Below are 72,089 nucleotides of genomic sequence, written 5' to 3' on the forward strand. Positions count from 1 at the left end.
CCTTATTACTGGAGTCCTGTCTGTCTCCACCCTTTCCTGCTGAGTCAGAGCCATTCCCGATGTGTCACACATTGGCTACTGCTGCTGCTTTCTCCTTAACCTCGGAGGAACATTTGTCTCTGGGCCTGTACTCGCTGGAGTTTAGGAGAATGAGGGGAATTTCATTGAAACCTATTGAGTATAAAAAGGTCAGGATAGGGTGGATGTGGGAGGATGTTCTCTACAGTGGGGGTGTCAGGACCAGAAGGCTCAGCCTCAGAATGGACAATGTCTCTTTGGAACAGAGATGAGGAGGAATTTCTTCAGCCAGAGCCTGGTGACTCTGTGGAATTCATTGCCACGTGTGGCTGTGCTGGCCAACACATTGGGTACATTTAAGGTGGAGGTTGGCAGGTTTTGCTTAGTCTAGGTGTTAAAGTTTATGAGGAGAATGGGGTTCAGAGGAGCAGTAAATCAGCCATGAGGGAATAGTGGAGCAGACTCGATGGGCCGAAGAGCCCAATTCTGCTGCTATGTTTTATGGTCTTATGGTAAAATGGTAGTCTTGTTTCAAGGGGAATGGCCCGAGGGAAATCCTACACTGTCTACTCCCCCACTCCCTTCTGTTTACCTGCTAGTTACCAAAGATTAGGTGTGACCACATCATTTCTCTCCCCCATCGGGAGGCAATCGATTCAGGTCTGTGATCTACTCTGATCACAGGACTGCACAGAATGGTCATGTGCATCACAATCTACCAGCAGGAGTGGCCCATTCCTGGGAGCTCCATCCTGACAATTCGCTGGGCCGCCTTCGCCACGCAATGCAGGTCTTGTTGTTCAGCGGCTGTGCAGCTGGCATACCACACGGTGGCGCTGTCGGTCAGGATGGTTTCAGTTGTGCTTCTGTAGAAGTTAAGCAGCAGTTTCTGTGGGAGTTTGGCCTGTTTCAGCTTTCTGAGGAAGAAGAGTCTTTGTTGTGTCCTTTTTATAAGCAGCGAGGTGTTGGTAGTCCATGTCAGCTGTTTTGACAACATAACGCCAAGGAACATTAGGTTTCCCACACTATCCACTACGTCTCCATGTATACTGGGGGTGGGAGTGTACTCTGTCCTTTGATCTCCTGAAGTCAATGATCAATAAAGCACAGGAAAAAGCCATTCGGCTCATTGTGAGCATACTGGTATTTTTACCCATCTACACTAATCCCATTTCCTTGCATTATGTCCATTTCCCTCCATATCTTGTCTATCTGAGTGCCTGTCCAAATGCTTCATAATTAGAGTAACTATTTTTGATGCCAGCACCCTTCCAGTAGTGACTTCCGGATATCAATTAATCTCTGTCATTAAACAAAGCTTATCTCTCAGTTCCCACTAATGACTAGTGAGACTTGGTTGAAGGAGTCATAGGACTGGCTTCTCGATGCTCTGGGGTTCTGGGGTTCTCTGGGGTACATGATAACAGGGTTGGTATTAAGGGGGATGGATGGCATCACTCATTGGGGAAAATGTCACAGCACTGTTCAGACAAGACAGACTGGAGAGCTCATCCACTGTGGCTATATTGGTGGAACAGGAATATGAAATGAATGTTCATGTTAATGGATCATATTAAATTCCTCCCAATAGTCAGTGGGATTTAGAGGAGCAAATTATCAGAGAGATAGCAGACAGTTGCAATAAAAGTCAGATTGTGATAGTCGGTGATTTTAAGTTTTCACATAATGAGAAGTGACCTTATAGAAATGTTTAAAATCATAAGGGGCTGGGTGTCATGGTAGTGTAGTGGTTAGCACAATACTTTACAGTACAGGCGACGCAGGTTCAATTCTGGCCACTGCCTGTCAGGAATTTGTATGTTATCCCCGTGACCATGTGGGTCCTCTGGGTGCTCTGGTTTCCTCCCACAGTCTAAAGCTGTACTGGTTAGTAGGTTAATTGGTCATTCAAAATTATCCCATGATTAGGTTAGGGTTAAGTCAGTAGTTGATAGACGGTATGGCTCGTTGGGCCTGAAGGACCTATTCTGCACTGTATCTCTAAATAAACAAATAAATAAATGAAAATAAATCTGAAACCTTACCCTCTGTACTAATTCCTCAGCCACACATCCACCTAGCAATTCATCTTATTTTACCCTCTCTGGTGTGTGGAGTAGGCACAACCCAGAGATTGCTACCCATGAGGACCTGCTTTTCCGTTTCTTCCCCAGTTTCCCATATTCTCTCATCAGCACCTTTTCCCCTTTCCTGCTTGTGATTTGGACGAGTAAGTGCAAGTGTGGGGTTAGCAAGTTTGCAGATACCATGAAGGTTGGTGGAGTTGTGGATAGTGTAGAAGGTTTCCGTAGATTACAACAGGACATTGACTGGATGTAGAGCTGGGCTGAGGATGGTCAGAGTTCAAACTGGAGAAGTGTGGAGTGATTCACTTTGGAAGGTCAAATTTGAAAGTAGGGTTAAAGACAGGATCCTTTGCAGTGTGGAGGAAACGAGGGGTCTTGAGGTACACGTACGTAGATTGCTCAAGGTTGCATGCAAGTTGATTGGATTGTTAAGAAGCTGCATGGTGTGTTGGCCTTACTTCAAAGTTCAGAGTAAATTTATTATTAAAATACATTTATGTCTCCATTTCCAACCCTGAGATTCATTTCCTTGTGGGCATACTCAATAAATCCATCATAGAATAATAACCATAATAGAATCAATGACAGAGCAAATCAACTTGGGTGTTCATCCAGTGTGCAAAAGACAAACTGCAAATACACAAATTAATAATAATAATAATAATAATAAATAAAACATATAAGATTATAAGATATAGGAGCAGAATTAGCCTAAATGGCCCATCGAGTCTGCTCCACCATTCAATCATAGCTGATCCTTAAATAAGCAATGAATATTGAGAACATGAGGTGAAGAATCGGGAAAGTGAACCCATAGGTTGTGGTAACATTTCAGTAATGGTGCAAGTGAAGCTGAGTGAAGTTTTATCCACTAGTTCAAGAGTCTGATGGTTGAGGGGTAAAACTGTTCCTGAACCTGGTGGTGTGAGTCCCGAGGCTCTGGTACCCCCTTCCTGATGGCAGCAGAGAGAAGAGAGCATAACCTGGGTGGTGGGTCTCCCTGATGATGGATGCTGCTTTCCTGTGCCAGCACTCTGTGTAGATGTGCTCAGGGGTGCTGATGCTTTTACCTGTCACTGACTGGGCCACACTCACTACTCTTTGTAGCATTTTTTGTTCCAGGGTTTGGTGTTCCCATTCCAAGTGAGTTGCAGCCAGTATGCAGATACTCTCCACCACACATCTCCAGGTGTCATGCTGAATCTTTCAAACTCCTAAGGATGTAGAGACGCCACTTATGGGGACTGAGTTCAAGAGCTCTCTAAAACTCCGGTTAATCCACACCTGGAGTTTTGTGTTCAGTTCTGGACACCTTGTTATAGAAAAGATGTGGAAGCCTTAGAGAGGATGCAAAGGATATTTACCAGGATGCTTCCTGGATTAGAAAGTACACCTTTTGAGGAGAGTTTCACCAAGCTAGGCCTTTTTTCTTTGGTGTAAAGAAGGATAAGAGGTGACTTGACAGGGATGTACAAGATGATAAGAGGCAGAGATTGAATGGACAGCCAGAGACTTTTTCCCAGGATGGGAATGGCTAATGTGAGGGGCATAATTTTAAGGTGATTAAAGGAATTGTACAGGAAAGGTCAGACGTAGCTTTTTTTTCACAAAAGGAGTGGTCAATGGTTTGAAAGTCCTGCAAGGGGTGATGGTAGAGGCAGATACGTTAGGGATTTTTAAGAAACTCTTAAATAAGCACAGGGATGATACAGAAATGGAGGGCTATGTGGGAGGGAATGCTGGCCGGTGTTGCAGTGGCATCCACACCAGACTTTGAGGTGAGTGGACCCGGGTTTGAATCTAGGCCAGATCCTTACATGCTTGATTGTTGAGCTAGAAACTCGGCCTCATAAAAAACAGACAAAAATGCCAAAGAAACAGCAAGGTTGTCACCAGGTGTGCCACAAGGCACAGAAAGGAACAATAAAAATGTAGGATGGAATAGTTAGATTTATCCTAGAATGGGTTAAATCGAGGGCCGAAGGGTCAATTCTGTGCTGCAGTGTTCGATGTTCTATGACTGAATTCCCTTCAAAACTGCTTTCTCTTATCTTCAGTGTCTTGCTTTTGAATCTCTAGCATGTGAAAAAGATTCTGACTATCTTCTGCTCCTCTGACAGGTCACCTCTCACCTCCTTCACTCCAGGGAAAAGAAGCTGATCCTGTCCAATCTCTGCCCATCACTGAGTTGTCCAATTCTGATGACAGACCAGTGAACCTCCTTTGGTTTATTATCATTAATATCACATTTACTGAGATCCAGTGAGAAACTTTCATTTGCATCCCATCAAGGCAGTTGGACCAAATCACATCTAAGATAATCAACTAGAGGAGAGGCTGTAGTTGATCTGGTTTTGGGAAATGAACCTGGTCAGGAGTCAGATCTCTTAGTGAGAGAGCATTTTGGAGGTAGTGACCACAATTCTATCTCCTTCACATAGTGCTGGAGAGGGATAGGAACAGACAATTTGGGAAAACATTTAATTGGGGTAGTGGGAAATATGATGCTATTTGGCAGGAACGTGGGAGCATAAATAGGGAGCTGATGTTCTCAGGGAAATACACGGCAGAAATATGGTAAATGTTTAGGAAACATTAGCATGGACTTCTGCCTAGGTATGTGCTATTGAGGCAGAGAAAGGATGGTAGGGTTAAAGAACCATGGTGTAAAAAGTATGTAGAAAATCTCGTGAAGAAGAAAAGAAAAGCTTACAGAAGGTTTAAGAAACTAGGTACTGTTAGAGCTCTAGAAAATTACAAGGTTGCTAGGAAGGAGCTTGAGAATGGAATTATGAGAGCCAGAAGGAGCCATGAGAAGGCCTTGGTGAGCAGGATTAAGGAAAAGCCCAAGGCATTCTACAAGTATGTGAAGAGTAAGAGCATAAGCCATGTGAGAATTGGACCAATGAGATGATAGTGGAAATTTGTGCATGGAGTCGGAGGAGGGAGCGGAGGTATTTAGTGAATACTTCACTTCAGTATTCACCAGGGAGAAAGACCATGGCAATTGTGGGGATGACTTACAGTGGACTGAAAAGCTTGAATATATAGACATTAAGAAATAGGATGTTCTGGAGCTTTTGAAAAGTATTAAGTTAGATAAGGTACCAGGACTGGATGAGATATATCCCAGGCTACTGTGGGAAGTGAGGGAAGAGATTGCTGAGCCTCTGGCAATGATCTTTATATCAACAATAGGGACAGCAGAAGTACTGGATGATTGGAGGTTTGCAAATGTTGTTCCCTTGTTCAAGAAAGGGAGTAGAGCTAACCTAGGAAAATATAGACCAGTGCATCTGAGCATTGGTGGGGAAGTTGTTGGAGAAGATCCTGAGAGGCAGGATTTATGAGCATTTGGAAAGACATAATCTGATTAGGGATAGTCAGCATGGCTTTGTCAAGGGCAGGTCATGCCTTATGAGCCTGAATGAATTCTTTGAGGATGTAACAAAACACATTGATGAAGGTAGAGAGGAGGAGGTAGTGTATATGGATTTCAGTAAGGCATTTGATAAGATTCCCCATGCAAGGCTCATTCAGAAAGTAAGGAGGCATGGGATCCAAGGAGACCTTGCTTTGTGGATCTAGAATTGGCTTGCCCATAGAAGGCAAAGGGTGGTTGTAAATGGTTTGTATTCTGAATGGAAGTCAGTGACCAGTGGTGTCCGGCAGGGATCTGTTCTGGGACACCTCCTCTTTGTGATTTTTATAAATGACTTGGATGAAGAAGTAGAAGGATGGGTTAGTAAGTTGTTGATGACACAAAGGTTGGGGGTCTTAAGACTCTTGACAGTGTGGAGGATCAGAGGGATCTTGCGGTTTATCTCCAAAGGTCACTCAAAGCTGCTGTGCAGGTTGACGGTTCTGTTAAGAATGCATATGGTGCCTTGGCCTTCATAAACCATGGGATTAAGTTCAAGAGTTGAGAGTTAATGTTACAGCGATATAGGGCCCTGGTCAGATCCCACTTAGAGTACTGTGTTCAGTTCTGGTCATCTCCCTGCAGGAAGGATGTGGATACTATAGAGAGAGTGCAGAGGAGATTTACAAGGATGTTGCCAGGATTGGAGAATGTAACCTATGAGAATAGGTTGAGTGAACTTAGCCTTTTGTCCTTAGAGCGATGGAGGATGAGAGTTGACCTGATAGAGGTGTATAAGATCGTGAGGGGCATTGATCATGTGAACAGCCATAGGCTTTTTCCCAGGGCTGAAATGGCTAACACGAGGGGTCATAGTTGTAAGATGCTTGGAAATAGGTACCGAGGGGATGTCAGGGGTAAATTTTTGACACAGAGTGGTGGGTGCATGGAATGCACTGCCAGCGGTGGTGGCAGTAGCAGATACAATAGGGGCTTTTAAGAGCCTCTTAGATAGGTACATGGAGCTTAGGGAAATAGAGGGCTATGTGCTAGGGAAATTCTAGGCAGTCTCTAGAATAGGTTACGTTGTCTTCACAATATTGTGAGCCAAAGGTCCTCTAATGTGCTGTAACTTTCTATGTTCTATGTTGTTATGTTCTAATGTGACAGACTGAGATAAAGAATTTATCTTCAGTGTACAATAGGTCCCTGAGAAAAGAGAATATCCATGGTGGGTGTGGACTTTGATGATGTTGCCTGTTTTCCGGGTCATTGGGAAGCAAACATTGACCCAGAGATCATCCTCTGTCTGAGTAGTGCAAGTGGAAACAGTGAAATATTAAGCAAAATAGTCTTTGAAGACCACAATCGGCAGGTCCATACAGAACCTTTGGTCAATAGGGCTGTCATCCTTCCTACATTACTGTATGGATCTAGATCATGGACACCTGAAAGTCCGGGAACAATACCACCAAACACCCTTATGAAAGATTTTGACCATTCACAGGAAGGATAGACACACCAGCACCAAACACAGTAACTGCGCGTACTGGAGGGAGCCAACGTGAACATCATCTACACCATGGTAAAGCAACACCAACTCCAATGGATAGGTCATATCATCTCGATGCCTAACTCACGTTTCCCCAAACAAATCCTTCACTCCCAATTGAAGGAAGGTCAACAAGTCCTTTGTCGGCAAAGGAAACACTTGAAAGATAGTATTAAGACCACCCTGAAGAAATTGCATCTTAAAAATGGGAAAAGGAGCTTCGCTCCATGGGAACGACCACTGCTGTGTCACAGTGAACAAGTGACAGCTACAAAAGGAGAGAATGAATGATCCAAAGACCCAATCAGAAGAAACAAGCCTTATTCCAATGGTCCAATCAGCTGAAGGATCAGGCCACAGTGACAAGGTTTCTTGTGGGTCGGTGCCGCTTGTTTACAAGTACAGAAGGGACAAGCAGGGTGGCCATTGTTGGGAGTAGGCCAGTGGTGAGAGTAGGAGTGTCAGGCTTTGGTTCAAAGGAGGGTTTGGCTTGAATGAGGCACTGGCTCTGGGCAAGCTTCTGTTAAGATTCCTTTTTTCACACTGACTGTAGCTGGTGTAGTAAATGGCTGTTGTGTGTTCTTCATGTCAGATGTTTGAGTACAAAGAGTCCTGAGAGAGGCATTTGTGAGGCCTCACCTTGAATATTGTGAACAGTTTTGGGATCCTCATCCTTGTTATTATTATTATTTATCTTCTCTTGGCTCAGGCTGGTAAAACCTGAGGTGCAGGCACCACCAAGCACACTCACTTCCCAATCGCTATGAGCTTTTGGACAATTCTAGTCCTGTTCAGTACTGTGGCTTTATGGAGATTTACATAAATATATCTGCATAAGCATAATTGTTTAAAGCTATTGTGTCATGACTTTGTGGTGATATCAGTTGTTGATATTACTATTGACACAATGTATACCCTGTTCATGTTCCATAGTCTTTCAATTTCCTTTTTTAATTCAACATATTTCTGTTGTTTTTCACTTATCGATTTTGGTTTGTTAAGTATTTGGAACATTATTATTAAAATCATTATTAATATTAATCTTCATCCCACATCAGTATGATCCTCTCTACCATGGGCTCTCATTTTCCACAATAAGCTTTCATTAGGCACCTTGGTAAATGTAAATGAGTACCGTGTTTTCATCGGACCCAACCTATCCACAGCACATCACTTCAAAAATGCCAATACATTGCTCTATCATCACTTCCCATTCAGAAAATTATTTTAAACTCATTATTTCAAATTTTCCACAGTGCCCCAGCAAGACTTCTTTTATTATTATTGCTGAAACCTTTTCCTGGAACTGACATTGAATGAAGTGGCCTGTAATTTCCTGGTGTTTGGAGGTGCCAGAGATTGGTCAAAATTTAAACAATATTGATGAATAAATAAAAGAAGGATGTCACTTACATTTTCACATCTAATCCACAAATCTGTTTGTCTGAGAACGATTAACAAGTGGATTCTGACTCTGACATCATGGGAGAAGTAGAAAAATAATTCGAACCATAATTCCTCTTACAAATCTGACTTTAAATGTTGCAAGAATAGTATATCTGCCTCCAAGAGGAGCACAACCGTGTTGATGGGTTTGGAGGCCTGTGGCCCTCAATGACCCAGAGAGCTCTGTTGGCTGGGGTCAGGGCTTCCAGCTTTGGCTCCTGGTTGGGTCACCTATACCAATCAGATCACAGGGTACAGGCCAGACTAAGAGCCATCCACAGGTCCGCCAATTCAGGTGTTGAGCTCAGGGCTAACAACTCTGACTGGTAAAACAAAATTGTTATGGAAACAGCAATGAAGAACCCATCTACATCAGAATGCAATGATATTCCTGAGCCTCCATTCAGGAGTTGTGTGACTGACAGTAATGAAAACTGAGAGGAAGCTGCTGACAAGAAGGAAGCACTGAACACTGCCAGAGATTGACGGATTTGATTCTGCCCTCAATGCCAGTGGCATAACGGGCAGTAGGTAAGTAATAATATTTCTGGGTACTTCAATGTCTTCTGAATGCACCACTGTTTATAATCTGTTGTCATCAGATTTGTAAATGGCTCAGATATCAGAGCAAAAAATATATCAAAAGGCATAATCTGAGAATACTGAAGAATGTCAAACACATTATCACATTTAAAATGAGAATAGTTTATTGAAAAGCAGATGCATTATATTCAATATATGCTGGATTATTTTAAGCAAAATACAGTAAAGCTTCATCCAAGACAAGGGTGGCTGTGGGGTGACATGGTCTCGATTAAAGCAATCCTCCAAGACCAGTTCCCATCCCACTGAGATTGTGTGAGACTAGAGCTAGAGGTCGCAGAGTAAGGGTGAAAGGTGAAATATTTGAGGAGAAACTTCTTCACTGAGAGGATAGTGCAAGTATGAAACGAGTTGCCAGTGGAAGTGGGGGATGTGGTTTGATTGCAATATTTTGTATAAGTATTGTACTGTGTGAAAGTCCCAGACGCCCTTGATTTATTTTATATATATATGATTTCAGCCTCCACAGAACACTGATCTCAACAGCATTGAGGCTACCTGGGATTACCAGGAAGAACAGAAGCAAGTGTGACAGCCAAAGTCTGAAGAAGATCTGTGGCAAGTTCTCCAAGCTGCTTGGAACAACCTACCAGTCGATTTTCTTATAAAACTGCATGACCGGGTACCGAAGAGAATTGATGGAGTTTTCAAGGTAATGTTAATTAGATTTAGTTTTTTGCTGTTTACTACGCTTCATACTTTCTCTTCACATTTTTCAATTTAATTTCCTTTGTTTGCCTAATTCTCGATCTCCCTCAGCTGTTACACTATCTCCCTTACACACTGACATATTCTGTATCATAAGCAGTTATTGACTTTCGATCCTAGACTCCAATATCCAACTGGTTGATAATTAGTAACATGAATTACTAATGGTGGTCCTACCTCTGACCCAGGGATACACAACCACTATCCCCCAACCAGATCAAAATCCATTTTCCCCTTCTCTTTGTTCAGGATCTGATCCAATAAAACATTCCCAAACCACCTTGGTGACCCTCCCAGTGGGGACATTCATCCCTGTCCTGTATCTTATCATAACAATAAGTGCTGATGTTAACGGGGACAGTTATTTCACTCTTGCTATCGGCTCTGAGTCTCCAGCAGTTACAGCCTTGTGCCATGGAGATTACAGCTTGGCTCACCCTTGTTTAATGAAGATTTCATCAACATGTGTACATTGAAGGTAATTTCAGCTGTTCCTCTTCAACTCAGACTGCAAACTTAATAGTAGTCAAGAAGAATGAATCAAAAGTATTTTGGTGGGTGATTTGTTTAAAAGCCATTATTTTTTAACATAGAAATGAATAAAACTTAAAACAACAGAAATTCTGCAGATGCTGGAAGTTCAAAGCTAATGCACAGCAACACTGAATGCTGGTGGAACTGAGCAGGTCAGGCAGCATCTATGGAAATAAATAAACTGTCGACGTTTTAGCCCAAGACCTCTCCTCAGGACTGGAAAGGAAGGGGGCAGACACTCGAATAAAAAGGTGGAGGGAGGGGATGGAGGATAGTAGGAAGGTAATATGTTAAGCCAGGTGGGTAGGAAAGGTAAAGGGTTGGCGAGGAAGGAATCTAACAGGAGAGGAGAGTGGACGATAGGAGAAAGGGAAGGAGGAGGGGACCCATAGTGAGGTAAGAAGAGATACAAGCCCAGAACAAGAGTAAAGAACGGATGTGGAATGTTTTTTAAACCAAACAATTCTTTCTCTCCCACTTCTTCTATTCCCCACTCTGGCCTCTGACCTCTTCCTCCTTGCCTATCGCCTCCTCCTTCCCATTGTCCAATAGTCCACTCTCCTGTCCTATCACATTCCAGAACCAAAACAGCATACCCACAATGCTAGACAGAGCAACACAGAACACAGCAATTGACAAAGTAACAATAGAACGACAAGCCCCTTTCCTCTCTCCCACCTGTCCACCACCTCCACACACACACACACACACACACACACACACACACACACACACACACACACACACACACACACACACACACCCTCCAGTGGATTCACAGACATTGGGCCATCGACTCCCCTGTGGACTATCACAGAATCACAGACTCGAGCCTCTGTCAGAGGACACATGGTGATAATGATCAGTTGATAAATGGGCAGAACAATGACCGATGGAAATTAATCCCAACGGGTGAGATGCGCAGAGGAGAACAAATAGGAGTGGGACAAACAAACGAACAGTATAATTTAGAGATACTAGCGATGAACAACTAAATGCTGGCACCTGTAAAGCCCACAAGCCTTGAATAAATGTGGAATACTAAAAATAGTTTGTTCGAGAGTGAATGTTGATGTCTGATCCTGGTAAACTAGAGTGTCAATGGACACCATAAACCAGTGCAGAGAAGATGCTGGGCATGTCCAACAGTGTACGAACATTCCCAGATCATCTGAACAATGCATACAAGTCCAGGAGAATCAGATTGCTGCGGATCCTCCTGAAGGAGGAGACTAAGATCAGAGGGCACAGCCTCAGAATAGAAGGATGTCCCACTTAGAACAGAAATGAGGAGGAACTTATTCAACCTGAGGGTGGTGAATCTGGGATTCATTGTCACAGACGGTTGTGGAGGCCTAATCGCTGTGAATATTTAAAATGGAGATTGATAGGTTCTTGATTAGTAAGGGGTCAAAAGTTACAGGGAGAAGTCATGAGAATGGGGTTGAGAGGAATAATCAATAAATTAGCCATAATGAAACAGTGGAGCAGACTAGACGGGCTGAATGGCCTCACTCTGCTCATGTCTTGTGGTCTTTTGCGCTTAAAATAAGGAAGCAGGTCTGAGTGGAGTCTTGCACAATGTTTCAATCTCATTTAATGTTTCCCACTCACACTGAAGCCGAGGGATCCAATTACATCCAGGCCATCGTCTATTTAACGACCTGGAAGCAAGATGGATCCCTATCATTATCATATTATTATATGATACATCATTATCATATCTGTTGGTGAAGAAGAGAACTGTCTTAGCCCAGTGTTCTTTCTATCTATATAATCTATCATCACTGAATGCACCACCTCCTCCCCTTAATGGCTGCCATGTCACATGATAAAATAGGCCGTACACAGCATGGTTTCCTCAAGGGAAAATTTAGCCTGACAAATCTTGGATTTCTTTGTAGAAATAAGATGCAGGATAGGCAAAGGAAAATCAGTTGATGTTGTGTACTTGGATTTTCAGAAGGCATTTGACAAGGTGCCACACATGAGGCTGCTGAACAAGCTACAAGCCCATGGTATTACAGGAAAGATTCGAGCATGGATAAAGCAGTGGCTGACAGGCAGGAGGCAAATAATGGGAAGAAAATGAGTATTTTCTGACTGGCTACGAGTGGGTAATTGTGTTCCACAGGGGTCTGTGTTGTGACTGATTCTTACTACATTATATGTCAATGATTTGAATGATGGAATTGATGGCTTTCTTGCAAATCTTGCAGATAATATGAAGATTGGTGCAGGGGCAGGTAGCTTTGAGGAAATAGGGAGGCTACAGAAGGATTTAGATTAAGAGAATGGGCAAAGAAGTAGCAGATGGAATACAGTGTCGGGAAGTGTCTGGTCATGCACTTTGTAGAAGAAATGAAAAGGTCAACTGTTTTCTAAATGGAGGACAAAATACAAAAATCTGAGGCACAAATAGATTTGGGAGTCCCTGTTGTTGAGGAGGATGGACATTGGGGTACTCTGTTCTGGCTCCTTAAGCCCTTTCCTCTTCCTGACCATCACGCAGTCTCCTGTGTCCTGCACCTTGAGTGTAACTACCTCTCTATGTGTCCTGCCTATCACCCCTTCAGCCTCCCAAATGTTGAGAGTTTATAAAGCACTGGTGAGGCCTCACCTGTAGTATTGTGTGTAGCCTTGGGCCCATTATCTTTGAAAGGACGTGTTGACACGTCAAAGAAGGTTCACAAAAATGGGTTCAAAGAAGGTTCACAAAAATGATTCCAAGATTGATTGGTTTGTCATATCAAGGGTGTTTACCGGCTCTGGGTAATGTATGGAAATGAGAAGGAGTTTCTTTCGCCAGAGAGTGTGAATCTGTGTAATTCATCATATGGGAGGAGGGCAGAAAATTGGGGCTGAGAGGGAAAATAGATCAGCCATGATGAAATGGCAGAGCGGAGTTGATGGGCCAAATGGCCTAAATTTGCTCCTCTATCTTCTGGTCTTCAGCCACCAGCCACCAGCCACCCCCAATCAAATCCTGCCATTATCCAACATCAACTGCCGCACAATCCATCCTCCAGTGCCCCTCCCAATCCTGCTTCGGACTTTACCGAGACTGTCTCCACAGCTCACTTCCTCCACAATCCCATGCCAGGAAATGATCAAGGAAGGCACTTGGCCACGAGCCCATGTCCCCAGCTTTGAGAACAGGGTAATATTGGGGGACATTTAGAGAGATTTACTTGGGGAATGGTTTGGATGTCTATATTTGGGAGATTGGGAGGAAAAGGAGCACTCACTGTTTTCTTACAACACCGGATCTACTTGATCTAATGACAGCAGAGCAGAACAAACGGTACAGCTTTGGAAAATATTCCACAGTCTTTTACAGACACAGTCTGAGGGAGAAATGCACTTGAGGGCTGATGTCAGAAAACTCCCTCGCAGGCTGCTGTTGCATCAGGAGGGAACTTCAAACAAGTGGGTCATTACTCCCCAGGGTTGAGTAAATGAGATGGGCAGGGGGTCAAAGTAACAGAGACAGAAGCCTCGGAGTTGTTTCACAAAGCACAGCATGGTGGAAAGGGAATCGAGAGTTCATTTGGATGGAGAAACAAGTAACATCTCTCAAACTGAACTATTGGAAGCTGTTGTTATCCATGTAACCTCCTGCCTCCTTTACCAGGGAAGGGTAATCTCTCCTTACTAAAAGCCAATCAAGATACCATCAATAAGTGACAATGATCTCCGGGAAACAATGGAAAACTGGAGTGTGTGAGGAAAGGGATTATTAAGCGAAATCATTCAAGTCTTCCTCCGATATTTCCTCAAATGCTGCTTGTGTTCCTGCTTGCACAGCATCTTCAATTTCTTTCATTTCTTCTGGTGTGGCAGGGGGTAGCAAAACCATCACACTGTTTCGAATTCTGTCTATTCTCGCCTGCACACGCTCTTCATACTGTGCTTTGTTCTCCTTTACAAGATCTTCAATGGCTTTTGCTGCTTTATCACAGTCTAAACCAAATTTCTCATGCTCCACTTCAAATTTAACGTGATCCCGATTTGGGTCGAGACCCAATAATTTCCCCAGGCTGTTGACCCGGTCCATCAGATGATGGGTGGAGACCTGCACATATGTTTCAGCGATCATGTGCACAAGGCTTGCAATATTAGTGGCTTGAGAGATCTCTGTGTACAACATGTCCTGGATCAGCTGGTTTTGTGAATAGCCAGAGGAAGCCGCTTCACTGTACTGTATGAATTTGTGAAGTGATGGGTTCAGGGAACATTCGATCAGGTTTGATATCATGGTGAAGAAGAGAACCATCTTACCCCATTGTTCTTTCACACGGCCCAGTGCGTCCAATCCCTTCAGAAGCATCTCCACAGTTTTATCAAAATCTATTTCCTGAATATTACAGCTCTTCAGAGTTTGCAGGACCTCTTGCAGTTCTTCATTATTCTTCTTTATATTCTCAAAGCTTTTCTCATACATCTCCTGTGCAGCTCGTAGCTGTGCTGAGGACTGTTCCACTTTGATTCTGGCATTGAGGCTGGCTGTCTGTAAACCACTGAGTTCCTCTGCTGGCTCAGCTTTAGACATGTGCGGTGGAGTGGCTGTTACACCCATGTTCCCTGCCTTTGCCTTGCAGCGAGAGGTGAATGTCGTTGTATCCTGCATCACTTGTTTGATCTTCACAGCTAGATCAGCCATTGCCACTTCATCAGCTGGTTTAGACTTCTGCAGGTTTTCCAGACCCTCACATATTCCAATTCCCATTTCACAGATCTTTAGGGCTGCAACCTTCTCAGGGCAATCACCGCCATTTCTTGCCTCCTCCTGCAATTTCTCCAAGTTCTGTTTACACCAGTGTAACATTTTAATTTCATCCTCACTGTTCAGTTTCTTGATGTTAATTTTCAGATCCTTGGTCTGGAAGGGATAAAGCCTTTGTATAAAAGCCTCCAGGGAATCTGCTTTATTAATGATATCAGCTTCTCCAATATTCTTTGGATCGTTTTTGCATAACTTATCTGCAACAAAACCTGCAGCCTTACCTACAGCCTTGGATCCTTCAATGGCCAGTACTTTTAGAACTCCTCCGGTGATGAATAAACTGACAGCCTTGGTTGTTGTTTCTGCCATCGACATTGTCACAGCGTTCCAGCCAACTGGTATAGAATCCATACTGGCTTTGTAATCTTCCTGTGCCTGCTTCAGTTGTGATTCCAGTTTCTTGTGATGCTCTTCCACCATGGCTTTAGCCTCTCTTGCTGCTTTCTCCTTCATTTCAGTCAGTTCCTTTTTGATTTTTATTTCATGTAATTGTTGCTCATACGCTCCTTTCGAGCTTGTACAGGCCTCCAATAGTTCATTGATGAGACGGATGACCCCAGTAAACTTCTCCTCCACAGATGTGGCCAGCTCCAAGCATTTATCTGCAGTGGATTTGATGCTCTTCAGAGGAATCGGTAGGAAAGCTTCAGTGACCTTTGGATCTTTCTGCATGAGGAACTTCACGACATCCCTCATGTCAGTGGGGACATTCACAGCGAGAAGCCGGATTTGATCCATGTTCTTGTGGGCTTCCTGAAAAGCACGCCAGCCCTCGTTGCTCACTTGCACTAAAGAGGCACGGAATGATTTGGGATACTTTATGTACTTAAACCCTTCCTTGGGTGCATCCTTAGACTCTCCCTCAGCCAACTTCTTGTCAATTGCAAAGTCCTCTCCTGCAGAAAGGAATATAATCTCCCCTAAGATGGCAATAGAGAGTGGGCCAGGCATCAGGAACTGTTCCCAGTTACTGTATGGCTGCAACATCAAAGCATTGTCCTCCCTGACATCAGATGCTTTGGTAACACTCCTCTCGGCCTTCTTTATGGCAGCAACAGATTTGCATTCCTGAGTCGCCATGGTTACCCTCCTCTTCTCCTGCAAGGGAAATAGTTGTAGTAAACACAGGATGTTACAGGGGTCAGTTATGGGGCATCTCTCCCCCACCCCCCCCCCACCAAATGACAGAGCGACTCACAGACAGGAGTAATCTACATCCTCCTGATATCCACTGGAAGGGTGTTGGGATGTTGTCCTGGTGACTGGGGACCCCACCAAATTACCCACCAGCTCATGAGGATTTTAAACAGGAGTTTCCACAGTTCACTTAATACTCCAAGTGAGGCTCATTTTTATTTCTAATTAAATCATTGAATCATAGTTTTCTCCCATTTCCCAGCACTCTGTCCATCATCTGACAGCTAATGGCTGTCAGGGTGTTATCTGGGACCTGTTTATGTGTAGTAACAGTCTCTGCCTCCATCCCCTCTCAGGTGCTATACCTCTGAGCTTTAATCTCCTGCTTCTCCTGTATCCCTTCAGGCACTAACCAATCAAGAATCTATCAACCTCTGCCTTAAATATACAAAATGACTTCACCTCCACAGCTGCTTGTGGCAAAGAATTCCACAGACTCACCACTCTCTGGCTAAAGGAATTCCCCCTCATTTCCATTCTGAAAGGATGCCCCTCCATTCTGAGGCTGTGTCCATCTGGTCTTAAGCTCTCCCACCATAGGAAACATCCTCTCCATATCCGCTCATCAAGCCCTTTCACCATTGGATAGGTTTCAATGAGATCACCTCTCATTCTTCTGAATTCCAGTGATTACTGGCCCAGGGTCATCAAACGTTCTCCATATGACAAGCCACTCAATCCTGAAATCATTTTCAAAAACTTTCTTTGAATCCTCTCCAGTTTCAGCATGTCCTTTCTAAGATCAGGGGCCCAGAACTGCTCATAATACTGCAAGTGAGGCATCATCAGTGCTTTATAAATTCTCAATATTGCATCCTTGCTTTTATATTCAAGTCCTCTTGAAATGAATGCTAATATTGAATTTGTCTTCCTTACCACAGACTCAACCTGCGAATTAACCTTTAGTGAATCCTGTACAAGTTCTCCCATCCCTTTGCGTCTCACACTTTTGTATTTTCTCTCCATTCAGAAAATAGTTAGCCCTTTAATTACTTCTACGGAAGTGCATGACCATACATGTCCTGACACTTCCTTGCCCATTCTTCTTATCTGTCTCAGTCCTTCTGTAGCCTGTCTAATTCTTCAAAATTACCTGCACCATCTACCCATCTTCAAATCAGCTGCAAACTTTGCCACAAAAAATATCAATTCCATCATCCAAATCATTGACATATAACGTAAAAAGAATTGGTCCCAACACAGGCTCCTGTGGAACAGCAATCATCAGCAGCCAACCAGAAAAGGCTCCATTTATTCCCACTCTCTGCCTCCTGCCAATCAGCCACTGCATTCTCCATGTTAGAATCTTTCCTGTAATACCAAAGGATCGTTGCTTGTTAAGCAGTCTCATGTTTGGAATCTTAAAGACCTACTGAAAATCAAGTGCACAACATCCATTGATTCTCCTTTGTCTATCCTCCTTTTTGTTTCTTCAAAGAGTTCCAACACTCGTCAGGCAAGATTTTCCCTTGAGGAAACCATGCTGATCATGGCCTATTTCATCATAAGCCTCCAAGTACCCTGAAACATCATCTTTAGTTTCCTTTCTTTGGCTTCTCCCTTTATGAAGAATGGAGTAACATTTGCAATTTTCCCGTCTTCCGGGACATTTCAGAATCTAGTGATTCTTAAAAGATCATTACTAATGCCTCCACAATCTCTTCAGAACTCTGGGTGTACACCATCTGGTCCAGATGACTTTTCCACCTTCAGACCTTGCTGCTTCCTAAGAACCTTCTCTCGAGTAATGGTAACTTCACGCACATCATGACTCTTCACATCTAGAACTTCTGCCACATTGCACAGTGAAGAATGATGCAAAATACTCATTCAGTTCGTCGTCTCTCATTACTACCTCTCCATTGTTTTCCAGTGGTCCAATATCCACTTTTACCTCTCTTACAGTTTATGTAACTGAAGAAACTTCTGGTATGCTCTTTAATATTATTAGTTAGCTTACTTTCGTATTCTATCTTTACCTTCTTAATGGCATTTTTAGTTGCCTTCTGCTTAAAAGCTTCACAATTCTCTAACTTCCCATGAGTATTTGTTCTATTATATGTTCTCTCTTTATGCTGGCTTTGACTTCTTTTGTTAGCCATGGTTGTGTCATCATTCCTTTCGAAAACCTCTTCCTCTTTGGGATGTATTTATCCTGTGCCTTCCAAATTGCTTCCAGAAATTCTCGCCATTGCTGGTCTGCCATCATCCCTGCCAGTGTTCTTTTCCAATCAATACCAGCTGACTCCTCTCTTATGCCTCTGTAATTCCCTTTACTCCACTGTAGTACTGATATATCTGACTTTAGCTTCTCCTTCTCAACTTTCATTGTCAATTCGATCCGATTATGATTGCACGCCCCTATGGGTTCTTCTACCTTTAGCCCTCTAATCAGTTCTGGATCAATGCACAACACTCAGTCGAAAGTAACTGATTCCCTTCATTGGGTTCAACCAGGAGCTGCTCTAAAAAGCCCCCTCCTGCAATCCAGTACCAACCTGATTTTCCCATTGTACTATTGTAATATTGTCCTTTTGACACACATTTCTATCTCCCATTGTTATCTGTAAACCATATCATTTCTACTATGTGGGGTCTGTATGCAACTCCCATCAGGGCCTTTTTATCCTTGCAGTTCCTTAGCTCTATCCACAATGATTCAACACCTTCTGATCCCATGTCACTTCTTTCTAATTATTTGATTTCATTTCTTACCAACATACCCATGCCACCCCCTCTGCTTTTCTGACTATCCTTTTGATAGAATATGCCCCCTTGGACATTAAACTCCCAGCTATAATCTTCTTTCAGCCATGATTTAGTGATGCCTACAACATCATACCCTGCCAATCTGCAACTGTGCTACAAGTTCATCTACCTTATTCCATGTACTATGCACATTCAAATACAACACCTTCAGTCCTGTATTCACCCCATTCAATTTTGTCCATCTTTTATGTTGTAACGCATCCTGTTGACTGCAATTTTGCCCTGTCATCAGTCTCTCCTCACTACACATTGCCTCTGTTTGTAAACCAGCTACCTCATCTTCAGCACTATTATCCACCTTTCCTACGGACCTTTTCACATTGAAATTTAGGCAGCTCAGGGTATTAGTTGCACCATGCACAGCCTTTTGATTCCTAAACTTGTCTGAGGTCTTCCCAATATCAGCCCACAACCTCTCCACTAACTGTTCTGGCGCTCTGATTCCCAACCCATTGCAACTCTAGTTTGAAACCCACCAGGCAGCATTAACAAACCTTCCCGCTCATACATTAGTACCCCTCCAGTTCAGGTGCAAACCGCCCTTTCTGTACAGATCCTACCTCACCTGGAAGAGAGCACTATGATCCAATAATTTTATACCCTCCCTCCTACACCAACTCCTTATCTACATATTAAACTGTATAATCTTACTAGTTCTGGCCTCACTAGCTCGTGGCACAGGTAGCAATCCTGAGATCACAAGCCTGAAGGACCTGCCCTTTAATCTAGCACCTAAGTCTCTGAATTCATTGCAGAACCTCGTCACTTGTCCTACCCATGTTAGTAGTACCTACATGGACCACAATTTCTGGTTGTTCACTCTCCTACTTAAGAATGTCAAGGATTTGATCCAAAATTTCCCAGGCCTTGGCACCCAGGAGGCACCATACTATTTGGGAATCTCATTCTGACCCACGGAACCTCCTGTCTGTTCCCCTAACAAATTCCCTATCACCGCAGCGTGTCCCTTCTCCTCCTTTCCCTTTTGATTCACAGAGACTCAGTGCCAAATACCTGACCATTGTGACTTTCCTCTGTTAGGTCATCGCCCGTCCCCCCTCTCCCAACAGTATCCAAGGTGATATACCTGTTGTTAAGGGGGATGGCCACAGGGGTACTCTGCACTGGCTCCTTAACTACTTTCCCCTTCCTGACTGTCACCCAGTTTCCTGTGTCCTGCACCTTGGGTGTAACTACCTCTCTGTATGTCCTATCTATCACCCCTTCAGCCTCCCGAATGGTCCGGAATTCATCCAGTTCCAGCTCCAACTCCTTAATGCAGTTTGTTAGAAGCCACTGCTGGATTCACTACTCACAGTTGTGGTCATTGTGGACACTGGGGATCCCCTGCTTTCCCACATCCTGTAAAAGGAGTATTCCATTATCCTGCCTGGCATCCCTACTTTCCTAGCTGAGCAGATTTGAAGAAGGGAAGGAATAAAAGTCTTCACTTCGAGCTTTTCTTTTGCCTTCTCTGACTGAAGACACAAAATGACCACTCTAGCTCCTTCCACCCAAATGTCGGCAGCATTTATCTTGTATTCTCCTTGACTTGTTTCCTCTCTGGATGGAAGTCTATTTAAGAGCTGAATTTGATATCTTTTTGTAGCTTAGAATTTCCTTCACTATCAACCCTTCTGCCCATTCTTCTCATGACTACCATCAAGGAGGTGGTACAGGAACTTGAAGACACATATTTAATGTTTCAGGATCAACTTCGTCCTCTCTGCCATCAGATTTCTGAATGGACAATGATCACATGTTCATTACCTCACTTTTTTTTTACCTCTTGTTCTGTTTTTCCAGTTACTAATTTAAATATATATATTTCTTATTGTCATTTATAGTTTTTTATTATTTCTATTGCAATGAACTGCTGCAAAACAACAAATTACATGACATATGCCAGTGATATTCAAGTTGATCCTGATTTGGAGTGTGATAAGACAATGATCTCCTCCAAGATCTTGATATATCCCATGAAGTTAGCCCTGGAGAGTCTCCTTGCACACAGCCCACAGCCCACTGGTCACTGCAACTCCTGTCACGTCAGCTTCGGCAGGTGGAAGCAGCATAAGATGCATAAACTTCATTCATTTTTGACTCTTGTTTCTTTTGGTTCCAGGGCATGCCCTTTTCTCACTGTTACCATCAGGTAGGAGATACAGAAGCCTGAAGGCACAATCAGCGATTCAGGAACAACTTCTTCCCCTCTGCCATCCGATTCCTAAATGGACATTGAAGCTTTGGACACTACCCTACTTTTTTAATATACAGTGTTTCTGTTTTTGCACATTTTAAAAATCTATTCAATATATGTAATTGATTTTCTTGTTTATTTATGGTTTTTTATTATTATTTTTCTCTCTCTGCTAGATTATGTATTGCATTGAACTGCTGCTGCTAAGTTAACAAATTTCATGTCATGTGCAGGTGATAATAAACCTGATTCTGATTCTACTTCTGGTTCTAATGTGTCCACTGAAAAACCTGGGTGTAATTAATGTTTAATTTATGCTTTTCTCATGAATAATGCTTATGTGATGTGCCACTATTAAGTTTTCCAACTGAGTACTTGTGCATTTGACTATAAATTCAAATTTGACTTTGATTTTGATTTCCTGGGGCCTGACTGAGTATGACCTTGAAGATACTTAGTAACATTGTGTCATGACAACAACTATTCCCTCAATGCAAACCAAAAGAGCAGAGTGTAGTGGACAGTGCGGAAGCCTGTCAAAGCTTACAGTGGGATCTCAATCGGCTGGTAAATGAGCCACACATGAGGCTGCTAAACAAGAGCCCATGTTATTACGAGAATGATATAAGCATTGATAGGAGACTCGCTGACTGTAACGAGGCATAGAGCGGAAGTAAAGCAGTCCTTTTAGATATAGATAGGACAAAGGAGGAGGTCCTGAAGAGAAATTTCTAGGAGTTAGGAAGGAAGCTGAGAAGCAGGACCTTCAGGGTAGTAATCTCAGGATTGCTACCTGTACCACGTGCTAGCGAGGGCAAGAATAGTAGGATCAGGCAGATGAATGTGTGGCTGAGAGACTGGTGCAGAGGGCAGGGCTTCAGATTCTTGGATAATTGGGATCTCTTCTTGGGGAAGTATGACCTTTTCAAAAAGGACAGGTTACACCTGAAACCGAAGGGGACCAATATCCTGGCAGGAAAGTTTAATAGAGCTGTTAGGGAGGGTTTAAACTAATTTGGCAGGGAGATGGGAACTGGAATGACAGAGCGGAGGAAGAGGAAAACAGAAATAAATCTAAGATAGTGAGCAGTAAAGATGTCAGGAAGGACAGGCAGGTGATGTGGCAAATTTGTAGCCATTGGGATGAGTTGCAGTGCAATAAAGTTGCAGTGAAATCAAAGCAAAAAGTACCAAATACTAGTCTTAAGGTGTTATACTTAAATACACGCAGCATAAGGAATAAGGTGGATGATCTTGTTGTACAGCTACAGATTGGCAGATATGATATTGTGGCCATCACTGAGACATGGCTAAAGGATGCATGTCTCTGGGAGCTGAACATCCAAGAATATATGGTGTATCGGAGGGATAGGAAGGTAGGCAGTGGAGGGGGCGTGTCTTTATAGGTAAGAAAGGATATTAAATCATTAGAAAGAGGTGATATAGGATTGGAAGGTGCAGAATCTTTCTGGGTTGAGCTAAGAAATCACTGGGGTAAAAGGACCCTGATGGCAGTTATTTATAGGCCTCCAAACAGCTGCAGGGATGTGGACTACAAATTACAACAGGAAATAGAAAAGGCTTGTCACAAGGGCAGTGTTATGATAATTGTGTGGGATTTTAACATGCGAGTGGATTGGGAAAATCAGGTCAGCACTGGATCTCAAGAGAGAGAATCTGTAGAATGTCTGCGAGATGGCTTTTTAGAATAGCTTGTTGTTGAGCCCACTAGGGGATCGGCTGTACTGGATTGGGTATTGTGTAATGAACCCGAGGTGATTAGAGAGATTGAGGTGAAGGAACCCTTAGGAGGCAGTGATCATAACATGACTGAATTCACTGTGAAATTTGAAAAAGAGAAGCTGAAATCTGATGTGTCGGTATTTCAGTGGAGTAAAGGAAATTACAGTGGCATGTGAGAGGAACTGGCCAAAGTTGACTGGAAAGGGACATTGGCGGGAAAGATGGCAGAGCAGCAGTGGCTGGAGTTTATGCGAGAAGTGAGGAAGGTGCAAGACAGATATATTCCAAAAAAGAAGAAATTTTCGAATGGATAAAGGATGCAACCGTGGTTGACAAGAGAAGTCAAAGCCAAAGTTAAAGCAAAGGAGAGGGCATACAAGGAAGGAAAAATTAGTGGGAAGACAGAAGATTGGGAAGTTTTTAAAACCTTACAAAAGGAAACTAAGAAGGTCATTAAGAGGGAAAAGATTAACTATGAAAAGAAGTGAGCAAATAATATCAAAGAGGATACTAAAAGTTTTTTCAAGTACATAAAGAGTAAAAGATAGGTGAGAGTAGATATAGGACCGATAGAAAATGATGCTGGAGAAATTGTAATGGGAGCTAAGGAGATGGCGGAGGAACTGACCAAGTATTTTACATCAGTCTTCACTGAGGAAGACATCAGCAGTATACCGGACACTCAAGGGTGGCAGGGAAGAGAAGTGTGCGCAGTCACAATTATGACAGAGAAAGTACTCAGGAAGTTGAATAGTCTAAAGGTAGATAAATCTCCCAGACCAGATGGAATGCACCCACGTGTACTAAAGGAGGTGGCTGTGGAGATTGCGGAGGCATTAGCGATGATCTTTCAAAAGTCGATAGGTTCTGGCATGGTTCCGGAGGACTGGAAGATTGCAAATGTCACTCCGCTATCTAAGAAGGGGGCAAGGAAGCAAAAAGGAAATTATAGACCTGTTAGCTTGACATCGGTGGTTGGGAAGTTGTTGGAGTCGATTGTCAAGGATGAGGTTACAGAGTACCTGGAGGCATATGACAAGATAGGCAGAACTCAGCATGGATTTCTTAAAGGAAAATCCTGCCTGACAAACCTATTACAATTTTTTGAGGAAATTACAAGTGGGCTAGACAAGGGAGATGCAGTGGATGTTGTATATTTGGATTTTCAGAAGGCCTTTGACAAGGTGCCACACGAGGCTACTTAACAAGATAAGAGCCCATGGAACTACGGGAAAGTGACATACGTGGATAGAGCATTGGCTGATTGGCAGGAAACAGAGAGTGGGAATAAAGGGATCCTATTCTGGTTGGCTGCCGGTTACCAGTGGTTTTCAACAAGGGTCCGTGTTGGGACTGCTTCTTTTTACATTGTACATCAACGATTTGGATTATGGAATAGATGGCTTTGTGGCTAAGTTTGCTGATGATACGAAGATAAGTGGAGGGGCCGGTAGTGCTGAGGAAACGGAGAGTCTGCAGAGAGACTTGGATAGATTGGAAGTGGCAAATGAAGGACAATGTTGGAAATTGTATGGTTATGCACTTTGGCAGAAAAAATAAAAGGGCAGACTATTATTCAAATGGGGAAAGAATTCAAAGTTCTGAGATGCAACAGGACTTGGGAGTCCTCATACAGGATACCCATAATGTTAACCTCCAGGTTGAGTCGGTAGTGAAGAAGGCAAATGCAATGTTGGCATTCATTTCTAGAGGAATAGAGTATAGGAGCAGGAATGTGATGTTGTGGCTCTATAAGGCTCTGAAAAGACCTCGCTTGGAGTACTGTGGGCAGTTTTGGTCTCCTTATTTAAGAAAGGATGTGCTGACGTTGGAGAGGGTACAGAGAAGATTCACTAGAATGATTCCGGGAATGAGAGGGTTAACATATGAGGAATGTTTGTCCGCTCTTGGGCTGTATTCCTTGGAGCTTAGAAGAATGAGGGGAGACCTCATAGAAACATTTCAAATGTTGAAAGGCATGGACAGAGTGGATGTGGCAAAGTTGTTTCCCATGATGGGGGAGTCTAGTACGAGAGGGCATGACTTAAGGATTGAAGGGCACCCATTCAGAACAGAAATGCGAAGAAATTTTTTTAGTCAGAGAGTGGTGAATCTATGGAATTTGTTGCCACAGGCAACAGTAGAGGGCAATTCATTGGGTGTATTTAAGGCAGAGATTGATAAGTATCTGAGTAGCCAGGGCATTAAAGGTTATGGTGAGAAGGTGGGGGAGTGGGACTTAATGGAAGAATGGATCAGCTCATGATAAAATGGCAGAGCAGACTCGATGGGCCGAATGGCCGACTTCTGCTTTTCTGGTTGACTGCCAGTGACCAGTGTTTTTCTGCATGGGTCAGTGTTGGGACTGATTTGTTTCATGTTATATGTCAATGATTTGTTTGATGGAATTGGTGGCTTTGTGGCCAAGTCTGCAGATGATACAAACATAGATGGAGGGGCAGTTAATGTTATGGAAGCAGGAAATCTGCATAAGGACTGAGACAGATCAGTTTTAATGGACAGAGAAGTGCCTGATGGAATATAGTCCAGGGAAGTGATCATTATGCATTTCGGTAGAGGGGAATGAAGGCAAAGACTATTTTCTAATTTGGAAGAAAATTTAATACTCAGAAGTGCAAAGGGACTTGGGAGTACTTGTGCAGGATTGCTTAAAGGTTAACTTGCAGATTGATTTGGTGGTAAGGAAGGGAAATGCAATGTTAGCATTCAATTTGAAAAGACTAGAATGTAAAAGCAATGACGGAATCTCAAATCTTTATAAGGTATTGGTCAAACCATACTTGGAGCATTGTGAGCACCATATGTATTATTTCAGTAAATAAGAAGGTTAAATCTTGTTTATTGAATTCATTTATGATGAGTTATATGTATAAGTATGTGAATTGCCTACATCATCATGTTACCTCATGATACATGGGCACCTTGTTTAAATTAAAAATTGAAGTTAGATCCACATTTTGGACACACATTTCTTCTTTTGAATTAGTTTAATGTTCCAAAGTTACAAAAATTTTGCTAAGTACATTGGGTGTAAATGCATATAGTATGCTTCAAAGATTGACTGCTCCAACCAAACTAGCAGATACGAGCTTTGCTGATATTGTTAAACGTGGTGCAGGAATGCTTAGAACCAAAGCCATTGTTTAAAACCAAACACTTTAGGTTTCAGAAATGGAAACCAAAGGAAGGGAAATACAATTCAGCTAATGCAGCTGAACTGAAGAGATTGCCTGAGCATTGTCAGTTCAATTATGGGCTTAATGATGAAATTAATGAGATTGTTACATTTGTCGAATCTTACAATAAAACATTCAAAAATGATTCCTAACTGAAGCACAACTTACTTTTGGAAGAGCAGTTGAAATCTCTGTTCCAATGGAAACCACAGGCAGAAACAAACTGAGTTGCAGTGGGGAATGAAAGTGAGCATGAACAAAATTGCAACATCTAAACAGAAACTGCCCTGGCCAAGAGTTACCATTGTATGCAGGGGCTCACATACTCCAGATCAAAGCAGATATAAGGGCAAATTTTTCACAAAATGTAACAAAGTAGGACACATACAAAGAGCATGTTGGACAGACAAAGTAAATCAACTGAATAGGGAAGAGAAAAAGCTAAAAAATCAAGTTGCAGTTCCAAAAAGAGCACTGATTTACACACTGTTGATGAAAGAGCTGATAATGATGAGAGTGAAACAGGACTGGGTGCCCTTGAGATTTACCATGTGAAAATGACAATAGACAAGCTATATAGCTTACACCAGAAGTGAATGACAAAGTAATTAAAATGGAATTAGACACTGTTTCAGCTATTTCAGTCATTCCACAAAATGAGTTTGAATGGCTTTTCAGAGATATTGAACAGAAGCCTGCAGATATTCAACTGAGAACTTATACTGGAGTAAAGACAAGTCCTGTGAGAATGACATTTGTAACAGTGAAATATAACAGCTACAAGCCACATTGAGTTTCTATATGGTATAAACAGTATGACCAGCATTGTGCGGAATGTGATTGGCAGAGACAACTACAACTTGATTGGAGATCCAGCCACCATTTTCATGCCACATCCCCTACAATAAAGTCAGGTGGCAGTGAATTAAGGAAGGTATTGAATGAAGCCACAACTGTCTCCATGCCGAACTCTATGAAGGCAAACAGGTATTGGTGCCAACCTCTGTGCCTCTGGTTGGAAAGCATATTGGACCAAGGAAGAAGCATGCTGCCCAGAGGAATCATGAAAGTGACAAAAGCAGTGGTCCAACTACAACAGTCTCTGGAGGTAACAACTGAGAAATCTTCTGATATGTTAATCAGGCAGTTACTTGAGAAATATGGTTTTAAACTGGAAGAGAATTGAAGAAGCTTTAGGATAGTTGCAAGCATTCGGCTTTTGTGAGCATAGAGAACCAGAATCCACCCTGTTTGCATTATGGTTATTGCATGAACTACAACTGGGAGAAAAAAGCTTCTTGTAAAGGTGGATGCAAAGACCAAAGCCCAGCTGGATGAATGGAAAGAGAAAAGGGAAAGAGTCAATAGAGAGATGAGCACAGAGGATTTAATCACTTGATGTTGTAGATGAGGAAACAAAGTGGAGAGATCAGATCGAGATGGGAACAATAGAAGGATTAATACCAGAATACTTTAGTGAACTAAATGCACCTTCCCAAGGTCAAGATGCACAAACTGGAAGAAAAAGGAAGAAGAAGAAAGGTTGCTTTTGGTGTCAGAACCACTGCCTACAATCTCAGTCAACTCTGACTGTCAAGTCAAACTAGAGTTTCTAGAAAGTATTGGGACCTAGAGGCAAAAGAAAATAAAATTTAAAAGTAATAGTGCGAATCCACTGATAGACCAGATGGAACCACTGTCTGACTGCTGCTTCTGCCCGGAACATCGGGAGGACCCGGCAGCATTCCAGCGGCAGTCCGGGAGCAGCGTTGGAATCTGCGGTAAGATGCTGAACTTTAAATAACTTTAGAGACTGTTTCATGGAAAAGAGCACTGACGTCACTGCATTCTGGGTTAGCGTTAGCTCACGTCACGGGGATCATCGCGCGCAGGCGATTCTGGGAAATGGTGTGAGGTTTAAGAAGATCTTGGGAACCTTCAGGAAGATTCTATTAGGAAGCGGAGACTGTGTGGGTCAAATTTGTCTACAAAGTCCGGAGAGGCAGACAGTTTTTTCACCTAATGGCTGATGACTAATGACTAACGACTAATGACGAATGGCTAATGGCTAATGGCACTAATGGAACTATCAAACTGCCGCACTAGCAAAAAATAAAAGGAGGAAAAAGGAAAAGTTGTTTGGTCATTGAGTGGAATTCAGTTAAAAAACCTTCGGATAGACGCATTCAATCTCTTTCAAGTGGGGAAGCTGCACATGGTCAAAGGAGAAAAAGAAATCCAACTTGACTCTGACAGCCACCACAGAGAAAGCACAGGAACCTGAGATTGGTTCACAGCCACATGTCTCACCTGCCAGGCAGAGTGATTCTCCTCGTCAGGAAAGATGGTATCCCACAGGAGTAAAAGATCATCCACAGCAATTAAATCTTTAGATCTGAGTAGGATAATTTAAAATGCACCGTGCTGTGGATGTTTGTATGGTGGTTTTACTATACAGAGTGTGTATCTGAGATGCATTCTCTGTTCAGTTGGATTTTATAGCCATGCAGGGAGGAGTGTTGTGTATTTAATATTTAACTAACCTTGATTGAGCATTCTTGTTCATTTAAATAATTCATTATGGGTTATATGTAAAATACATGAAATGCATACAGCATCACGCTACCACGTGATACGTAAGTGCCTCGCTTAAAATAAAAGTCAAAGCTAGACCCACATTTCGGATTCCTGTGTCTTCCTTTGAATTAGTTTAATGTTTTGAAGCTACAGAACATGACAGTGGCGGTCCCTGAGAGTGATTCTGGGAGTGAAAGTGTTGAGGTATGAAAAGCATTTGATGGCTCTGGGCCTGCACCCACTGGAGTTGAGAAGAATGAGGGGAAGATCTCATTGAAAGTTTTTGAATATTGAAAGGTCTAGATAAAGTATTCGTGGAGAGAATGTTTCCTGTAGTGGGGGAGTGTAGATCCTGGGGGTACAGTCTCAGACTAGAGGGACTCCATTTAGAAATGAGATGAGCAGGAACCTCCTTAGCCAGTGTGTGGTGAATCTGTGGAATTCATTGCCATAGACGTCTGTGGAGGCCAATTCATTGATTATACTGAAAGCGGAGGTTGATAGTTTCTTGATTCGTCAGGGTGTCAAAGGTTACAGAGAAAGGGCAGGAGAATGGGGTTAAGAGGGATAATAAATTAGATGCGATCAGATGATGGAGCAGACTCGATGGCTGAATGGTCTGATTCTGTGGAGCACTTTTGATCAATCTAACCGTTCCCTCCCAGACTGCACTCCACTTTCCTTTCATCCATGTGCTGATCTAAGAGTCTGTTAAAAGGTGCTAAAGCCTTTGTCTCTGCAAACATGCCTCACCACTCACTGGATAAAAATAAATAAATAACTACTTCTGACATCCCCCTGCATGTTCCTCCAATCATCTTAAAATTATGTCCCCTCGTATTAGTCATTTCCGGCCTGGGAAAAAGCCTGTGGCAGCCCATGCCTCTTACTATCTTATACACTTCAATCAAGTCATGTCTCTTCCTCCTTTGCTTCAAGGAGGAGAGCTTAGCTTGTTCAACCCATGCTCATCAGATACACTCTCTAATCCAGGCAACATTCTGATAAATCTGCTCGCATCCTCTCTAAAGATTCCACTTCCTTCAATAATGAGGCAATCAGAAATGAACAATATAGTTTAAGTGTGGTCTAATGAGGGTTTCACAAGCTGCAAAATTACTGAATGACAATTGAGCTCAATATATTGAAGCCAAACTCCATATGCCTTCTTAACCACCCCATCAACTTGTGTGACAGATTTGAGGGATCTGCAGACGTGGACCCCAAGATCCCTGTTTCTTCACACTGCTATCATGAGAGGATGCTGCACCAAACCTAACCGTAATGGCCGATATGAGATCTCTGTCTATGATGGCAGTGCAGAGGGATGGGGTTCCTCTTGTCCTCACCTCCTAACCCATTAACCTCTGAACCTAATACATCATTCCCCACAACTTCTGCCATCTCCAACAAAGCTTCTTTCTCTCTCCCACCCCACCCCATTCCACTTTCCAGAGAGATCACTCTCTGTGGGTGACAGCAGAACAGCAACGGCTGTATTTTCTGGAGTAATTTGGAAGGTGCAGGATAGGTACATCTCAAATATGACTGGGTACTTGAAAGAGAGGATGAAGCTGAAGCTGACAGGGAAGTCAAAGACAGCATAGAAGCAAAATAGAGGGCATACAATATAGCAAATATTGATGGGAATTTAGACAATTGGGAAGATTTTAAAAAACCAACACAAGGCAATGAAAACAACAGGAGAGAAGAGATGAAATATGGAGGTAAACTAGCCAATAATATGAAAGAGGATACCAAATGCTATTTCAGATATATAAAGAGTGAAAGTGAGTTGAGAGTGAATCTCAGACCATTTTAATATGACGCTGACGGAGAGGTTTAGGGGAGAAAAAGTTCTATTTTAACTTCATCAGTCCACAGTGTTTCCAAAATGCATCAGGGTTTTTAAAATGTTCCTTTGAACCTTTTGAATATGTTACGTACCCCATAACTGGGTTGCCAAACCGGCAGAAATGGACCACTCGTTGGAGTCTGGATTACTAGGAACTAATAAAGTTTTATTAAAGAAATAAGTAACACAGTTCTCTAATTGTAAGGATATAAATGCAACAGGTTAGCAATGATAATACACGCATGTACACAGAACTGGGGTAATAGGAATCAACCAAGCTCTATCGCAGTCTAGGGGTAAAATGATCAGTCTCAAGTGACGCAGAGTTCACTTCAGCTCAGTACAGTTCGCAGTAATCGCTGTTGTGCCATTGGAGAGAGAGAGAGGGGGGATGCAATTTGATTCAGGCAGACCTTTGATGTTCTTCGCAGTTGGTTTCAGGCGGACCCTTTTATGCCTTCTATCCCGCTGTGGTCACTGACTGTGACCCCTCCGTTCCGGATACGACCGTTCTTCCGCGGTGAACCCGGCACCCAGGCAAGGGCAGACACACACACCAGGTTCCCACCGATCGTACCTTTACACCCTGTGAGCCTATGGTCGGTTCCTGCGAACCAGACCTCCAAACTCCCACCACTTGTGGGGGCACACCGCTCTTCCCAGGGTCTCGTTATCTCATGGTGTGTCGTGTGCCTTAGCGAACCGGCTCTTTTTATCCCCCTGCTGGGGTATTGCCTGTCCATCAAACTTCAAACAGTTCAGGTTCAAAGCAACCAGTCTGTCAATAGCTGAATTAATGTTTCTTTTCCGTTAAATCCTCTCTCTTCTCTTATTAGCATTCTGAATGTTTCTCCATTGTCTCTCATCTCTCTCAGTAGCATCAGTCGTCCGATAGCTTGGTTTGGCGTCACAAATAGAAATTTTTGGCCGTAATGAACAAAGGTATGTTTGGAGCAAATAGGGTCAGAATTTCATGAAAAGAACACCTCTCCAACTCTTAAGCACAGGGTGGATCAATCATGCTTTGGGCTTGTGTTGCAGCCAGTGGCACGGGGAACATTTACTGGTAGAGGGAAGAATGAACTCAATTAAATACCAGCAAATTCTGGAAGCAAACATCACGCCGTCTGTAAAAAAGCCGAAGATGAAAAGAGGATGGCTTCTACAACAGGATAATGATCCTAAACACACCTCAAAATCCACAATGGACTACCTCAAGAGGCGCAAGCTGAAGGTTTTGCCATGGCCCTCACAGTCCCCCGACCTAAACATCATCAAGAATCTGTGGATAGGCCTCAAAAGAGCAGTGCATGCAAGACGACCCAAGAATCTCACAGAACTAGAAGCCTTTTGCAATGAAGAATGGGTGAAAATCCCCCAAGCAAGAATTGGAAAACTCTTAGCAGGCCAGAAAAAGCATTTACAAGCTGCGATACTTGCCAAAGGGGGTGTTAATAAGTACTGACCATGCAGGGTGCCCAAACTTTTGCTTCGGGCCCTTTTCCTTTTTTGTTATTTTGAAGCTGTAAAAGATAGAAATAAAAATGTTTTCTTGCTTAAAATATTAAAGAAATGTGTCACCTTTAACTTTATGCCTTTTGGAAATCAGTTCATCTTTTACTCGCTTAGCTATTCACAGAAATTTTGGCCGGGGTGCCCAAACTTTTGCATGCCACTGAATATTCTCCCCATGACTGTGTGTGTTTCCTCCAGTTACGCCCCACATTTCAAACACATACGGGTTAAAGCTATGTTGATGCCAAAAGCATGGGACACTGGCCAGCTTACCAGCGCAACGTAAACACAAAATACTCTGCAGATGCTGGGGCAAAGCAACACTCACAACACGCTGGAGGAACTCAGCGGGTTGGGCAGCATCCGTGGAAACGATGAGTCGATGTTTCGGGCCGGAACCCTTCGTCAGGACTGAAGAGGGAAGGGGCAGAGGCCCTATAGAGAAGGTAGGGGGGAGGGTGGGAAGGAGAAGGCTGGTAGGTTCCAGGTGAAAAACCAGTAAGGGGAAAGATAAAGGGGTGGGGGAGGGGAGGCAGGGAGGTGACAGGCAGGAAAGGTGAAGAAGGAATAGGGGAAAACACAATGGGTACTACAAGGAGGGGGAACCAAGAGCGAGGTGGTAGGCAGCTGGGGGAGGGGGCAGGGTGAAATAGGGATAGGGGAAGGGAGAGGGAGGGAATTACTGGAAGTTGGAGAATTCTATGTTCATATCAAGGGGCTGGAGACTACCTGGACGGTATATGAGGTGTTGCTCCTCCAACCTGAGTTTAGCCTCATCATGGCACTACCTCTCCATATGTCCTATGTATCACCCCCTCAGCCTCACGAAAGGTCTGAAGTTCATCCAGTTCCAGCTCCAAATCCTTAACATGGTTTGTTGGGAGCTGCAGCTGGATTCACTTCTCACATTTGTAGTGGTCAAGGACACTGGATGTCTCCCTGCCTGCCCACATCCTGCAAAAGGAGCATTGCACTATCCTGCTTGCTTTCCCTACTGTCCTAATGAACAAACATAAAGTAGGGAGGGGTAAGCCCTCTACATACAACTTTTTGTTTTTGCCCTCTCTGACTGAAACCTCGAAGAGCTAGAGCAAAATCTCCATTCTGACTCTGTCCACTCCAATGAAGGCTGCTGTGACGGTGGTCACTCCCCATGCCCCTGCCTTAGTTTAACATGTTCTGGCAAAATTGTTCCCAAACACCAAATGGTCGCTCCCCAAAGCTCCAAAAAGACTGCTGTGAGTGACTGGCTTTAATAGTCAATCAGCAAAGCTGAGTGAATTATTTCTTATCAAGTTTCTGATCTCTCCAATTGGTCTCTGGTCAAAGCTCCCAAAAAAGACTGCCCTGAGTGACTGCCTTTAGTAGTCAATCAGTGAAGCTGAGTTGGCACCATTGACACAGGTAGGAAAGGTGAGGAGGTCCTGAAGAGAGATTTTACAGTGCTAGGTAGAAAACTGAGAAACAGGACCTCCAGGGTAGTAATCTCTGAATTGCTGCCCATGCCATGCGTCAGTGTGGGTAAGAATAGAATGACTTAGAAGGTGAATGTATGGCTGAGAGACTGGTGCAGGGGATAGGGGTTCGGACGCCTGGATAACTGGGATCCCTTCTGGGGAAGGTATGACCTATCTAAAAGGGATAGGTTACACCTGATCCAGGGTGGTGCCAATATCCAGGTGGGTAGGTTTGCTAGAGTGGTTCGGGAGGGTTTATACTAAATTGCAAGGGAGATGGGAACTGGAGTGATAGGGCTGAGGATAAGGTAACTGGTTTACAGAGGCAATGTGTAGTGAGACTGCTAGCAAGATGTTAGGGCAAAATTGCAGTCTATGGGTTGAGATGCAACGTAAAAAGCAGATAAAATCGAAAGGGGTGAATACAGGACTGAAGGTGCTATATTTGAATGCGCACAATATACAGAATAAGGTAGGTGAACTTGTAGCAAGGTTACAGATTGGCATGTAAGGCATTGTGGGCATCACTGAAATGTGGCTGACAGAAGGTTATAGCTGGGAGTTTAATGTCCAGGGATAAACATTCTATCAAGCATCAGAGTGATCAGCAGCACTGGGGCTCCACAGGGGACTGTCTTGTCTCCCTTTCTCTTCACCATTTACACCTCAGACTTCAACTACTGCACAGAGTCCTGTCATCTTCAGAAGTTTTCTGATGACTCTGCCATAGTTGGATGTATCAGCGAGGGAGATGAGGCTGAGTACAGGGCTACGGTAGGAAACTTTGTCACATGATGTGAGCAGAATTATCTGCAGCTTAATGTGAAAAAGACTAAGGAGCTGGTGGTTGACCTGAGGAGGGCTAAGGCACCGGTAACCCCTATTTCCATCCAGGGGGTCAGTGTGGACATGGTGGAGGATTACAAATACCTGGGGATATGAATTGACAATAAACGGGACTGGTCTAAGAACACTGAGGCTGTCTACAAGAAGGGCAGGAATGGATTCTCAATATTCCTGGATTTCAGTGCTTTAAAAGGAATAGAGAGGACAGATAAAGGGGAGGAGGGGTGGCATTACTGGTCAGGGATACTATTACAGCTACAGAAAGGGTGGGTAATGTAGCAGGATCCTCTTTTGAGTCTATATGGGTGGAAGTCAGGAACAGGAAGGGAGCAGTTACTCTATTGGAGGTATTCTATAGGTCCCCTGGTAGCAGCAGAGATACAGAGGAGCAGATTGGGAGGCAGATTTTGGAAAGGTGCAAAAATAACAGGGTTGTTATCATGGGTCACTTTAAGTACCCTAATATTGATTGGCACCTGATTAGTTCCAAGGATTTAGATGGGGCAGAGCTTGTTAAGTGTGTCCAGGATTAATTCCTGTCACAGTATGTTGACAGGTCGACCGGGGGAATGCCATACTAGATCTAGTACTACGTAATGAACCGGGTCAGGTCACAGATCTCCCAGTGGGTGAGCATCTGGGGGACAGTGACTACCGCTCCCTGGCCTCTAGCATTATCATGGAAAAGGATAGAATCAAAGAGGACAGGAAAATTTTTAATTGGGGAAAAGCAAATTATGAGGCTATAAGGCTAGAACTTGTGGGTGTGAATTGGGATGATGTTTTTGCAGGGAAAGGTACTATGGACATGTGGTCGATGTTTAGAGATCTCTTGCGAGATGTTAGGGATAAATTTGTCCCGGTGAGGTAGATAAAGAATGGTAGGGTGAAGGAACCATGGGTGACAAGTGAGGTGGAAAATCTAGTCAGGTGGAAGAAGGCAGCATACATGAGGTTTAGGAAGCAAGGATCAGTTGGGTCTATCGAGGAATATAGGGAAGCAAGAAAGGAGCTTAAGAAGGGGATGAGAAGAGCAAGAAGGGGGCATGAGAAGGCCTTGGCGAGTAGGGTAAAGGAAAACCCCAAGGCATTCTTCAATTATGTGAAGAAACAAAGGATGACAGGAGTGAAGGTAGGACCGATTAGAGATAAAGGTGGGAAGATGTGCCTGGAGGCTGTGGAAGTGAGCGAGGTCCTCAATGAATACTTCTCTTCGGTATTCACCAATGAGTGGGAACTTGATGATGGTGAGGACAATATGAGTGAGGTTGATGTTCTGGAGCATGTTGATATTAAGGGAGAGGAGGTGTTGGAGTTGTTAAAATACATTAGGACAGATAAGTCCCCGGGGCCTGTCGGAATATTCCCCAGGCTGCTCCACGAGGCGAGAGAAGAGATTGCTGAGCCTCTGGCTAGGATCTTTATGTCCTCGTTGTCCACGGGAATGGTACCTGAGGATTGGAGGGAGGCGAATGTTGTCCCCTTGTTCAAAAAAGGTAGTAGGGATAGTCCGGGTAATTATAGACCAGTGAGCCTTACATCTGTGGTGGGAAAGCTGTTGGAAAAGATTCTTAGAGATAGTATCTGTAGGCATTTAGAGAATCATGGTCTGATCAGGGACAGTCAGCATGGCTTTGTGAAGGGCAGTTCGTGTCTAACAAGCCTGATAGAGTTCTTTGAGGAGGTGACCAGGCATATAGATGAGGGTAGTGCAGTGGATGTGATCTATATGGATTGTAGTAAGGCATTTGACAAGGTTCCACACGGTAGGCTTATTCAGAAAGTCAGAAGGCATGGGATCCAGGGAAGTTTGGCCAGGTGGAATCAGAACTGGCTTGCCTGCAGAAGGCAGAGGGTCATGGTGGAGGGAGTACATTCAGATTGGAGGATTGTGACTAGTGGTGTCCCACAAGGATCTGTTCTGGGACCTCTACTTTTCGTGATTTTTATTAACGACCTTGATGTGGGGATAGAAGGGTGGGTTGGCAAGTTTGCAGACGACACAAAGATTGGTGGTGTTGTAGATAGTGTAGAGGATTGTTGAAGATTGCAGAGAGACATTGATAAGATGCAGAAATGGGCTGAGAAGTGGCAGATGGAGTTCAACCCGGAGAAGTGTGAGGTGGTACACTTTGGGCGGACAAACTCCAAGGCAGAGTGCAAAGTAAATGGCAGGATACTTGGTAGTGTGGAGGAGCAGAGGGATCTCGGGGTACCTGTCCACAGATCCCGGTAAGTTGCCTCACAGTTGGATAGGGTAGTTAAGAAAGCTTATAGGGTGTTAGCCTGCATAAGTCGAGGGATAGAGTTTAAGAGTCGCGATGTAATGATGCAGCTCTATAAAACTCTGGTTAGGCCACACTTGGAGTATTGTGTCCAGTTCTGGTCACCTCACTATAGGAAGGATGTGGAAGCATTGGAAAGGGTTCAGAGGAGATTTACCAGGATGCTGCCTGGTTTAGAAAGTATGCATTATGATCAGAGATTAAGGGAGCTAGGGCTTTACTCTTTGGAGAGAAGGAGGATGAGAGGAGACATGATAGAGGTGTACAAGATAATAAGAGAAATAGATAGAGTGGATAGCCAGCGCCTCTTCTCCAGGGCACCACTGCTCAATACAAGAGGACATGGCTTTAAGGTAAGGGGTGGGAAGTTCAAGGGGGATATTAGAGGAAGGTTTTTTACTCAGAGAGTGGTAGGTGCATGGAATGCACTGCCTGAGTCAGTGGTGGAAGCAGATACACTAGTGAAGTTTAAGAGAATACTAGACAGGTATATGGAGGAATTTAAGGTGGGGGCTTATATGGGAGGCAGGGTTTGAGGGTCGGCACAACATTGTGGGCCGAAGGACCTGTACTGTGCTGTACTATTCTATATTCTATGTTCTAAGGGTCAGAGCCGTCTCTTATTTCCTGAGGAGACTGAGGTCCTTTAACATTTGTCGGACGATGCTGAGGATGTTCTGCGAGTCTGTGGTGGCCAGTGCTATCATGTTTGCTGTTGTGTGCTGGGGCAGCAGGCTAAGGGTAGCAGACACCAACAGAATCAAGAAACTCATTTGTAAGGCCAGTAATGACTCTCTGACGGTGTCTGAAAAGAGGATGCTGTCCAAGTTGCATGCCATCGTGGACAATGTCTCCCATCCACTTCATAATGCACTGGTTGGGCACAGGAGTACATTCAGCCAGAGACTCATTCCACCGAGATGCAACACAGAGCATCATAGGAAGTCATTCCTGCCTGTGGCCATCAAACTTTACAACTCCTCCCTTGGAGGGTCAGACACCCTGAGCCAATAGGCTGGTCCCGGACTTATTTCCTGGCATAATTTACATATTATTATTTAATTATTTATGGTTTTATATTGCTATATTTATACTCTGTTCTTGGTTGGGCAACCGTAATGAAACCAAATTTCCCTCAGGATCAATGAACTATGATTATGACTATCAAAAGGACAGGCAGTTAAGAAGAGGGTTGGAGTGGCTCATTTGGTAAAAAATGAAACCAAATAATTAGAAAGAAATGGGATGTGGTAGGAAGGTGTTAAATCATTGTGGGTAGAGCTAAGGAAGTGTAACAATAAAAATATCCTGATGGGAGTTAGATATAACCCCCAAACAGGAGTAAGGATGTTGTCTACAAATTACAGCAGGAGATAGAAAATGCATGCCAGAAGGGCAATGTTACAATAGTCATGGGGGATTTCAATATGCAGGGAAATTGGGAAAATCAGGTTGCTGTTTAACCCCAAGAAGGGCAATTTCTACAATGGCAATGAGCTGCCTTTCTGGAGCAGCTCGTGGTTGAGCCCATTAGGGAATAATCTGTTCTGGACTGGGTGTTGAGCTGAAATTGATTAGAGAGCTTAAAAGAACCCTTAGTAGCCAGTGACTATAATATGATAGAATTCACCCTGTAATTTGAGGTTTCAAAAGATTTCAAAGGTATAATTTAATGTCAGAAAATGTATACAATATACATCATGAAATGCATTTTCTTTGCAACCATCCATGAAAACAGAGGAGTGCCCCAAAGAATGAACGACAGACAAACGTGAGAACCCCAAAGATCCCCCCAGCTCTCCCCTCCCACTCATAAGCAGCAGCAAGCAACCCCCCGCCCCCGACTGGCAAAAAAAAATGCAATGTCTCTTGCCACCAAGCACTCAAGCATGAGCAAAACAACAGCAAAGGCACTGACTTGCAGTTACCCGAAAGACTTCGCATTTCACCCGGTATTCAACATACCACAGGTTCTCTCTCTCCCCCAATAAGGGAAAAACAGATGTCTCCATTTTCCCAGTGAGCAGGGAGACATAACAAACAAATTCCTGGTTTACGATGTTAAAAGTCCGCCATGTTGCTTTTTTCGAGCTCCGTGCCCAAAAATCTGGGCACACACCTTCAGATATCCCAACTCCACTGATGACACACAGTTCTCCTGTTGTGACATCAACTCGATCCACTCCTCTCCAGAGCCCCGAGATCCTTGGCTTCCAAATCCGAGCCAGACTCTTAGGCTGAGACTTGGCATGGCAAACAGCCAGTTATGAAACCCCAAGAGCAGTTCCCATTCCTGCAAAGAACCGTTGTGTGTGTGTAACTTCAAAAGAAGATGCTAAGTTCACATGTATCATTATTAGAGTGGAGTCAAGGGAATTACAGAGGCAAGAGAGAGGAGTTGGTCAGAATTGATTGGAAAAGAACACTGGCAAGGATGACAGCATAGCATCAATGGCTGGAATTTCTGGAATCAATTCAGCAAGCACGTGATATATGCATCCAAAAGAGGAAGATGTATTCTAAAGGCAAGATGTTGCAGTCATGGCTGGCAAGAAAAGTCAAAGCGAACATAAAAGCCAAAGCAAGGGCATATAATAGAACTAATATTAGAGAGAAGTTTAAGGAATGGGAAGCTTTTAAACACAAACAGAAGGGAACTAAGAAGCTATTAAGAAGGAAAAGATAAATACAAAAGTAAGCTAGCCAATAATATTAAATAGGATACCAAAGGTTTATTCAGGTACATGAAGTGTAAAAGAAGAGAAAGCAGAAATCAGACCACTGGAAAATCATGCTGGAGGTGTAGTAATGAGGGACAAGGTAATGGCAGATGAACAAAATGGCGTATTTTGCATCATTCTTCACTGTGGAAGACACTAGCAGTAGGCTGGAAGTTAGAGAGCATCAGGTGGCAGAAGAGTGTGAAATTACCATTACTAGGGACAAATTTTTTGGGAAACTAGAAGGTCTGAAGGTATTAAGTCACCTGGATCAGTTGGACAACATCCCAGAGTTCTGAAGGAGGTAGCTAATGAGATTGTGGGGGCATTAACCATTTAACCATATACAACCATATAACAATTACAGCATGGAAACAGGCCATCTCGGCCCTTCTAGTCAGTGCCGAACACTTACTCTCACCTAGTCCCACCGACCTGCACTCAGCCCATAACCCTCCATTCCTTTCCTGTCCATATATCTATCCAATTTAACTTTAAATGACAACATCGAACCTGCCTCAACCACTTCTGCTGGAAGCTCGTTCCACACAGCTACCACTCTCTGAGTCAAGAAGTTCCCCCTCATGTTACCCCTAAACTTTTGCCCTTTAACTCTCAATTCATGTACTCTTGTTTGAATCTCCCCCACTCTCAATGGAAAAAGCATATCCACGTCAACTCTGCCTATCCCCCTCATAATTTTAAATACCTCTATCAAGTCTCCCCTCAACCTTCTACATTCCAAAGGCATTAGTAATGACCTTTCAAGAGTCAAATAATTCCAGTATAGTTGTGGACGACTGGGTAATTGCAAAAGTCACTCCACTCTTCAAGGGGAAGAAGCAGGAAAAATGGAAATTTAGGCCAGTTAGCCTGACCTCAGTGCTTGGGAAGATGTTGAAGTTGACTATTCAAGGTGTGTTTTTGGGGTACTTGGAGGCACATGATAAAGTCGGCCATTGTCAGCATGGTTTCCTTCCCTGACAAACCTGTTGAATTATTTGAAGAAATAACAAACAGGATAGACAAAGGTCTATCAGTTGATGTTGTGTACTTGGTTTTCAGAAGTCCTTTGACAAGGTGCCACAGATGAGGCTGATTAAAAAAGCTATGAGCCCATGGTATTACAGGGAAGATTCTAGCATTGATAAAGCAGTGGCTGAATGGCAGGAGGAAAAGAGTGGGAATAAAGGGAGCCTTTTCTGGCTGGATGTTGGAGACTAGTAGTGTTCCACAGGAGATTGCTTCTTTTTACATGATATATCAATGATTTGGAGGAAGGAATTGATGGCTTTGTGGCCATGCCCTGTAATTTGTTTTACTCCACTGTTATTTTTACAGATTGGACTTTAGCTTCTCCTTCTCAAATTGCAGGGTGAATTCTATCATATCATTACTGCCTCCGAAGGGTTTCTTTACCTTAAGCTCGCGTATCATTCTGTTTCATTGCACAACAACTAATCGAGAATAGCTGATCCCCTGGTGGGCACCACCATGAGCTGCTCAAAAAAAAGCCAACCTTGGCGGCTCTTCCATGGGATCCAGTACCAACCTGATTTTCCCAACCTACTTGCATATTGAAATCTCCCATGACTATCATTAATTTGCCCTATTGACATGCATTTTATCTCTCCAGTTGTAATTTGTAAACCATGGCTTTGCTGCTGTTTGGAGGTCTGTATATAACTCTCATCCAGGTTTTTTACCTTTGCAATTTCTGAGCTCAACTTATAATGATTCTATACCTTCTGATCTTATGACACATTCTTCTAATGATTTAATTTCTAATTTTACCAACAGAGGCACACCATCCCCTCTATCTACCTGCCTGTCCTTTTGGTACAAAGTGTATCCTTGGACTTTGTGCACCCAGCTGTAGTTTTCTTTCAGCCACAACTCAGTGATCACACAATGTCAAACATGCCAATCTATAACTGTGCTACAAGTTCATCTACATTATTTTGTCTGTTCCACGTTTTCAACTATCAAACCTTCAGTCCTGCATTCATCACACTTTTCAGTTTTCTCTCTCTTTTACTCACCCCATTGACTGTAACTCTGCCCTATCATCAACATGTCCTTGCTAGCAGTCTCACTACATACCATCCAGGTGCCTTTATTACACCAAGAGAATCTCATTTATATTCCTCTAACTGTGGAATTTCCTTTTACCACTGCAGTCCTCTTCACCCCCATCTCTTCTGAGCCACAGCACCAGACCCAGTCACTGTAGCTCCCCCTGGTTGTCATCCCCCTGAACAATATCCAAAGAGGTATACTTATAATTGAGGGGAACGGCCCCAGGGCTGCTCCGCACTGTCTGCCCGTTTCCCTTCCTTCTCCAGACAGTCACCCAGCTCCCTGTATCCTGCAATCCAGGGATGTCTACCTCTTTAGTGCCCCTATCTATCACCTCCTCAGCTTCCAGTATGAGCTGAAGGTCATCGAGCAACAGCTCCATTTCCTAACCCGTCTCTGAGGAGCTGCAGCTCAATGCACCTGCTGCAGATGTGGTTATTCAGGAGGCTGAAGTTCTCCTGGAACTCCCACATCTCACACAGAACAAAACACTGCCCCTGGAGCCATTCACACTGCACTAACTGAGGCCTAACAGATGAGGGCCGAAGAGTGAAGAAAAATTAAAATTATTTACCTCACGGAAGGCTGATGAGGCAAAGCCAATCCAACGTTTGCCCACTCACAACAATGGCCGCTCCACTTGCCTCTGTCTTATTTTTATTCACCCTTTCTAATGAAAGCAACTCACTGATTTGGAGCAGTTCAACTCCAAAGAACTGCCGCAAAGCGCTGCCTTTTGAATCTGGAATGCGCAACTAAGTGAAAACATAGCTCTCTTCTCATTCTTCCGCGCACTGATTGGGCACTGTCTAATGACAACCTCCACAGTTGCGTGTGGCAATGAATTCCAGATTCACAATCCTCTGGCTGAAGAAATCCCTGCCATCCCTGTTCTAGTGGAACATCCTTGTAATGTGAGGCTGTGCTCTCTGGTCTTAGACCCCCCCACTATAGGAAACATCTTCTCCACATCCTCTATCTCAGTTTTTCAAAACTCTGCAAGTCTCAGTGAGATCTTCCCCCAAACCCCCACCTTCATTCGTCTAAACAGTGATTACAGGCCCAGAGCATTCAAACACTCCCATATGATCATCCTTTCATTCCTGGAATCATTCATGAGAACCACGTCAGAAACTCCCTCCAATACCAGCAAAACTTTTCTTTGATAAAGGTCCCAAAAACACAAAGGTTCAGACATCCCGCCTCTCCTGGAAGTTCCGGGGGTCCCCCGCAAATTAATACTGGCTCCCTGATGCCCGCAAATTATATACAATGTCCCGGAAATTGATTTTTTTGAGAGCGAGCATGAGAGAACGCGCGAGAGAGAGCGAGAGAGCGAGCGCAAGAGCAAGAAGGCAAGCGCGAGAGTGAGAGCGACCACGAGAGAGGGAGCGAGAGAGCGCGCGAGCGCGAGAGAGAGAGAGCAAGAAAGCAAGCGCGAGAGAGTGAGAGAGAGAGAGAGTGAGGGCAAGAGCGAGAAAGCAAGTGCGAGAGAGCGCGCAATAGAGAGAGTGCGAGAGCAAGAGCGAGAGAGTTCAAAAAAAAGTCAGACTGGCAGAGTGTTCCAAAAAAAGAAAATATAAAATGTACGTCACCCCAGACAACACTAAAGTGTACCCCTGCCTAATAGGGGTCAAAAATAATGACAGTGTTTCTCACTGCACTGTTTGCAACAGTGACTTTTATTGCCCATGGTGGGTTAAAATGAAAAAGACATGTTGAGGTGAGTTTAACAGGTGTCGTTCGTTCATTAGCATAGCTAACGTTATTTAAACTAGCTGGCTGGCTGCTCAGGAGCTACTCTAATGCACACATCCCAACTCTCCCGGAAGTCTCCCGGAAGTCTCCCGCAAATTGATGATGCTACCTCCCTGAAATGAGTTTTTGCAAGGTGGCATGTCCGAAGGTTCAAAGGTGAAATTTAATGTCAGAGAATTGCTTTTGGTGAAATGGCACACAATGCTACAAGAGCAGTTTGACCAATGCCACTTAAAGCCTCAACATCACATCCTTTCTTTTATGTCCTAGCTCTCTCGAAATGAATACTAACATTGCATTTTCCTTCGGAGTGCTGTCATTCACCTCGAAAGGTGGAGAAAAAATTAACAAGCATTTTGCTGGGACAACAGCTTTAGTAATAAGAAGAGTCTGGATAGACTGGGAATGATTTCCCTGGAGCTGATAAAGCTGTGGGTGGCCCTACAGAGGTAGAGTTGTGAGGGGTAGAGGCAAAGTGAAGGTCACTTTCTCCCCAGGGAAGGGGAGTCCAAAAGTAAAAGACAAAGATTCTCTGTAATGGGCAACCTGAAGGGGCAACTTTTTCCATTGTGGGGAGTGGATTGATCAGGTTGCCAGGGTAAGTGTTAGACATGGGTTCAATTACAACTCTGTACAGGTTCATGGATCGGAAATGTTTAGAAGGTTATGGGTCCAATGCTGGCAAATGGAACTAGTCAGGGAGGCTTGTCTTGGATGAGGTGGGTTGAAGGCCTGTTTCTCTGCTGGATAACTCTGCCTCTTTGACCTAATTCCCTTTGTTGGACTGACACTTCACTGCTGCATACAGTACGTTAAAGTGTTTTAAACAAGACTAGCTTCATTTGTCACATGTACATCGAAACAGAGTGAAATACATCATTCACAGCAAATCAAATTAGCAAAGATTGTGCTGGTAAGTTGGCCAGTGTCTGGCCAGTATGCTTCCGGCACCAACATAGCTTTAACCCATTTGTGTTTGAAATGTGGGAGGTCACTGGAGGAAACACACACAAACATGGGAGTTCTGCTTCCTAGGACACCAGGATTATAAGATTCTGACAAAAGTTTGTTGATGCTTACTAACTACTTGACAGTTATTTTACTGATTCTAGTTTATTGATAGACTGCTGAAATGCGTACAATGCCTGGAACTTAAATACGCAGATGAAGAGAATCACGAGTGCACAGAGTTGGAACAGTAACTTTATAAAGATGTCTGTGCAGTGACGAGGGTTGAGCTGCTCTCCTTGTACACAAGTGTGATTGATGATCACGTGCCAGTTACTCAGCAACAACTTCTCATTCCCAGTCCTGAGAGGCTGTCACCTTTGCCTCTCTCTCCACAGATCATATAAAGGATGTGACTGACAGCTGGAGAAAGCATGCTGACTAGGAAGTGTGCAGATACTTTCTGCCCCTGAGTGATGGACATCAGACTCAGTCGCTTGACTCTGAATTGCACGCCCTCAAGAAGCAATCACTTCCCACGTACATCCCAATTGTTCTCAGTACCTTCTACTGACTCATGTTGCAGCTCGTCATTTGCCAAACTTGTGTATTGTAATTAATTTAACCAACTGAGTTACTATGTTAAATTACAATCGACCTTACCTCACCGCTAGCCCTTACTTACCAAACACTCCTTGGATGCAGAGCTCTGGCGATTCAAGAATAAAACAGCTTGTGCATTCAGTGAGCCCTCGATTAATATACTGTATGCCAGTCGCATTCCTATGGAGTCATGTGACTTCAGTTAGCCAAGCCACTTTCTTTACTGCTGCAAACAAAACGAAAGAGAAACTAGAGCTGCTGTTTCCTGTAAAGCACACAACAGCTGCACGACACCTTCGATTTAAAGTTCAAGTTTAGTTTATTATCAAAGTACATATATGGTATCATAAACATAAAAGATTTTCTGCAGATGCTGGAAATCCAGAGCAACACACAGAAAATGCTGCATAAACTCAGCAGGTCAACAGCATCGATAGAAATGAATAAACAGTTGTTACCATACACTGTCCTGAGGTACATTTTCTTGCCGGCAATTACAGTCGAACAAAGAAACACAGTAGAGTCAATGAAAAACTACACCCTGACAAACTAGTATTAATATACAAAAAAGGCAAGCTGGGCAAATACAATCATAGACAAACGTTGTAGATGTGGAAGCAGTTCAGTGTTGAGGTGAGAGAAGTTATCCACGCTGGATCAGGAGCCTGATGATTGAAGGCTAATAACTGTTCCTGGACTTGGTGGTGTGGGACCTAAGGCTCCTGTACATCCTTCACAATGCCAACAGCAAGAGAAGAACACGGTCTGGATGGTGCTGGTCCTCAATGATGGAAGCTGCTTGTAGATATACTTAACGGTGGGGAGGGTTTTTCCTGTGATGGACTGGACTAGATCCACTACTCTCTGTAACTTCTTCCATTCCTGGGCATTGGTGTTTCCATTCCAATCCATAATGCAACCAGTCAGGATGACCTCCACTGTGCATCTACAGAAGGTTACACAACTGGCCTCACAGTCATGAGTATAAAGTGAATAGAGCAGGGGCTCAGCACACAGCCTTGTGGTACACCCATGCTGATGGTGATTGTGGATTGTGGTTTTACACACAGAGTGGTGGGTGTGTAGAACATGCTGCAAGGGGTGGTGGCAGAGGCTGATACATTTGGATATTTAAGGGTCTCATGGATGATTGAGAAATGGTGGGTATTGGTGTTTTTGTACCAAGTTGTGACTCTCTACTGTGTCAAAGTTTAAGATGACATGCCAAATCTGTGAAAACTTCAACAGTAACTCAATGTCAGCAAAACTAAAGATCTGATTATTGACTAAAGGAAGAGGAACCCGGATATCCATGAATCAGTCCTCATACTTCTTATAGACAAAGAAACATAGAAACATAGAAAACCTACAGCACAATACAGGCCCTTCAGCCCACAGAGCTGTGCCGAACATGTTCTTACCTCAGAAATGACCTAAGGTTACCCATAGCCCTCTATTTTTCTAAGCCCCGTGAGTCTCTTAAAAACTGTATCATTTCCACCGCCAGCAGCCCATTCCACACACACACCATTCCCTGCGTAAAAAACGTACCCCTGACATCTCCTCTGTACCTACTTCTAAGCACCTTAAATCTGTGCCCTCTCTTGCTAGAACAGTAGACATAGACATAGTGGACATAGAGCAGTGTATCATAGCAACAGGCCACTTAGCCCACAATGTTGTGCCAAGGCAGCTAAAATGTAAATTAAAAGCCCCCAAAAACTAATCCCTCCAACGTACTCAATTTCTATAATCCCTCCATCTTCCAGTAAGGCCTCCAATGTATTTACCACTACTACCATAACATTCCAAGCATCCTCCAAGCTGTGAGTGAGAAACGTACCTCTAACATCCCCTTTGAACCTACTCCCTTGTAACCTTCAGTGCAGACTCTCTGGTATTAGACATTTCTACCCTGAGAAAAAGCTACTCCATGTCTACTCTATCTATGCCTCTTATAATCTTACAAACCTATATCAGATCTCCCCTCAACCTCCGCTGCACCAGAGAAATCAACACACGTTTGTGCAGCCTCTCATGATAGCACGTGCCCTCCAAACCAAGCAGCATCCTGGTAAACCTATTCTGCACCCTCTCCAAAGCCTCAACATCCTTCCTATAGTAAGGCTACTAGAATTGGATACAATACTCCAGATGTGGCCTAACCAGCGTTTTATAAAGTTGCACATAATATCTTGACTTTTGAACTCAATATCTCGACTAATAAATGCAAGCATTCCATAAGCCGTCTTAACCGCCCAATCAACCTTTGTAGCCACTTTCAACCAGTTATAAACTTGAACTCCAAGATCTCTCTGGTCAACAACTCCTTGTATTTGCCCTACCACAGTAACACACCTCACAATTTTCTGGGTTAAACTCCATCTGCCATTTCTCTGCCCATATCTGCAACTGATCTATATCGTGCTGTGTTCCTTGCCGGTCTTTTACACTATCCACAACTCCACCAAGCTTGGTATTATCTGAAAACCTACTAACCCACCCATCTACATTTTCATCCAGGTCATTTATACACATCACAAACAGCAGAGGTTCCAGCACAGATCCCTGTGGAACACCTCCTGCTCGTATAAATCCCTTCGACCACGACCCTCTGTCTTCCATGCGTAAGCCAGTTCTGCATCTAAACAGCCAATTCATCGTGGGTCCCATTCATCTTAATCTTCTGGATTAGCCTCCCATGAGAGACTTTGTCAAATGTCGCTGGAGGATTTTGTGTGTGTTGCTTGGATTTCCAGCCTCTGTAGATTTTCTCATGTTTGTGACCACCCTGGATATCCAAAGTTCTCTTTTCTTTCCATCTTTGTCCTTCCTTCTGACAGGTACATACCTTTCCTGTACGCTGTGCGATTGATTTTTAAACTCCCTCCCCATTTCTGATTTGGACTTGCCAGAAAAAAGGCTTTTCCAATTAACTCTTCTTTGTTTCTGCCAAATAATTTGCTGGACTCCAACTTAAAACTCTCCTGCAAGTCCAAACGCATCATTATCTGTAGCTATCAGAAAACTTAACAGGCCGGAATGACTTCCTATGACACTCTGTGTTGTATCTTGGTGGAATGAGTCTCTGGCTGAATGTACTCCTGTGCCCACCCAGTACATTATGTAGTGGATGGGAGACATTGTCCAAGATGGCATGCAACTTAGACAGCATCCTCTTTTCAGACACCACCGTCAGAGAGTCCAGTTCCATCCCCACAACATCACTGGCCTTACGAATGAGTTTTTCGATTCTGTTGGTGTCTGCTACCCTCAGCCTGCTGCCCCAGCACACAACAGCAAACATGATAGCACTGGCCACCACAGACTCGTAGAACACCCTCAGCGTCGTCCAGTAGATGTTAAAGGACCTCAGTCTCCTCAGGAAATAGAGACGGCTCTGACCCTTCTTGTGGACAGCCTCAGTGTTCTTTGACCAGTCCAGTTTATGCGCTCCTGTCCAACTGTACCCATGTCTCTAGTCCTGGCAGCAAACTTTTCAAACTTTTCTGTGCTCATTCCAGTTTAATAACTTCTTTCTGACAGCAGGACAACTGAAACTGAACCCCAGCTTTTCACTCTAACCCACTACATGTGACAGTAATAAACCGATTCCAATTCTAATTCCAAAGCTCCAAGTGTGACCACACTCACATTCAGTACAACTGCTCTTGGATTATCGTGTTCAGCTTTGGTCTCCTCGATCCTGTGGCAGTTCATCCTGTAAATACTTTTAGTCAGCAGCAGATGGTTTCTCATTTATCAATGCCAATTTTCTAGGCCATTTTGAGATAATGAAGTCGTTGCACCTTAGCAAGATCGATAAGTCCCAGGACCTGATGGGATTTGCCACAGGTTATTGAGAGAAACAAGAGATGAGATTGCGAGGGCCTTTTCAAGATCTTCATGTCATCTCTAGCCACAGGTGAGGTCCCGGATGGCTGACGAGGAACTGATTTTGTTCCATTATTCAAGAAGAGAAACAGATATAATCCTGGATGACTTTACCAACCATTCTACCTGAAACGACACCGTAGAAAAGCAGCACCTATCATCAAAGATTCTCACCACCCCGGTCGTGCTCTTTTCTCACAGCTGCCGTCAGGTAGAAGGTGCAAGTGCCACAGGATTTACACCACCAGGTTCAAGAATAGTTACTACCCCTCAACCATCAGGTTCTTGAACAAGAGGGGATAGCGACACTCATTTAAGGGCTCTTCAATCTTGTTATTTCATGCTGGTTAGTTATTTCTATTTATTTATAACTGCATTTGCACAGTTTGTTGTGCATTGATCCTGTTTACAGTTACTATTCTATAGATTTGCTAAGTTTGCCTGCAGAGAGAGAATCTCAGGGTTGTATGTTGTGACATGTATGTGCTCTGAAAATAAATGTTACTTTGAACTTGGTTTTCTCCGAGGCAATGAATGCTGAGTAGAGATCATGATATAAGATTATCAGAGGCATAGGTGGTTTATCCAATACCTATTTTTTCCTGGTTTCAAATGTCTGATACTGGAGAGCCTGTATTTGATGTGAGAGAGTATAAGTTGAAAGGAGATGTTTGGGGCAAGTGTTTTTTCACACACAAAGAGCTGTGAGTGACTGGAATGTGCTGTCTCAGGAGGTATTGAAGACAGGGGCATTGAAGAGGCTCTTAGTATGTGAATGTATATGAAATCAAAGGATGTGGCATTGCACAGGCAGAGGCGATTAGTTTAGCCTGGCATTTGATTAATTTATTTGATTAATTTGACACAATATGGAGGGAGTTGGCATTTTTTCCTGTACTGTACTCTGTCGTTCTATGTTCAAAGGTTTTTATTGTCATATTAATTCTTGATTTATATAATTGCAGCTGCAATCTGTGTGTGTAGCCTCCGTCGGTCGTGGTCGACCATGGGCACTGCGCCTCTGGTAGTCACTGGGAGTGGCTTCTCCAGGGCGCGAGCCAGGGCAGAGTTGATATGGAGATCCGTCTGTTGCCCATGCAGTGGGACCCCGCTCTGCATCCTGATGACAGGTCCAAAGGAACGATGAAAGTTGGTACGGTTTGGTGCCAGCTGCATCACAGGAGTTGCCGTGCCAGTGCTGGGTACAGCAGTCAGCCGCCTTCACGACTCCGACTCCGGATTTTTCCTCGGGGTTTACTCCCAAAGCCTTTCCCGTGAGCGGGTATAGCCGCAAGGCAGCCGAGGTTTGGAATCGCAGTTTTCCCTCTCCTAGATGAGCTACTATCCGTGGTTAACGAGCCCCATCTGCCTGGAGCAACTGGTTTTAAGGCGCCAGTGGCCCGCCTTTGCCCTTTCTCCTGTCAGTGAGAACGGCTCCACCGGGTATGAGAACTATGCCACGCGTGAAGGCCAGGAGTTGGACTTGGTTGTCAGAGGCTGTTTGAGATGCCCGCCAGAAAGAGCATTTGTTTAGCAGTGGGAGCTCGTGCCCACTACCACCCTTCGGCTATGACAAGCTTTGGAGCCAGCTGCAATCTAATTATATCAAAAGTGAAACATAATCTAGAGCTGCCTTTCCGGGAAACAGCAGCAGATTGTTTTAACCACATCTACAGGAAAACAAAACTCTTACTCCTGTGTTTAGTCTTGATCCCCTCACTATAGGAAGGATGTGGAAGGATGTTCAGACAGAGACATTTTCCAAGGGCAGAAATGGCTAATACAAGAGGACATAACTTTGAGGAGATTGGAGGAGAGTACTGGGGGATATCAGAGACAGGTTTTTTTACATGGAGTGTGGTGGGCGCATGAAACACACTGCCAGGGGACGGTGGTAGAGTCAGATACATTATAGACATTTCAGAGTCTCTTAGATAGGTACACAAATGGAGGTCAATGTAAGAGTGAAAGACGATATTGATCTTAGATTGGTTTCAAAGGTCAGCACAACATCATGGGCCAAGAGCTCTGACCCTGATGTCGTGTTGTATGTTCAATACGTTCTATGTGTCAGTAATGTAGAAACTGACAGCACAAAGTGAGGCCACACCTTGTTTTGTTTGTGTCAGCCATTCGGAAGCTGTTCTATCAGTGTCACTGTCTCTCTGCTCTCCGCCACTGCCCTGTACATTGCCTCCCCTTCCAGTCCTCCGGGAAATTGGTTTATTATTACTGTATGTACCAAGTTACAGTGAAAGACTTTGTTTGTCTGTCATCCCATGGGTCATTTCATCTCATCAGTGCCTAGGGGTAGGACAAGGGAGAAGCAATAAAAGAATGCAGAAAAAAGTGTTACAGTTACAGAGAGTACAGAGAAGATTTACTAGAATGTTACCTGGGTTTCATCACCTAAGTTACAGAGAAAGGTTGAACAAGTTGGGTCTTTATTCTTTGGAACGTAGAAGGTTCAGGGGGGACTTGATAGAGGTGTTTAAAATTATGGGGTGGATAGATAGAGTTGACGTGGATAGGCTTTTTCCATTGAGAGTGGGGAAGATTCAAACAAGAGGACATGAGTTGAGAGTTAAAGGGCAAAAGTTTCGGGGTAACATGAGGGGGAACTTCTTTACTCAGAGAGTGGTAGCTGTGTGGAACGAGCTTCCAGTAGAAGTGGTTGAGGCAGGTTCGATGTTGTCATTTAAAGTTAAATTGGATAGCTATATGGACAGGAAAGGAATGGAGGGTTATGGGCGGAGTGCAGGTCGGTGGGACTAGGTGAGAGTAAGAGTTTGGCACGGACTAGAAGGGCCGAGATGGCCTGTTTCCGTGCTGTAATTGTTATATGGTTATAGAGAAAGTGTAGTGTAGTCAAGCAATAGAGTGCAAAGGACACAAGACAGAGGTCAACAGTCCATTTTATCTTACCATGAGACCATTCAATCGTCTGATAATAGTGGAGGGGCTGTCCTGGAGTCGAATGGTTTCTGCAATCATGCTTTTGTATCTTCTGCATGATGGGAGAGCGGGAGAAGAGAGAATGTCTGGGGTAGATGGGGTGTTTTGTTAATGCTGGCTGCTTTACTGGGTCAATGAGTAGTGTAGACAGAGGGGAGGCTGGTTTCTGTGATGTGCTGAGCTGTGTCCACAACTCTCTGTAGCTTATTGTGGTCACGTGCAGAGTGTTGCCGTAGTGAGGCATTACTGCAGCTGGACAGGACGCTTTCTGTGGGTCAGCGATAGAAATGCGTGAGTACGAAGAGGATGTCATTCTTCCAAGCTCGAGAAAGCTAACATCTCTAACACAAGAGAAACACCAGAGGTCACCAGGTCCATCAATTCAGTACGTTCCTGGATGACCTGCCTGAGACATCAGCGCATGTGGCAGCTCACTATTCTCTCCATTCGCCAAGCTATCAAACATTTGTCTATCTGCATCTGGAATATCTCTAATAACCTGGCCTCCCTCATCCTCAGGAACAGGGAATTCCAGAGGAGACATTTGCAACATCTCCACATTTGTCCTGTAAATTCCTCTTGATATTTTACAAGTTTGGATAAATTCACCCGTCATTCTTCCAAACTCCAATGAAGACAGACTCAGGGTTCGTCAGACAGCCCTCTCTCCCTGAGATTTGCCCCTGTGAAACGCCCTTGAAATGTCTCGAGTGCCATTGTGTGTTTTCTGAGGCAAGAGGGCCAAAGTGCCCTCAGTGGCCACGTTATTAGCTACACTTGTACACCAGCTCGTTAATACAAATATCTATTCAGCCAATCAAGTGGCCGCAACTCAATGATAGAAGCATACAGACATGCACGGATTCACCACTCTCAGGCTAAACTATTAGTGAGACATTAGTAAGAACAGGAGATGGTGATGGACTTTAGAAAGACTCAGCCTGTTACGATTGATGGTGACAACATGGATGTGGTAAGGACATACAAGCACCCAGGGGTGCACCTGGATGACAGACTTGAGTGGAGAAGTAACACAGCGACTTTGTACAAGAAGGACTAGTGTCATCTCTACTTCTTGAGGAGACCGAGGTCCTTTGGAGTATGAGGCCTCTCCTTCACATATTCTACCAGTCTGTTGTCTCCAGTACAATCTCCATGCGGTGGTGTTCTGGAGCAATGGAATCAACACGGGTGATGCCAACAGACTCAATAAACTGATTAGAAAGTCCCGCTGTTTTAGGAGTCAAACTGGACACACTGGAGGCCGTGATAGAACAAAGGATCCTATGGAAAATCCTGGCACTGTTCCTCACCCTCTACATGACACCTTGGCTGAACAGAGGAGCACTTTTAGTAACAGACTAAGACAACTGTGCTGCTCCAAAGAACACTATATGAGGTCATTCTTACCCTCGGCCATTAGGCTCTATAATGAGTCAACCTATAGCTGGGGAAATGATGACCCCTCCTGTTAGGCTGAGGTGACTTATTTTTTATTCATTCTATTTCTCTTCTAACATTTGTATCTGTGCACTGTGCAGTCTCCAGAATTGCCAGGATTTTCCATAGGGTCCTTTGTCCTACCACAGCCTCCAATGTGTCCAGTTTGACTCCTACAACAGAGCCAGCCTTTCTACTTCTCTTCTAATATTTATATTTGTGACAGTGAAGCTTCCTTTGGGATCAATGAAGTATCTATCTACCTATTTAACTAAAGAAATTACTCCTCATCTTCATTCTAAAAGGATGCCCCTCTATTCTGAGGCTCTGTCCTCTGGTCCTAGAATCTCCTACCAAAGGAAACATCCTGTCCACATTAACTCTGTCGTGACCTTTCAACATTTGATAGGTTTCAAATACGTCACCTCTTATTCTTCTGAATTCCAATGAAAACAGGCCCAGAGCCATCAAACGCACTTCATTTGACAAGCCGTTCAATCCCGAAACATTTTCCTGAATCTCCTTTGAACGCTCCCCAGTTTCAGCACATCCTTCCTAAGATAAGGGGCATAAAACTGCTCACAATACTCCAAATGACACCTCACCAGTGTTTATAAAGCCTTAACATTAAGCATTCAAATCATTGACATGTCTTGTGAAGTGATCCCAATACAGACCCCTGTGGAACACCACTAGTCTCTGGCAGACAATCAGAAAAGGCTCCCTTTATTCACAGTCTGCCTCTTGCCGATCAGCCAATGCTCGATAGCTGCTGGTATCTTTTCTGTAATACCATGGGCTCTTAACTTGTTCAGCAGCCTCATGTGTTGCACCTTGTCTATGGCTTTCTGAAAATCCAAGTACATAACATCCAACTTTTCTTCTTTGATTATCCTGCTTGTTGTTACTTCAAAAAGCCAAACAGATTTCTCAGGCAGGTTTTGCCATGTGGAAAACATGCTGAATACAGCCTATTTTATCAAGTGCTCCAAGTACCCCAAAACGACATCCTCAACAATCGACTCCTGCAATGTCCCAACCACTGAGGTCAGACTAACTTACCTATAGTTTCAGTTCTTCTGCCTCTCTCCCTTCCTCAAGAGTGGAGTGACATTTGTAATTATCCAGTCTTCTGAAACCATTCCAGCGATTCTTGAAAGATCATTACTAATGACTCCACAATCTCTTCAGCCACTTCTTTCAGAACCCTGGGGTGTACAGCAGCTGGTTCACCTTCAGACCTTTCTGCTTCCCAGGAACATTTCCTAGTAATGGCAACATCACACACTTCTGACCCCTGACACTCTCTAACTTACAGCGTACTGCCAATATCTTCCACCATAAGACCAAAAGACAGAGGAGCAGAATTAGGCCATTCAGCCCATCAAGTCTGCTCCACCGTTCCATCATGGATTATCCTGGATCTCACTCAACTCTATACAGCTATCTTCTTGCCAATTCCTTTGATGCAATGACCAATCAGAAAACAGTCAAACTCTGCCTTTAAATATACCCACAAACTTGGCCTCCACTGCAGCCTGTGGCAGAGCATTCCACAGATTCACTACTCTCTGGCTAAAATAATTCCTCCTTACCTCTATTCTAAAAGGTCACCTCTCAATTTTCAGACTGTGCACTCCATTTGGGAAACCTCCATAATAGGAAACAGCCTTTTCAAATCTACCCGATCTAGTCCTTTCAACATTCGGTAGATTTCAATGATAACCACACGCATTCTTCTAAATTCCAGTAAGTACTGGCCTAAACACTCCTCGTATGTTAACCCTTTCAGTCCTGGAATCATCCTCGTGAGCCTCCTCTGGACTCTCTCCAATTACAACAGAATGATGAGGGGTATCGATAGGGTAAACGCAAACAGGCTTTATCCGCTGAGGTTGTGTGAGACATGGGTCAAGGGCTAAGGGTGAAAGTTGAAATGTTTAAGGGAAACATGAGCATAGCATCTTTACACAGACGATGGAGCGAGGGTGGAACAAGCTGCTAGAGGAAGTGTTGGATGTCATTTCAATTTCAACATTGAAGAGAAGTTTCGATAGGTACATGTATGGGAGCAAGAAAAGGGCCATGGCCTGTTCAGGCTGACGGGATGAGTGAGAATGATAGTTCCTCACAGACTAGATAGACTTAAGGGTCTGTCTCTGAGCTGAAATGCTCCATGACTCTGACTCAAAATCAGAGCATTTTCAAACAACAAAGTTTCTTTTTGTTGTTTGTGATGAAAATCACTTTAGAACAGAGAACATAGAAAACCAGCAGCACACTACAGGCCCTTCAGCCCACAAAGCTGTGCCAAACATGTCCTCACCTCAGAAATGACCAAGGGTTACCCATAGCCCTCTATATTTCTGAGCCCCATGTACCTATCCAGCAGTCTCTTAAAAGACCCTGTCATATCCGCCTCCACCACCGTTGCTGGCAGCCAATTCCACGCACTGACCAATCTCTGCGTAAAAAACTTACCCCTGACATCTCTTCTGTACCTGCTTCCAAGCACCTTAAAACTGTACCCTCTTGTCTTAGCCATTTCAGCCCTAGGAAAAGGCCTCCAACTATCCATACGATCAGTTCCTCTCGTCATCTTATACACCTCCATCAAGTCACCCCTCATCCTCCATCACTCCAAGGAGAAAAGGCTGAGTTCACTCAACCTATTCTAATAAGGCATGCTTCCCAATCCAGGCAACACTTTTGTAAAACTCTTCTGCACCCTTTCTATGGTTTCCACATCCTTCCTATAGTGAGGTGACCAGAACTGAGAACAAGTGGGGTCTGAACAGGGTCCTATACAGCTGCATCATTACCTCTCGGCTTAAACTCTATCTCATGATTGATGAAGGCCAGTGCACCGTATGCCTTCTAAACTACAGAAACAACCTGCGTAGCAGCTTTGAGTGTCCTATGCACTCAGACCCCAAGATCCCTCTGATTCTTCACATTGCCAAGATTCTGACCATTAATGCTTTATTCTGCCGTAATATTTGACCTACCAAAATGAACCACCTCACACTTATCTGAGTTGAACTCCATCTGCCACTTCTCAGCCCAGTTTTGATTAATGTCCCGCTGTAACCTCCTACAGCCCTCCACACTATCCAGAAGACCTCCCACCTTTGTGTCATCAGCAAATGTACTGACTGATCCCTCCACTTCCTCATCCAGGTCATTTATAAAAATCACAAAGAGTAGGGGTCCTAGAACAGATCCCTGAGGCACACAACTGGTCACCGACCTCCATTTAGAATATGACCCATCTACGACTACACTTTGGGCAAGCCAGTTCTGGATCCACAAAGCAATGTTCCCTCAGATCCCATGCCTCCTTGCTTTCTCAATAAGCCTTGCATGGGAAACCTAATAAAATAACTTGCTGAAATTCATATACACTACATCTACTGCTCTACCTTCATCAAAGTGTTTAGTCACATCCTCAGAAAACTCAATCAGGCTCGTGAGACACGACCTGCCTTTGACAAAGCCATGCTGACTCTTCCTAATCATATTATGCCTCTCCAAATGTTCATAAATCCTGCATTTCAGGATCTTCTCCATCAACTTACCAACCACTGACGTAAGACTTAATGGTCTATAAATTTCTGGGCCATCTCTACTCTCTTTTTTGAATAAGCGAACCACATCCGCAACACTCCAATCCTCGGAACCTCTCCTGTCCCCATTGATGATGCAAAGATCATCACCAGAGGCTCAGCAATCTCCTCCCTCACTTCTCACAGTAGCCTGGGGTACATCTCGTCCGTCCTGGTGACTTATCCAACTTGACACTTTCCAAAAACCCCAGCACATCCTCTTCCTTAATACCTACATGCTCAAGCCTTTCAGTCTGCTGTATGTCATCCCTACAATCGCCAAGATCCTTTTCCGTAGTGAAAACTGAAGCAAAGTATTCATTAAGTAGAATACTTTGGGGTTTTCCTTAATCCTGTCTGCCAAGGCCTTCTCATGGCCCCTTCTGGCTCTCTTAATTTCATTCTGAATCTCCTTCCTGCTAGCCTTATAATCTTCTAGATCTCTATCATTACCTAGTTTTTCGAACTATTCATAAGTTCCTCTTCTCTCCTTGACAAGTTTTACAACAGCCTTTGTACACCATGGTTCCTGTATCCTACCATCCTTTCTCTGTCTCATTGGAACGTCTGTTTCCAATTTATGCTTACATGTTCCTGCCTAATAGCCTTATATTTGCCCTTACTCCAATTAAATGTTTCCCTAATTTGTCTGTTCCTATCCCTCTCCAATGCTTTGGCAAAGGAGATAAAATTGTGATCACCATCTCCAAAATGCTCTTCCACTGAGAGATCTGACACCTGACCAGGTTCATTTCTCAATAGCAGATCAAGTACAGCCTCTCCTCTTGTAGTCTTATCTACATATTGTGTCAAGAAACCTTCCTGAACACACCTAACAAACTCCACCCCATCTAAACCCCTCACTTGAGGGAGCTGCCAATGAATGTTTAGAAAATTAAAATCTCCCACCACAACAACCCTGTTATTAATATTCCTTTCCAGAATCTGTCTTCCTATCTGCTCCTCGATGTCCCTATTACTATTGGATGGCCTATAAAAACACCCAGGAGAGTTACTGACACCTTCCTGTTCCTGACTTCCACCCGCAGAGACTCCGTAGTCTACCCCTCCATGAGTTCCTCCTTTTCTGCAGCCATGACACTATCTCTGATCAACAGTGCCATGCCTCCACCCCTTTTGCCTCCTTCCCTGTCCTTTTTGAAACATCCAAAGTCTGGCACTCGAAGTAACCGTTCCTGCCCCTGAGCCATCCAAGTCTCTGTAATGGCCACAACATCATAGCTCCAAGTGCTGATCCACACTCTAAGCTCATATGTCTTGTTCATAATACTCGTTGCATCAAAATAGACACATCTAAAACCATCAGTCTGAGTGCGTCCCGTCTCTATCAACTGCCTATCCTCCCTCTCATACTATCTCCAAGCCTTCTCTGTTTGTGAGCCAACCTCCCTTTCCCCCGTCACTTCAATTCAGTTCCCACCCCCCCAGCAATTCTAGTTGAAACTCTCCCCAATAGCCTTTGCAAACCTCCCTGGCAGGACATTGGTTCCCCTCAGATTCAAGTGCAACCCGTCCTTTTTATACAGGTTACACCTTCCCCAAAAGAGGTCCCAATGATCCAGAAATCTGAATCCCTGCCACCTGTTCCAATCCCTCAACCACGCATTTATCCTTCACCTCATTCTCTTCCTACACTCACTGTCACGTGTCACAGGCAGTAATAAAGAGAGATTACTACCTTTGAGGTTCTGCTTCTTAACTTCCTTCCTAACTCCCTGTAGTCTGATTCCCTTTCCCTACCTATGTAATTGGTACCAATATGTACCACGACCTCTGACTGTTCTCCTTCCCACTTCAGGATATTGTGGACGTGATGAAGCATCCTGGACCTTGTCACCTGGGAGGCAAACTACCATTGGAGTTTCTTTCCTGCGTCCACAGAATCGCCTGTTCCTTTCCCTACCCTTCTGAGCCACAGGGCCAGACTCTGTCCCAGAGGCACGGCCACTGTTGCTTCCCCCAGTTAGGCTGTCTCTCCTACCCCGCCACCAACAGTACTCAAACAGGAGTACATATAGAACATAGAACAGTACAGCACAGTACAGGCCCTTCGGCCCACAATGTTGTGCCGACCCTTAAGCCCTGCCTCCCATATAACGCCCCACTCTAAGTTCCTCTACATACCTGTCTAGTAGTCTCTTCAATTTCACGAGTGTATCTGCCTCCAGCACTGACTCAGGCAGTGCATTCCACACACCAACCACTCTCTGAGTAAAAATCCTTCCTCTAATATCCCCCTTGAACTTCCCACCCCTTACCGTAAAGCCATGTCCTCTTGTATTGAGCAGTGGTGCCCTGGGGAAGAGGCGCTGGCTATCCACTCTATCTATTTCTCTTAATATCTTGTATACCTCAATCATGTCTCCTCTCATTCTCCTTCTCTCCAGAGAGTAAAGCCCTAGCTCCCTTAACCTCTGATCATAATGCATACTCCCTAAACCAGGCAGCATCCTGGTAAATCTCCTCTGTACCCTTTCCAATGCTTCCACATCCTTCCTATAGTGAGGTGACCAGAACTGGACACAGTACTCCAAGTGTGGCCCAATCACAGTTTTATAGAGCTGCATCATTAACCAGCGACTCTTAAACTTTATCCTTCAACTTATGAAAGCTAACACTCCATAAGCTTTCTTAACTACCCTATCGATAGAGTGGACAGCCAGTGAGGAATAAATAGGGTGGATAGCCAGCACCTCTTCCTCAGGACACCACTGCTCAATACAAGAGGACATGGCTTTAAGGTAAGTGGTGGGAAGTTCAAGGGGGATATTAGAGGAAGGATTTTTACTCAGAGAGTGGTTGGTGCGTGGAATGCACTGCCTGAGTCAGTGGTGGAGGCGGATACACTAGTGAAGTTTGAGAGACTACCAGACAGGTATATGGAGGAATTTAAGGTGGGGGCTTATATGGGAGGCAGGGTTTGAGGGTCGGCACAACATTGTGGGCCGAAGGGCCTGTACTGTGCTGTACTTTTCTATGTTTTCTATGTTCTTTCTACCTCTACCTGTGAGACAACTTCCAGGGATTTGTGGACATGTTCCTCAAGATCCCTCTGCTCCACCACATGACCAAGTATCCTGCCATTAACTTTGTACTCTGCCTTGGAGCTTGTCCTTCCAAAGTGTACCACCTCACACTTCTCCGGGTTGAAACTCCATCTGCCACTTCTCAGCCCACTTCTGCATCTTATCAATGTCTCTATGCAATCTGCGACAATCCTCTACACTATCTGCAACACCACCAACTTTTCTGTTGTCTGCAAACTTGCCAACTCACCCTTCTACCCCCACATCCAGGTCGTTAATAAAAATCACGAAGAGTAGAGATCCCAGGACCGATCCTTGTGGGACACCACTAGTCACAACTCTCCAATCTGAATGAACTCCCTCCACTACGACCCTCTGCTTTCTGCAGGCGAGCCAATTCTGAATCCACCTGGCCAAACTTCCCTGGATCCCATGCCTTCTGACTTTCTGAATAAGCCTACCGTGTGGAACCTTGTCAAATGCCTTACTAAAATCCATATAGATCACATCCACTGCACTACCCTCATCTATATGCCTGGTCACCTTCTCAAAGAACTCTATCAGGCTTGTTAGACACGATCTGCCCTTCACAGAACCATGCTGACTGTCCCTGACCAGACCATGATTCTCTAAATGCCCAGAGATCCTATCTCTAAGAATCTTTTCCAACAGCTTTCCCACCGCAGTCATAAGGCTCACTGGTCTATAATTACCCAGACTATCCCTACTACCTTTTTTGAACAAGGGGAAACATTCGCCTCCCTCCAATCCTCCGGTACCATTGTCGTGGACAACGAGGACATAAAGATCCTCGCCAGAGGCTCAGCAATCTCTTCCCTCACTTCATGGAGCAGCCTGGGGAATATTCCGTCAGATCTCGGGGACTTATCCGTCGTAATGTATTTTAATTACTCCAACACCTCCTCTCCCTTAATATCAACATGCTCCAGAACATCAACCTCACTCATATTGTCCTCACCGTCATCAAATTCCCTCTCATTGGTGAATACCGAAGAGAAGCATTCATTGAGGACCTCGCTCACTTCCACCGCCTCCAGGCACATCTTCTCACCTTTATCTCTAATTGGTCCTATCTTCACTCCTGTCACCCTTTTATTCTTCACATAATTGAAGAATGCCTTGGAGCTTTCCTTTACCCTGCTCACCAAGGCGTTCTCATGCCCCCTTCCTGCTCTCCTCAGCCCCTTCTTAAGCTCCTTTCTTGCTTCCCTATATTCCTCAATAGACCCATCTGATCCTTGCTTGCTAAACCTCATGTATGCTGCCTTCTTCCACCTGACTAGATTTTCCACCTCACTTGTCACCCATGGTTCCTTCACCCTACCATTCTTTATCTTCCTCACTGGGACAAATTTATCTCTAACATCCTGCAAGAGATCTCTAAACATCGACCACATGTCCATAGTACATTTCCCTGCAAAAATACCATCCCAATTCACACCCACAAGTTCTAGCCTTATAGCCTCATAGCCTCATAATTTGCCCTTCTCCAATTATAAACTTTTCTGTCGTCTCTGATTCTATCCTTTTCCATGATAATGTTAAAGGCCAGGGAGCGGTGGTCACTGTCCCCCAGATGCTCACCCACTGAGGGATCTGTGACCTGACCTGATTCGTTACCTAATAGTAGATCTAGTATTGCATTCCCCCAGTCGGCCTGTCCACATACTGTGACAGGAATCCGTCCTGGACACACTTAACAAACTCTGCCCCGTCTAAACCGTTGGAACTAATCAGGTGCCAATCAATATTGGGGAAGTTAAAGTCACCCATGATAACAACCCTGTTATTTTTACACCTTTCCAAAATCTGCCTCCCAATCTGCTCCTCGGTATCCCTGCTGCTACCAGGAGGCCTATAGAATACCCCCAATAGAGTAACTGCTCCCTTCCTGTTCCTGTCGTCTATCCATACTGACTCAAAAGAGGATCCTGCTACATTATCCAGCCTTTCTATAGCTGTAATATTATCCCTAACCAGTAATGCCACCCCTCCTCCCCTTCCCCCTGCCTCTCTATCCCTTTTAAAGCACTGAAATCCAGGAATATAGAGAATCCATTCCTGCCCTGGTGCCAGCCAAGTCTCTGTAATGGCCACTACATCATAATTCCATGTGTGTATCCAAGCTCTCAGTTCATCACTTTTGTTCCTGATGCTTCTTGCATTGAGGTACACACATTTCAGCCCTTCTACCTTACTGTCTTTACACCCTTTATTCTGCTTCTCTTTCCTCAAAGCCTCTCTGTATGTTAGATCTGGCTTTACTCCATGCACTATACTTGCAGTTCTCACATGACCTTTATCCTCCTCCACCTCACTATCTGCTCTAACACTCTGGTTCCCCTCCCCCTGCAAATCTAGTGTAAACTCCCCCCCCCCCCCCCAGAGCAGCGCTAGCAAACCTTCCCGCAAGGATGTTAGTTCCCCTCCAGTTCAGGTGCAACCTGTCCCGTTAGAGCAGGTCCCACCTTCCCTGGAACAAGGCCTAATTGTCCAGAAACATGAAACCCTCCCTCCTGCACCAACTCCTTAGCCACGTATCTAGCTGCATTATCTTCCTATTTCTAGCATTGCTGGCACGTGGATTTCTGAGATTGCAACCCTGGAGGTCCTGTCCTTCAACTTTGAACCAAACTCCCTAAATTCTCTTTGCAGGATCTCCTCTTTCTTTCTATCCACGTCATTGGTCCCTACATGGACCATGACATCTGGCTGCTCACCCTCACTCTTGAGAATACCGAGAACTCAATCTTAATGTTAAGAGGGACAGCCGCTGGGGTACTCTTTAGTACCGGCTTCTTGCCCTTCCCTCTCCTGACTGTTACCCACTTCTCTGTCTCCCGAGGCCCCAATGTGACTACTTGCCTATGGCTCCCCTCTATCACCTCCTCACTCTCCCTGACCAGACGAAGGTCATCGAGCTGCAGCTCCAGTTCCCTTTCTGGTTCTCTTCTGATTCAGCAGCAAAAAGTGTCCAAGGTCAAAGTAAATTTATTTTCAAAGTACATATATTTTACCATATAGATAGATAGATGCTTTATTGACCCAAAGGAAATTGCAGTATTACAAAAATATTACAAATGCACAGGTTATTAAAAGAGAAGTAAGAAAGAATAAAAAATATGTCAGAACCAGAATCATGTGATGTGAACGTAGAACATAGAATAGTACAGCACAGGATAGGCCCTTCGGCCCACAATGTTGTGCCGACCCTCAAACCCTGCCTCCCATATAAACACCCACCTTAGATTCCTCCATATACCTGTCTAGTAGTCTCTTAAACTTCACTAGTGTATCTCCCTCCACCACTGACACAGGCAGTGCATTCCACGCACCAACAACTCCCTGAGTAAAAAACCTTCCTCTAATATCCCCCTTGAACTTCCCACCCCTTACCTTAAAGCCATGTCCTCTTGTATTGAGCAGTGGTGCCCTGGAGAAGTGGCGCTGGCTATCCACTCTATCTATTCCTCTTATTATCTTGTACACCTCTATCATGTCTCCTCTCATCCTCCTTCTCTCCAAAGAGTAAAGCCCTAGCTCCCTTAATCTCTGATCATAATGCATACTCTCTAAACCAGGCAGCATCCTGGTAAGTCTCCTCTGTACCCTTTCCAATGCTTTCACATCCTTCCTATAGTGAGGTGACCAGAACTGGACACAGTACTCCAAGAGTGGCCTAACCAGAGTTTTATAGAGCTGCATCATTACATCGCGACTCTTAAACTCTATCCCTCGACTTATGAAAGCTAACACCCCATAAGTTTTCTTAACTACCCTATCCACCCGTGAGGCAACTTTCAGGGATCTGTGGACATGTACCCCCAGATCCCTCTGCTCCTCTACACTACCAAGTATCCTGCCATTTACTTTGTACTCTGCCTTGGAGTTTGTCCTTCCAAAGTGTACCACCTCACACTTCTCTGGGTTGAACTCCATCTGTCACTTCTCAGCCCACTTCTGCATCCTATCAATGTCTCTCTGCAATCTTCGACAATCCTCTACACTAGAGGAAACTGTGTCGTTTCCTTTGGTATTGCAAGTGATCTGTGATTTTTTAGACTGGCCAGGTTAAAATCCCCCAAAACGATGGTGAAGGCCGTTAGGTACGCTGTTTCACGCGTATTGATCCCATTGCTCCGATCATCTAAAGTCTGATTGGCATTGGCCTGAGGTGGAATGTATACTGCTACCAAAATGATCCCAGAGATTCCCCATGGTAAAAAGGACAGCACTTAACTGCTAGATATTCCAGGTCTGGTGAGCAGAATTGCAATAACACTGATACATATGTCCACCAAGAAGAGTTGATTATGAGGCATACTCCTCCACCTCTGCTTTTGAGAGACTCTATAGATCCATCCTGACGGTGTATAGTAAACCCGTCGATCTGAAACGCTGCATTCAGTATGGAAGGGGTTAACCAGGATTCCATGAAACAAAGGACACACGTGGTCCTAATGTCCCTCCGATTCAGCACCCTAGCTCAGAGATCTTTGATTTTATTCACCAGAGACTGCATGTTTGCCAGCAAGATAGTCGGTATTGGGAGTTTAAAACCCCATTTCCTTAAACGCACGTGTAACCCCGCTCTGCACCCATGCTTCCTCCGAAGTATCCTACGTGGGCACTTCCAACCACAATCGGTGTTGTTTCCTGTGATTTTAAGCAGCGATAGTTCGTTTAAACTCATTAAGACATCTTTGTTGACTGTACTGACCTTGGAAGCAGTTGTGCTTTTTAGCTGTATCAGGCCTGAAATGAGAATATTTGGTAGTATCGTTGAGAGTACTGCTGCTACTTGAGTCGCCCCGAGGCGCCCCGAGTAGCACAAACAACCCAACAGGAGGGGTCATCACTTCCCCAGCTATCGGTTGACTCACTATTGAGCCTAATGGCTGAGGGTAAGAATGATCTCACATCACGCTCTTTGGAGTAGCCCAGTTGCCTAGTCTATTTCTAAAAGCGCTCCTCTCTTCAGGCAAGGTGACATTGAGAGGGTGAGAAACATTGTGCAGAATTGCCAGGATTTTCTGTAGGGTCCTTTGTTCTACAACAGCCTCCATCATGTCCAGTTTGATTCCGTATAACAAAGACAACTTTCCTGAGCAGTTTATTGAGCCTGTTGGCATCAACTGTGTTGATGCTATTGCCCCAGCACACCACCATACAGAAGATTGTACTGGTGACAACCGACTGGTAGAACATGTGAAGGAGAGGCCTGCATTTTCCAAAGGACTTCAGTCTCCTCAGGAAGTAGAGGCGACTCTGGCCCTTCTTGTACACAGCGTCTGTGTTGGTGCTCCACTCGTCTGTAGTCCAGGTGCAACCCCTGGTACTTGTAGGTCCTCACCACGTCCACGTCCAGACGGTCAAGAGAAACAGGGAACAGTCTTCCTAAAATCCATCACCATCTCCTTTGTTGTCCTGATGTCGAGCTGCAGACGATTCAGCTTGCACCATTTAACAAAGACCTCCACCAGGGTCCTGTATTCATCCTCCCATCCTTCCTTTATACATCCGGACTCAGCAGAGAATTTCTGCAGATGACGTGACTCAGTGTTGATTCTAAAGTCTGAGGGAGACAGGGTAAACAGAGAGGGAGCCAGTACAGTCCCCTGTCCCGACAACCCAGAGATTCATTTTCCTGTGGACATACTCAGTAAATCCAAGACCAATAATAGAATCAATGAAAAACCACATCGAAAGTGATGGACAAAGAATAATTTACAAAAGACAACAAACTGTGTAATTACAAAAGAAAAAAATAGAAAATTTAATAATAAATAAATAAGCAATTAATATTGAAAACAAGAGCCCTTGAAAGTGAGGTATCCACATACAATGGAGGCACCGTATACATGTTCAAGTTTATAAGAAAGTATCAGATTAATTCGAAGAATAAATACAGTCAGAAAAGTAGTTAATGGAGTAGTAAACGAACCAATCACTAAGCTAAGCTACATAATATAGTGCCAGAGAAACCACAAGTCAGACTCTCTTCCTCGCTGTCTCTCTCTGTCTGTCTCGCTCTCTCTCTCTATCTCTATCTTTTGATTTCTGTCTCTCTCTCTTTCTCTCTCTCTCGCTCTCTCTCTTTCCCGCTCACTCTTAAAAATAATCGTAAGCCAGCCTAAGGAATGATTCCCATTTGCCCAATTAGATGCCTTCTTATAGCCTTCAAGATCTAACCACAGTACTTTTCCATCTCTGAGCAGTATCAGCCCTGATCTTCTTACCTCTTTCCACCTTCTGCTTGGTCACATAACTTAGAAACAGAGACAACAACAGGTCTATAGGAGGGAAACACTCTTCACCAGTATCTCATCTCCAGAGGCTGCTTCCCCCAGGTAGGCATTGCCCCCGGCAGTACTCAAGCAGGAATACTTATTGTTAAGGGGGACAGCCACTGGGGTACTCTCTAGCATCTTCTTCTTGCCCTTCCCCCTCACGACTGTTATCCACTTCTCTGTCTCCTGGTGTCCTGGGGTGACTACCTGCCTATAGCTCCTCTCTATCACCTCCTCACTCTCCCTGACCAGACGAAGGTCATTGAGCTGCATCTCCAGTTCCCTAATGCGGTTCCTAAGGAGCTACAGCTTCATACACCTGGTGCAGATGTGGTCATCCGGAAAGCTGGAAGTCTCCACGACTTCCCACATGTGACACCGAGCACAGAAAACCAGCCTCACATACATACTTTGAATGTATAGTAAACAGATAACCTACCTGGCCTCAACTCTTTATTGCAGAAGCCCCTTCCTACTCTGTCTCCCTCTACTCTGACGCCTGCTCCTTTTACGCCCGCTCTGTAAATCTGTCTTCTTTATAAACTCTTCCCGTTGTTCTCACTGGCTGACCTCCATGCGCTTGCTCAATCTTGCCCCGTTCAAACCGCTGAAAAAATAACCGTCACTTTTTCAACTCTGCCCGCTTTTAAACTTTTCCCACTGTTCTCACTGGCCGACCTCCACGCACTTGCACAATCGTGCCCTATTCAAACCGCTGAAGAAATAAGATCTGGGTTATTGCACAACACCCAATCAAAGAAAGATCAAGCACAAGCTACTCTAAAAATCCATCTGACAGGCATTCAAAAATTTCCCTCTTTTGTGCTTCAACATCTCCTGATTTTTCTAATCCCCTTGCATATTGAAGTCCCCCATTACAATTTTGTCATTACCCTTATTATATGCCTTTTCCAGCTCCCTTTGCAATCTCAACCCCACATCTTGGCTACTATTTGGAGGCCTTTATATGATTCTCATAATGGTTTGTTTTACCCTTGCAGTTTCTTAACTCCACCCACAGATTCAACGTTCTCTGACCCTATGTCACCTCGTTCTAAAGTTGTAATTCCATCCCTTGCCAACTGAGCCTCACCATCACCTATACCTTCCTGCCTGTCCTTTTGATACAACACGTGTCCTTTGATGTTAAGCTCCCAACTATGGCCTTCTTTCAGCCACGACTCAGTGATACCGACAACATCATACCAACAAATCTCTAATTGCGCCATGAGTTCATCCACCTTATTCCGAATGCAGTATGCACTTAAATACAGCATCTTCAGTCCTGCATTCTTTGCCCTTTTGAATTTTGTCCCTGTGAGACAATTTAACTCTTTGCTCTGTCTGCAATTGTGCCCAATCATTGGCTTGTCCTTCCTTACATTCATGGTACACCTATCATCTACTTGTAAACCTGTTGGCTTGTCCTCAGCTCTATCGTCCCGGCTCCTATCCCTCGGTCAGACTAGTTTAAACCTCTCCCAACAGCTTTTGTACCCCTGCTGGCAAGGATAATGATCCCCCTTGGATTCAGGTGGAACCTGCACCAGAAGAGGTTCCAATTATTAAGAAGTCTGAATCCCTGCCCCCGCTCCAATTCTTCAGCCACGGATTTATCTGCTACCTCATTCTATTCCTATACTCACTGTTACGTGGCACAGGCAGCAATTCCAATATTACTACCCTTGAGGACCTGCTTCTCAGCTTGCTTTCAATCTCCCCATATTCTTTTTTCATGACCTCCTCCCTTTTACTTCCTTTGTAGTTCGTACCACAACTTCTGGCTGCTCACCCTGCTTCCAGATATTGTGGACGTGTTCAGTAACGTCTTGGACCCTGGCACCTGGAGACAAACTGCCATTCATGTTTCTTCTTCACATTCACAGGATCGCCCATCTATCCCCCTGACTACAGAGTCCCCTATTAGTGCTGCCATCCTCTTCAGTTCCCTTCCCTTCTGAGCCAAATGGCCAGACTCAATGCCAGAGGCATGACCGCTGTTGCTTCCCCCAGGAGGTCCCCACCCTCCAACAGTACCCAAAATCGAGTACTTGTTGTTGAGGGGGACGGCCACAAGGGTGCTCTCCACTATCTAATGTTGTCTCTTCCCTCTGCTGACAGTCATCCATTTATCTGTCTTTTGTAGCCTTGTGGTGACTTCCTCCATGTAGCTCCAGTCTATCACCACTTCACTTTCCCTGACAAGCCAAAGGTCATAGAGCTGCATCTCCAGTTCCCTCACACGGTCTGTAAGGAGCAGCAACTCCATGCACCTGGTGTAGATGTGCCATCGGGGAGGGTGGGAGTCTCCTGGAAATCCCACATCAAACACCAAGAACAGAACACTGGCCCTGCAGACATACCCCCATTCGCTCCAGAGTTCAATTTGAAATAACTCCATGTCGCTGCCCTTCAGAGGCCGCTGCATCCCAATACGCTCGGAAATGTTACCGAAATTCTGAGATTTATGGATTGGACTGTAGTTCAAACTAACTGTGGTATGTATTGGCCTCTTTTAATTCCATGTATTTTTATGTGTTCTAGCCCATTGAACCACTTCACACTTATCTGTGTTGAAATCCATCTGCCAATTCTCAGCCCAGTTCTCCATCCTATCAATGTTGTGCTGTAACCTTTGACAACCCTCCAGACTATCCACAACACCCCCAACTGTTATGTTATCAGCAAACTTATTAATCCACCCTCCTACTTCCTCATCCAGGTCATTTATAAAAATCACAAAGAGGAGGGGTCCCAGAACAGATCCCTGTGGAACACCACTGGTCACCGACCTCCATGCAGAATACGACCATCTACAACCACACTTTGCTTTCTGTGGGCAAGCTAGCTCTGGATCCACAAAGCAAGGTCTCATTGATCCCACGTCCCATTACTTTCTGAATGAGCATCACCTGGGGAACCTTATCAAAAGCCTTAGTGAAATCCATATATACTACGTCCACTGCTCTACCTTCAACAATGTATTTTGTTACATCCTCAAAGAATTCAATCAGGCTTGCAAAGCATGACCTGCTCTTGACAAAGCCATGCTGACTATCCCTAATCTGATTATGTCTCACCAAATGCTCATAAATCCTGCCTCTTAGGATCTTCTCCATCAACTTATCCACCACTGAAGTCAGACTCACTGGTCCATAATTACCTGGGTTATCTCTGCTCACTTTCCTGAACAAGGGAACAACATTTGCAACCTTCCAATCCTTCTCCCATTCTCTCCACGTCCTAGCTCAGGCAGGAATGAACTCTATCCCCATCAGTGAACAATCTTACTGGCAGAGGCAAGACAGGCACATAGTGTCATATTAGCAGCATTAACAAAAGAAACACTTTAACTCATGCAACTTCCATTGTAAACGCATGCTGCTATCTATGAGTGTATTTATACACATTGCATTACATATCTGCACTTTATTTTTGATACAGTTCTTTATTCTGTATAGTTATTGAATGTTGATTTCTGTTGCATGTTGCACCCTGACCAACACGCCACAGCAAATTCCTAACACATGTAAGTGTTAATGGTCAGTGAAGAGGATGCTTGATGGGCACCCACTGAGTGGAGAGCTCAGCATTTTGTGTAATCTGTTACCCATGTGAAGTCTGGGTGATATACAGAGTGACTGAACAGGGCAGGATAAAGGAGAGGAAAGGTAATCCGAAACTTCCTGCTCCAATACAAAGAGGGAAAACAGCAAATTGTAGACACAAGAGAGACAAGCTGACTTTTACCACTGAGAATGGGTGAGGCCTGAACCAGAGGTCATAGGTTAAGGGTGAAAGGTGAATTATTTAAGGGAAAACTTAAGGACAACTTCTTCACTCAGAGGGTGGTGGTAATGTGGAACACGCTGTCAGCAGATGTTGAGGATGTGGGTTTGATTGCAACATTTAAGAGATTTTGGATATGTACGTGGATGGAAGGAGTATGACAGGCTCTGGTCCAAGTGCAGGTTGACGGGGCTAATCAGGGGGTGCAGAAGAGATTGACCAGCTTGCTGCCTGAATCAGAGAGTATGCCTCATGAGAATAATTTGAACGAGCTTGGACTTTACTCTCTGGAGCAAAGGTGGATGAGAGGTGTCTTGATAGAGGTGTACAAGATGATAAGAGGCAGAGATCGAGTTGTTAGCCAAGCAACACACATCAAAGTTGCTGGTGAACGCAGCAGGCCAGGCAGCATCTCTAGGAAGAGGTACAGTCGATGTTTCAGGCCGAGACCCTTCATCAGGACTAACTGAAGAAAGAGTTAGTAAGAGATTTGAAAGTGGGAGGGGGAGGGGGAGATCCAAAATGATAGGAGAAGACAGGAGGGGGAGGGATGGAGCCAAGAGCTGGACAGGTGATTGGCAAAGGGGATATGAGACGATCATGGGACAGGAGGCCCGGAGAGAAAGACAAGGGGGTGGGCACCCAGAGGATGGGCACCCAGAGGATGGGCAAGGGGTATAGTCAGAGGGACAGAAGGAGAAAAAGGAGAGAGAGAGAAAGAATGTGTGTATATAAATAAATAACAGATGGAGTATGAGGGGGAGGTGGGGTATCAGCGGAAGTTAGAGAAGTCAATGTTCATGCCATCAGGTTGGATGCTACCCAGACAGAATATAAGGTGTTGTTCCTCCAACCTGAGTGTGGCTTCATCTTTACAGTAGAGGAGGCTGTGGATAGACATGTCAGAATGGGAATGGGATGTGGAATTAAAATGTGTGGCCACTGGGAGATCCTGCTTTCTCTGGCGGACAGAGCATAGGTGTTCAGCAAAGCGGACTCCCAGTCTGCGTCGGGTCTCGCCAATATATGTGGCCTTCTATCTGATCCTTGCTTCCTAAACCTCATATATGCTGCCTTCTTCCACCTGACTAGATTTTCCACCTCACTTGTCACCCATGTTTCCTTCACCCTACCATTCTTTATCTTCCTCACCGGGACAAATTTATCCCTAACATCCTGCAAGAGATCCCTAAACATCGACCACATGTCCATAGTACATTTTCCTGCAAAAACATCATCTCAATTCACACCTGCAAGTTCTAGCCTTATAGCCTCATAATTTGCCCTTCCCCAATTAAAAATGTTCCTGTCCTCTCTGATTCTATCCTTTTCCATGATAATGCTAAAGGCCAGGGAGCGGTGGTCACTGTTACGCAGATGCTCACCCACTGGGAGATCTGTGACCTGACCCGGTTTGTTACCGAATACTAGATCCAGTATGGTATTCCCCCTAGTCGGCCTGTCAACACTGTGACAGGAATCCATCCTGGACACACTTAACAAACTCTGCCCCATCCAAACCCTTGGAACTAATCAGGTGCCAATCAATATGAGGGAAGTTAAAGTCACCCATGATAACAACCCTGTTATTTTCACACCTTTCCAAAATCTGCCTCCCAATCTGCTCCTCGGTATCTCTGCTGCTACCAGGAGGCCTATAGAATACTCCCAATAGAGTAACTGCTCCCTTCCTGTTCCTGACTTCCACCCATACTGACTCAAAAGAGGATCCTGCTACATTACCCACCCTTTCTGTAGCTGTAATAGTATCCCTGACCAGTAATGCCACCCCTCCTCTCTTTCCCCCCTCCATCCCTTTCAAAGCACTGAAATATTGAGAATCCATTCCTGCCCTGGTGCCAGCTAAGTCTCTGTAATGGCCACTACATCATAAGTCCACTTATGTATCCAAGATCTCAGTTCATCACCTTTGTTCCTGAAGCTTCTGGCATTGAAGTACACGCACTTTAGCCCTTCTGCCTTACTACCTTTACACCCTTTATTCTGCTTCTCTTTGCTCAAAGCCTCTCTATATGTTAGATCTTGCTTTACTCCATGCACTTCTTTCACTGCTCTATCGCTCCAGGTCCCATCCCCCTTGCAAATTAGTTTAAACCCTCCCTAACCATGCTAGCAAACCTACCTGCAAGAATATTGCTCCCCCTCGGGTTCAGGTGCAACCCATCCAATCTGTACAGGTCCCA

General features: G+C 44.2%; 1 protein-coding gene across 1 annotated transcript; it reads right to left on the reverse strand.

The window, feature by feature from the left end:
• Positions 1-9,210: 9,210 nt before the first annotated feature.
• Positions 9,211-45,019, reverse strand: LOC140201126 (uncharacterized). Its single transcript, XM_072264752.1, has 2 exons — positions 44,927-45,019; positions 9,211-16,193 (listed from the first exon to the last, which is right to left on the reverse strand). The coding sequence occupies exon 2, from the start codon at positions 16,173-16,175 to the stop codon at positions 14,049-14,051; it is 2,127 nt and encodes a 708-aa protein (XP_072120853.1). The 5' UTR covers positions 16,176-16,193; positions 44,927-45,019; the 3' UTR covers positions 9,211-14,048.
• Between the last annotated feature and the right edge of the window lie 27,070 nt (positions 45,020-72,089).

Source organism: Mobula birostris, chromosome 8 (assembly GCF_030028105.1).
Source record: "Mobula birostris isolate sMobBir1 chromosome 8, sMobBir1.hap1, whole genome shotgun sequence".
Taxonomy (NCBI): domain Eukaryota; kingdom Metazoa; phylum Chordata; class Chondrichthyes; order Myliobatiformes; family Myliobatidae; genus Mobula; species Mobula birostris.

What these genes read in the sequence shown, in the direction of transcription:
- LOC140201126 (XM_072264752.1), bottom strand. Translation starts at nt 16,175, where the DNA reads ATGGCGACTCAGGAATGCAAATCTGTTGCTGCCATAAAGAAGGCCGAG.